This window comes from Mauremys reevesii, linkage group 13 (assembly GCF_016161935.1).
Source record: "Mauremys reevesii isolate NIE-2019 linkage group 13, ASM1616193v1, whole genome shotgun sequence".
NCBI classification, from domain to species: domain Eukaryota; kingdom Metazoa; phylum Chordata; order Testudines; family Geoemydidae; genus Mauremys; species Mauremys reevesii.
In genome coordinates this window covers 7,374,417-7,445,817 of record NC_052635.1, presented here as the reverse complement: position 1 = coordinate 7,445,817, position 71,401 = coordinate 7,374,417, and the positions used below count along the sequence as shown (strand labels likewise).

Genomic DNA, 71,401 nt, shown 5'->3' with positions numbered 1-71,401 from the left:
AATTTAGCTACAACGTGTCAGGAAAAAGATCTTGGAGTCATCGTGGATAGTTCTCTGAAGATGTTCATGCAGTGTGCAGAGGTGGTCAAAAAAGCAAACAGGATGTTAGGAATCATTAAAAAGGGGATAGAGAATAAGACTGAGAATATATTATTGCCCTTATATAAATCCATTGTACGCCCACATCTCGAATACTGTGTACAGATGTGGTCTCCTCACCTCAAAAAAGATATTCTAGCACTAGAAAAGGTTCAGAAAAGGGCAACTAAAATGTTTAGGGGTTTGGAGAGGGTCCCGTATGAGGAAAGATTAAAGAGGCTACAACTCTTCAGCTTGGAAAAGAGGAGATTAAGGGGGGATATGATAGATGTATATAAAATCATGAGTGATGTTGAGAAAGTGGATAAGGAAAAGTTATTTACTTATTCCCATAATACAAGAACTAGGGGTCACCAAATGAAATTAATAGGCAGCAGGTTTAAAACAAATAAAAGGAAGTTCTTCTTCTCATGTACTCAATGCTTTTTTTTGCCTCTGTCTTCACGAACAAGGTCAGCTCCCAGACTACTGCACTTGGCAGCACAGTATGGGGAGGAGGTGACCATCCCTCTGTGGAGAAAGAAGTGGTTCGGGACTATTTAGAAAAGCTGGACAAGCACAATCCATGTGGCCAGATGTGCTGCAACCAAGGGTGCTAAAGGAGTTGGCAGATGTGATTGCAGAGCCATTGGTCATTATCTTTGAAAACACATGGCAATCGTGGGAGGTCCCAGATGACTGGATAAAGGCTAATGTAGTATCCATCTTTAAGAAAGGGAAGAAGGAAGATCTGGGGAACTACAGGCCAATAAGCCTCACCTCAGTCCCTGTAAAAATCATGGAGCAGGTCCTTAAGGAATCAATTTTGAATCACTTAGAGGAGAGGAAAGTGATCAGGAACAGTCAGCATGGATTTACCAAGGGCAAGTCATGCCTGACTAACCTAATTGCCTTCTATGAGGAGATAACTGGGTCTGTGGATGAGGGGAAAGCAGTAGATATGTTATTCCTTGACTTTAGCAAAGCTTTTGATACGGTCTCCCACAGTATTCTTGCCAGCAAGTTAAAAAAGTATGGGCTGGATGAATGGACTATAAGGTGAATAGAAAGCTGACTAGATCATCGGGCTCAACAGGTAGTGATCAATGGCTCCATGTCTAGTGGAGTGCCCTAAGGATTGGTCCTGGGGCCAGTTTTATTCAATATCTTCATTAATGATCTGTAGGATGGCATGGATTGCATCCTCAGAATGTTTGCAGATGACACTAAACTGGGAGGAGTGGTAGATATGAAGGAGGGTAGGGATAGGATACAGAGGGACCTAGACAAATTAGTGGATTGAGCCAAAAGAAACCTGATGAGGTTCAACAAGTACAAGTGCAGAGTTCTGCACTTAGGACGGAAGAATCCCATGCACTGCTACAGACTAGGGACCGAGTGGCTAGGCAGCAGTTCTGCAGAAAAGGACCTAGGGGTTACAGTGGATGAGAAGCTGGATATGAGTCAACAGTGTGCTCTTGTTGTTGGAGCATTGCCAGCAGATCGAGGGAAGTGATCATTCCCCTCTATATGACATTGGTGAGGCCTCATCCGGAGTACTCTGTCCAGTTTTGGGCCCCACACTATAAGAAGGATGTGGAAAAATTGGAAAGAGTCCAGAAGAGGATAACAAAAATGATTAGGGGGCAGAGCACATGACTTATGAGGAGAGGCTGAAAGAACTGGGATTATTTTGTGTGCAGAAGAGAAGAATGTGGGGGGCGGGGCGAGATTTGATAGCTGCTTTCAACTACCTGAAAGGGGGTTCCAAAGAGGATGGATCAAAACTGTTCTCAGTGGTACCAGATGACAGAACAAGGAGTAATGGTCTCAAGTTGCAGTGGGGGAAGTTTAGTTTGGATATTAGGGAAAACATTTTCACTAGGAGGGTGGTGAAGCACTGGAATGGGTTACCGACGGAGGTGGTGGAATCTCCTTCCTTAGATTTTTTAAGGTCAGGGTTGACAAAGCCCTGTCTGGGATAATTTAGTTGGGGATTGGTCCTGCTTTGAGCAGGGGGTTGGACTAGATGACCTCCTGACGTCCCTTCCAACCCTGATATTCTATGATATGAAAGTGTAGGCCTTATTACTGTCTTGTGGATTTTGCTTTTCAATTTGATAGGCATTCTCCTATTCATTGTTGAGTTCTTCATTGTTCTGTATGATCAAACCTAGGTACTTGAACTTCTGTACCTTTGATAATAGCTGACTGGCTTCCATTGTGTTCTGACAGGGTATCACTGAATCTACAGACTATATACTCTGTTTTATTTCGGCTGGTTTTCATGCTGTTCCTTAAAACATTATGCTCCTAGGCTTTTATTGCTTGAATCACATTTCTATGTACCAATCAATCATACCAGCCCGAGTCAATACAACTTCATGCTGATCACAAGTTCTCAGCGAGGATTCCATAGCAGGGCCAAATCCAGCTGGTAAATATGGCTGGTGAAACAAGGGGTGTTGTAAACCTCGTGACCCGGTCTAAATGGGGGGTAACCCACAGGGGCTCCACTCTGAGAGGAGTTCAGGTGTAGGCCTGTCTCTTGGGGAGGAGAGCATGGTCTGAGGCACAGAACACTCCTGAGCTATACCATCGTCCCATAGCAACACCAGGCATTATTAATATCAGCCTTTAACCAGCGGGAGATCTTGAAACTAGAGCTAAGCAAATAATTCATTTTCTGGTTCACTGGCAGGGCCAAAAAACTATCAGGAAAAATAAATCATTTTGGGTGCAACTGCATCAAAAATTATGAAAATATTCAGTTAATCAAAAAAAATTCCCTTTACGGTCAAATGAGACATGACTAGGAAGTGCCACTGTGAATGAGAATGAATAGCCATTGGGCCCAGGACCATAAAGGAGGGTGGTTCTATAGCTTGTGGTTACTATAGCTTGTGGTTACGGTCCTCACTTAGGAAGTAGAAGACCCAAGTTCAAATCCCTTCTCTTTCCCCATCAAGGTTGTTAAAGGAATCATAAGACTGGAAGGCATCTTGGGAAGTCATCTAGTCCAGTCTTCTGCACTCATTGCAGGACTAAGTATTATCTAGACCATCCCTGACAGGTATTTGTCTAACCTGCCCTTAAAAATCTCCAATGATGGAGATTCCACAACCTCCCTTGGCAATTTATTCCAGTACTTAACCACACTGACAGTTATGAAGTTTTTCCTAATATCTAACCTAAACCTCCCTTGCTGCAATTTAAGCCCATTGCTTCTTTTCCTATCCTCTGAGCTGAAGAAGAACATTTTTTTCTCCCTCACCATTGTAACAACCTTTTATGTACTTGAAAGTTGAATTTGATGCATTTTGATGGGAAGTTTTGGTTTCAACAACACATTTCACTGAAAAATTCCCAACTAGGACTATGGTGGCCAACTTGTTGATACCTAATTTGCTTAGTATGCAATGAAAATCACAGCCTGAATATGTGACATATTTATGTTAGAGAGTGGATTCTCAGCTGTGGACTGTGCATAATTTAATCACATTTTCAGCTTCTTCGACTCACACAATGAAAAGTGTTTTTAGCCATTATTAGTATTTTCATAATACTAATACGTTGTCCACTATTTTTGTATTTTAGAACTTGGTCATAATGTGAAATAACCATAGAGATAGATTCATAGACCTGCTAGATTCATAGATCTGAAGGACAGAAAGGACAGTTAGATATAGCCTCATCTAATCTGACCACCATGCTTAGACTTGTGGTGTCAAACACTTCTCAGAAATGGTCTCCCACACTTGGACAAAATTTTTCCTGGTTTAGTATGTCAGGAGATGAAATATGAGGCTACACAAACCAAATCTGTATGTGAGTCTAGATAGCCATCCAGTACTCAGACCCTTGACCATCATAATGAGTCCCTTGTCTGAGCTGAGAGAGGATGACAGGTTGTTAAACTTGCTGTGGAAAGCCTATCAATACTTTTTTTGTAAGCTGAGTCAAAATGCAAGCTCTGTTATTGAACCATCAGCTTCAGTGTCCCCACCTGTAAGGCACAATAGGATGGAGTAAAATTTAAATGTTTTGTCTGATCAAATTCAAGAGCTATTTCTCTCTTCTTCTTTTTCCCTCCTAGACACATGCCATGGCAAACAGAGAATGGGGAAATGAAACAGCTATCACACAGTTCATCTTCCTAGGGTTCAGGAATATCCCACAACTGCAGATCCTTCTCTTCCTGCTGTTTCTCCTTATATACATTGTGACCATGGCCGGGAACATCCTCATCATTGTGCTAGTTGCGGCTGATCAGCATCTTCACACCCCCATGTACTTCTTCCTGGGGAACTTGTCTTGCTTGGAGACCTGCTACACCTCCACCATCCTGCCCAGGGTACTGGCCAGTCTCCTGACTGGAGACAGAACCATTTCTGTCAGTGGGTGTATTGTGCAATTTTATTTTGCCAGTTTCTTTGCAGCTACCGAGTGCTACCTCCTAGCAGTGATGTCTTACGATCGGTATTTAGCGATATGCAAACCTTTGCACTATGCAACGCTTATGAATGGCAGATTCTGCCGCCAGCTAGCAGCTGGGTCATGGATAAATGGATGTCTGGCTATTGCCATCATAACATGCCTTATGTTACAACTAAATTTCTGTGGTCCCAATGAAATTGATCATTTCTTCTGTGAATCCACACAAATAATCAATCTCTGCTGTACTGACACCTACCTGATAGAGCTTGTCATTACAATCCTGGTTGTTCTATTCACCCTGCCTCCATTTGCATTAACTATGGTGTCCTACGTTTGTATCATCTCCACTATCTTGACCATCCCTTCCACCACTGGCAGGCAGAAGACGTTTTCCACCTGCTCCTCGCATCTCATTGTGGTGACAATGTTCTACGGGACGCTGATGATCGTGTATCTGCTGCCCAAAACCAACACGCTCAGAGACCTCAACAAAGTGTTCTCTATCTTCTATACAATCCTAACCCCTATGACCAATCCCTTCATATACAGCCTGAGGAACAAAAAGGTGAAGGAGGCGCTGAGAAAAATTGTCTGTAAATGTGCAGATTTTAGAAGAATTCCTAACTGAAAGGTGATGAGCGGAGCTGATGCACTTTTTAATACTCAGGATCTGTGCAGTGCTTATTTCTTGGTAGGTCTTTGGTAGTGTGAGCTTATAACACGCGAGGAGGGGCAAAGATTTGATAGTGTAATATCCATCAACACTAAAAACTAAAATTTAAAAGAATGAACTGGGTTTTACTTACTGATGATGGGAAGGCATATTTTAGCTAATTCCCTGCACCCAGCCAAAGTGAGAATATAAAGTAAAATATGAGTTTAGTCTTGAATTCTCAAATGATTCTAAGGGAGTTATGAGGCATTGCACAATAATATATGCTATGAAATGCACAGATTTATTTGCACCTATGTGGCACCTCCTGGCTACCAACCCAATATTCCTTAATATAGGTCAAAGGGATGTTGGTTGCTGAGATAGGGTAGTATTTCAAATTTACTATCCCGATTTACAGCCGAAAATCTGTGGTTGTGACAGAAAATCTGTGGTTGAGCATGTAATTGTAATCAGATCCCCAATGCTCATGACCAGTGACTTATATACTAGACAGTTCTTCCACCTCTCATGATTATGCCACCCTGAATTTATTCTTTAAACTCTTATGCCTTCTACCACTCAAAATATACTGAACTTGCAAATAAAAGGTAAGGATTAAAAAATAGGTTTTTAATTAGAAGTTAGGAATTGTAGAAACATGATAAGGGAAGCAAATGGACACAAGAAGAAATCTCTGGCCAGCAGAGTTCAGAACAATAAGAAGGATTTTTAAAATATCTCAGGGACTAAAACAATCCTGACAATGATATGCGTTCATTACTGGATGGAAATGGTAGAATTATCAATAATTCTGTAGAAAAGGCAGAAATGTTCAATAAATATTTCTGTTCTGTATTTGGGAAAAAGCTGATGATATGGTCTCATCATATGGTGATTATACAGCTCTTTCCATTCCTCTAGTATCTCTGGAGGATGTTAAAGAGACGCTACTAAAGTTGGACATGTTTATACAAGCAGGTCCAGACTTGCATCCAAAAGTTTTTAAAGAGCTGGGTAATTTTCAATAAGTCTTGGAGCACTGGGGAAATTCCAGAGGTCTGGAAGAAAAAGTAATGCAGATTTTTTTAAAAGGCTAAATGGGACTTCGGTAGTTGTAGGCCTGTTGGCCTGAGAACAATCCTGGGGAAGACAATAAAGTGACTGATATGGGACTGGATTAATAAAGAATTAAATGAGGCTATTGTAATTAATGCTAATCAACATGGATTATGGAAAATAGATCCTGTTAAACTAACTTAATATCTTTTTTATAAGATTACAAATTTGGTTGATAGAGGTAATAGTGTTGATGTAATATACTTAGATTTCTGTAAGGCATTTGACTGTGTTGCACAACATTTTGATTAAGAAACTAGAATGGTATAAAATTAACATGGCACACATTGAATGTATTAACAACTGTCAACAGATAAGTCTCAAATTGTAATTGTAAATGGGGAATCACCATTGTGTGGGTTTGTTTCTGCAGAGTTTCTGGAGGGATAGGGTCTTGGCCTTACACTATTTAACTCTCAATAACCTGGAAGAAAACTTAAAATCATCACTGATAAAGTTTGCACATGATCAAAAAATTCGGGCAGTGGTAAATAAAGAAGAGGACAGGTCACTGATTCAGATCAAATTGGATTGCTTGGTAAAGTGGGCACAAGCAAACAATATGTGTTTTAATATGTCTAACAGCAAATGTATCCATCTCGGAACAAAGAATGCAGGCCATACTTACAGGATGGGGGGGCTCTATCCTGGTAAGCAGTGACTCTGAAAAAGATTTTGGGGTCATGGTGAATAATCAGCTGAACTTGAGCTCCCAGTAGCACACTGTGGCCAAAAGAGCTATTGCGATCCTGGGATGCATAAACAGGGGAATCTCGAGTAGGAGCAGAGAGGTTATTTTACCTCTAAATCTGGCACAGGTGCAACCCACTGCTGGAATCCTGTGTCCAGTTCTGGTGCTGAGTATTCAAGAAATATGATGATAAACTGGACAGGGATCAGAGAAAATCATGATAATAAAAAGATTAGAAAACATGACTTGTAATGCTAGACTGAAGGAGTTCAATCTATTTAACTTAACAAAGAGAAGATTAAGGGATGACTTGATCACACTCTATAAGTATCTACATGGGGAACAAATATGTAATAATGGGCTCTTCAGTCTAACAGAGGAAGGTCTAACATGAACCAATGGCTGGAAGATGAAATAAGAAAAATTCAGACTGGAAATACGGCATATATTTTTAACAGTGAGAGAAATTAACCATTGGAACAATTTACCAACGTTGTAGTGGATTCTCCATCACTGTCAATTTTTAACTCAAGTTTGGATGTTTTTGTAGAAAATCTGTTCTAGGAATTATTTTGGGGAAATTCTATGGCCTGTGTGATACAGAAAGTCAGACTAGATGGTCCCGGCTGGCCTTGGAATATATGAATCTATTCACTGTAATAGCCACTGAATGGCAAAAGGCAACTGATGATAAAATGACCATATAATGACTACCATATGGCAGCAGAGGAGAAAGGATGTGGGAAAGGTTGTTATGCTGTATAATGGGCACTAGGGGATGAGGGGTGGTAATGGGGTGGTTATACTGTATAATGGGCACTAGGGGGCAGCAGAGGGAGGGAGTGGGGAAGGGGCGGCTGTGCTGTATAATGGGCACTAGGGTCAGCAGAGGGTGGGGGCTGGGAAGGGGCAGCTTATTGTACCAGCTCCCTCCCTTTGAACTGCTCTGTGCTACTGGCATCAAAAGAGCAGCTTGTGCCCGGCAGTGTCACCTCCTGAGTCCCTTCCCGGTGACCATTTGGCTAACTCCATTTGGTGGTGGTGCCAGGTTGAGGGGAATCAAGATGGAACCTAAATTTGATCAGCTGAATCACCAAAGTTTGGTGGTGATCTCTAAAGATACTGTAGGTGTCCCAACAAGGGTGGAGTGCATGGAGTCCATTCCAAGAGGTGTTATCACTAAATACAGAACAAAACTGAAATACTGATAATCTCTTGTATGGGTACATTGTTCACTACTCCCATAATAAACAAAACTGATGATGCTAAATTAAACTAATTTGGTGGGAATCATCTTAGGATAGTTAAAAATAATAATTAACATTGGTCAACAGTTTTTGGAAGCAATGTTCTTTCCCCCCAGAAAATGGTGTTTAATTGAAATCATGGGAAAATGTCGATTTCCATGAAATTTTGCTTTGGAAAAAAAATGAAATGAAGCATTTTGATAAACACTTGTGTTCAGATCTTATCAAAATGACACATTTGAAGCTTTCATTTTGAAATGACTTTTCTTTTTGGGACTTATTTTAATGCTGAAGTCATGAATAGGACATGTACTTTGCATTATTGGCAGCAGCAAGGATCAGCCACCTCACAGCTGAGTGCCTGAGCCCCCAGACACTGAGATATACTATTATACAGCTCCTGAAGAGCTCTGCTCTTGAAGATGTTCCACTTTGTATTGAATAAGTAGAGAGAATGGACGAGAGAGAGAGAGAGAGAGAGAGAGAGAGTAGGTCAGCATATGAATGACTCTATAGCTTCATGGTTTCAGCACCCATCCAGGATGCAGAAACCCCAGATACAGTCCCTCTGCTCCAATGAATCTTTCATTATTTATCTAGAGTGGAACAGCTCCACCACACAATATCCCATAGCGCACCGGTTAGAACATTCTTTTATGAGATTCCAGAGCCCTCATCAAATCCCTTCTGAACACAGGGTAGACTGGAGCTGGGGGTCTCCTGTGTGAGTGCCATAACTATGCTAAAAGTTCTCTCCACACCCAGGTCATTGCAAAAAAAAACCTAGACACCTAACTCCAAGAGGAGGTTCACAGCTGAGAATCCCAAGCAGAGGACGGTGTCTGCCTGGATGTAGGCACTGAACTTCCTGAGAGGGCAGGGTTTAGTAAATACCCCTTCTCTTGGCATCTCCCATTGGCTAACTTAGGCAGGTCACAACCTAGCATGCTGGCTTTTGTGGATCTCCTTCTCAGGCCTCTGGCTCTCCCACGTAGTGTGCCTGGATGCCAAAGTGAGGGTTTGGGGACTCCACTAGTTAGCTAGGCATCTAGAAGTGAGGTGTTGCCACAGCTCAGTCTGTTTGTGGATATGAACTCTCTCTCTCTCTCTCTCCACGGTGTAACAGGACAAGGACCAGAAGATACTCTCACGGGCGGATATGCTGAAAATAGAGCAGGTTGCAATTTCCCAAGAGAATATTTTCTGTCAGCCATGTTAGATTGTCCCTTTCCCATACCTATGACTACTGAGTAGATAACATCTCTCAATAATTCCTCTTTCAGCTGTGCCTTTACACAGTCTGGAATACCCCTTCCAGCCCTGCTCCACAGTTGTCTCTTAGCTGATCTGGATATAGCTCCTTTAATCTTTCCTCCTACATGATAACTAGATGATCTCCTGAGGTCCCTTCCAACTCTGATATTCTCTGATCATTTGCCAACTCCCTGATAATCTTCGTGGCTCTTCTCCAGTTTGTCAATATCTTCCTGATAGCAGAGAGTTTAGCAATGAACCCAACACCACTGAATCAATAGCAAAATTTCCATTGACTTCAATGGGACCAGGCTATACTCATCATTAAGGAGGAAGTTGCAGCACCAGAGAAGAGAGGAGAAATTCTTGGGATTGAGGAGCTCCAATATGGGCATAAGATCAGTGGCACTGGAACACTTTTATAGTGGGGGTGCTGAAGTCCAACAAAACTATCCACAAACTTTTTACTTCACCTCTCCCCCCACCCCAAAGCTGAGGCCAGGAGCAAAGCCGTGTCTCCAGGAAGGGGGGACATGGATAGAGGTTAGGGGGCCAAGGCTGGGACCACAGCGGGGGGGCAGGTGTGGGGCCAGTAAACGAGCCCAGCGTGTGGGAGCAGCAGCTGGGACCCCACATATACGGCTGGGAGTGGAGCTGGCAGCTGGGAACCTGCATACATGGCCAGGAGTGGGGCTGGCAGCCCGGCATGCAAGTCTGGAAGCAGAACCCCTGGTGCGGGGCCAGCAGCTGGGACCCTGCATGCACAACCAGGCACAGGTCTGGCAGCTGGGGCCCCGCGTGCAGGGCCTGGAGTGGAACCCTGGGGTGGAGCCAGCAGCTGGGACCCCGCATGCCTAGCCAACAGCAGGGACTCCGCTTAAATCCTGGGGGTGCTGTGGTTTCTCCAGAACCATAGTGATTCTATCTCCTCTGTGATCTGGTACCAATGGTTCTGGGATTGAGGAATCCATGGCTGAATTGATACCAAGGGATGTGGAATAATGATAAAACAACCTTAATCTAACCTAATTTTAATGAATAGCCCCCAAAAAACCCCACACTTAATGGAAGATATGTTACATGGAATTGCATGACACTTCTCTGAAGGCTTTCTTTAACACTTCTATGTGTATTTATTCCACACAAATGTAAGCAGAGTCGGGATGAGCTCTACCCTGACATCTGGTGGTGAATTATGGCGAGTATGGAAAAGAATTTAAGGGGCTGATCGTGTTTGCATAGGCACACCCATCCCGCCTGGTATAGCCCACGGAAGCCTGGGATGGTTGCTTTGGCAGCTGTGGGATCCCCAGTTTCTTTGTTGTTGGGGCGGAAGGAGTGGAGTGTTGTCACCCTGATTGTGTGGATGAGGAACTGTGAAACTGCTTTGTGACAGGGAGTCTCACCATCAATTGAGTGGCACTCACTAGACAAGGGAATGGGCTCCTTGTATGAGTCAGAAGCATCAATTGCACCTCCTCCTTTCTCCACTGTTGAATACCAGAGCTGATTTTTGATTCCCTTAAGAATCTAAGTTACAGGTTCCTGAACTGAACTCACTAAGAGCTGAAATCACTAAAGAGCTGTGCTAACTAGTGGGGGATCCTGAAGCTATATTGAGGGGTAGAGCAGCTGGCGGAGCGGAGCAGTTTGTGGGACAATTGGAGTGCCCACGGAGCGAGCGGAGCTGAGCAGTTTGCGGGGACGGCTGGAGCGGATCACAGGACGGCTGGTGGAGAAGAGCAGCTGGGCAGAGCGGAGCAGTTTGTGGGATGGTTGGAGCGGCGCACGGAGCGAGGAGAGCCGAGCAGTTTGCGGGGATCGCTGGAGCGGATCACAGGACGGCTGGTGGAGCAGAGCAGCTGGCGGAGCGGAGCGGAGCTGAGCAGTTCGTGGGGAAGGCGGAAGCAGAATCCCACAGAGAGGCAGAGCGGTCGGTCACGGACCACATAAGGTGCCCTTTCTACCCAAGCTGGTGGGGGGAAAACCCCTGCAGATAGACTCTTGAACTCTGGGGCTGCACTGACCCGGGACAGGGACTTTTGGGTTGCGGGACTTCGGGGACTGTGGGTGATCTTGGGTTGCTGGACTCTAGGGACATTTGGGGTATTGGACTTCGGAGTCTTGGGGTGATTTTGGGGTTGCTGGACTCAAGAGCCCAGGAAAGAGGACACGGCCCAATTTCCTGGGATGGGTCTTTGCTCATGGTTTGGTCTATGAACTCTAGTTGAGGTGTTTTCCCAATTTAATGCTATGTTGTTTATCTCATGTTATTAAACATTTTCTGCTACACCGAGACTCTGTGCTTGTGAGAGGGGAAGTATTGCCTCTTCGAGGCACCCAGAGGTGTGTGTAAGATTTTCCCAGGTCACTGGGTGGGGGCTCAAGCTGGTTTTGCATTACGTTGTAGGAAGGGGACCCCTATGTATTGAACCCAGCCCTTGCCGCTATCAATTCGGCCTGGCAGAAGGGTTACACAAATAATCCAGTACTCTCTAAATACTAATGGCCCAAACGTAAGGTCAACAGAAAAGAAACACAATAGAGTGAGACCTCGACAATTTGAAAACAATGAGTCATTCAATTAATTGATCTTTGATTATTAGCAAGTAAATAGGCCCAAAGGTCTGTGATGGGATGTTAGATGGGGTGGGATCTCAGTTACTACAGAGAATTCTTTCCTGGGTGTCTGACTGGTGAGTCTTGCCCACATGCTCAGGATTTAACTGATCACCATATTTGGGGTCAGGAAGGAATTTTCCTCCAGGGAAGATTGGCAGAGGCCCAGGAGGTTTTTCGCCTTTCTCTGCAGAGTGGGACATGGGTCACTTGCTGGAGGATTCTCTGCACCTTGATGTCTTTAAACCATGATTTGAGGACTTCAATAACTCAGACATAAGTTAGGGGTTTGTTACAGGAGTGGGTGGGTGAGATTCTGTGGCCTGCATTGTGCAGGAGGTCAGACTAGATGATCATAATGGTCCCTTCTGACCTTAAAGTCTATGAGTCTATAAAACATGAAAATTAAACTTTTCATCGTTTATAATGACAGCATAAGGAATCCTTTCTAGGATGGCCACATTTGGTATGTTTCAATTTAATAACAATGCGTAATTGTCATATAACAGGGTCAAATGAAATTATTTAATCAAAGATTATCCATCAGAGATTAGCACAGTGCTATACAGAATAGAGCATTGCCCCCGTTGGTGTAACTGGCCTCTGTCTCTCTCTCCTCTGTAACTGGTGGGATGCAGTATTTTGCACTACCCAAACCAATTTTCAAGCCCTCTGTCTTTTATACCGTGTGAGACAAAGAAACTTCTTTTTGGAGGGAAAAATCTTTTCCCATGTTTAATTTTACCATCTCTTCTGTTTTTCTAATTGCTGATGGAATTTCTTTTATGATTCTCAGTTTAGCTGACTGGTGAGTGGAAAGGAATCTCTAACCCAGTCATTATCACAAACATCTGTGACAACCCACAGTTCTCAATGAGTTAAAACATCTTTCAGTCGATCATTATTTCCTCCATGACAGTGTAAGGGGAGACTTTGGCAAACCAGTAAAGTGCCTGAAACCACTATTTTGGTTATTGCTAAAGACAGCCTAGTCAGCAAGCTGTTAAAAGCAAGTCTCAGCTTGACCAAGGCAGGAGGGGAGGGGGATTTAGGGTGCCACTGAAAGGGCGGCTTGACCCCATGTCCACCCTGATAAGTATGGTATTAAAATTGCTGATACATGCATTTGAAAAGAGCAGGATGTATCCTCAGGAATGTCCATTGAGGTCTCAAGGCTGCAAGTTCTGGAAAGACCCACACTTGGTTAATCAATAATCAGAAGGAACCTCTTGCTTGAAACTGCTTACTTAACAAGGTTTCTTTAATTACTATTGTATAAATAAGGGGGAAAAGCTTGAGAGAGGTGGGACTCGTTTCGGGACTGGCCTCTCTTTCTGAATGCATCTTGTGTTCCCCAGTGGCAGATGGGCTGCCGCTGTATCACACGAAAGCCGCACTCAGCTTTGGTAATTATCAAGGGTTTGGGGTGTTTTACTAACTTGTTGCAGACGTGTGTAAGTGCTTGAGAATAGTAAAGTTTAGCTTTAAGTGAAAGCACTCTTGTGTTGTCCTGTTTGTGCCACCCATCTATCGGTCGGATGGCCGTGTCTCCCCTGATTTATTTCCTGACACCTCCTTGCACAGTGTAAAGTTACTAAGAGCTTTGAGTTGAAAGAACCCTGGGTAACAACAGAACCCATCTGCAATAACAAATATCCCTCATTAATCACCCAGTTTTCTTTATAACATACTTCTGTAAACACTTGCATTAGTTGAGGGATCTTTTAACTTGATGATTACCTGTTCTGTTCATTCCCTCTGAAGCACCTGGCATTGGCTGCTATTGCAAGACAGGATACTGGGCTAGATGGACCTGTGGTCTAACCCAGTATTCCCATTCTTATGTTCTGGACACCTGGACTATATTAGCAAAATCAGGATAAAAATCAAGGTTAAAGATTACACGTATTTCATTAGTGAGTTGTTTTTCCTTCACTCATTAGTGCCAATTCAATGATGTGGTTGGTTGCACATGATCAGAGCTATGTTATCTCTGGTGGTCACCCAGGCCATCTCAAATGAAGATGGAGGGTTGGGTGCAGGTGTTGAGGGCTTCTTGGTGGCTCTATCTTATTCTTCACCAGTGACCAGTGGAGCAGAGCTGACCAGGTGGAAGGCAAGGACCAAGAGCAGGCTACATTATAGCAAAGGGAAGCACAGCTAATCCTTCAGAAGAATTCAAGCTGAATTAGTGGGCACCTGCTGTAGAACTGTTCCTCCAACTTTCTCTAACTTGGCTGGGAGTTGGAAGCCACGACTACCCTCAGGCACATCCAGAAGTTATGGCTGAACTTCAGTGTATTAATTAAGTCCTCCCTGTAATCCAGTGCATATCAAAGTCTGGAGCACATTTCAGTTTATTAATAAAGCACCTCCCTAATCTCTCATGCATCTCAAAGACTTTGAGTACATTTTAGTGTATTAATTAAACCCTCTTCCAACCCTCCTGAATCATCATTTTCCCCATATGCACCACTATCTATTTTTTCCAGCACAGAGTGTCCTTCAAGACCTGTATGACCTGCTTGTTCCTCAGCGAGTAGATGAAGGGGTTGAGCATGGGACTGATGACCGTGTTGAGGATGGCCACCCCTTTGGTGATGTCCAGTCCATCACGCTGCTTTGGACGGACATACATGAAGATGCAGCTGCCATAGAAGATGCTCAGGACGATGATGTGCGAGGAGCAGGTGGAGAAGGCCTTACGTCGCTCTTTGGCTGAGGGAATGCGGATGACGGTAGCAACAATGTAGGAATAGGAGACCGCGGTGATGGCCAAAGAACCAAGCAAAACAACAGCTGCTACCAGGAAGTCCATTGATTCCACCAGGTATGTGTTGGAGCAGGAGAGGCTGAGGAGGGGCCCCAGGTCACAGAAGAAATGATTGAGGACGTTGGGGCCACAGAAGGAGAGCCGGGAGATCATCATGATGGGGCCAATGATGAAGAAGAAGCCACCAAACCAAGAAGTAAGCACCATGAAGGTGCAGACCCTGCCGCTCATGATGGCCATGTAGTGCAGTGGGTAACAAATGGCCACATAGCGGTCCACAGACATAGCTGTCAAGAAAAGGAACTCAGAGACTCCCAGGGAAAGGTAGAAGAAGGCCTGGACGATGCAGCCGGCAAAGGAGATGGTCTTGTCCTCTGAGAGGAAATTGGCCAGCATCTTGGGGATGATGACGCTGGTGAAACAGATCTCAAGGAAAGAGAAGCTCCTGAGGAAAAAGTACATGGGGGTGTGGAGGCGATGGTCAGCCCAGGTGATGGCAATGATCACCACATTCCCAGCAAGAGTCAGGAGGTAAATCATCAGGTGCACCAGGAAGAGCAGGAAACCTAGGTGATGCAGGTGAGGGAACCCCAGCAGGACAAATTCTCTCACGGCGCTCTGGTTGGCCAGCACCATACCTTGTTGCCTTCCAGGAAAGAAGGGAGAGAGAGACATCAACATCAGCGGTACTAAACTTTGAGATAGTACACAAGGGGAGAGCAGTTTAAATATGGGCCCTGGACACCGTGAGACTTTGATATCTCTGTGACTCAGTTACTCCCCAATCTAAAATATTGGGTTAATGGTAATTTACTTCCAGTTGCAAGTTATGGAGGGGGGAGAATTTGGAACAATGAGTGGTTGTGTCACACTTACCCTGCCACCTGGATGCCTCATGATGCTTTGCTGCTGTAGCTCCCAGCCTGGGAAGCTCACAACCAGCCTACCAGTATGCAGGTCACACCATGAGTGTCTGTGCTTAGACCGCCATAGTTACAGCCCCACTGCAGCGATAAGGTGTGTTTGTTCCACTAAAGACACAAAAGCTCATCACAGCTTATTAACATAACGGGTAAATGCACCCTTCCATTTAAACACGGCTCTGAGTTGGTTTATATTAACAGTGAAACAAGTTCATCAACAAAGGAAGATGGGATTTTAAGTGAATTCAAAAATAAGAGGTAAAGTTAGAAAGGGTTACCAGGAAATAAAAGTGAAAACATGCATCTAAAAGTCTAAAACTTAATCTAGCAAGGTACAGGCTGTGTTCAATATGGTTTCTCTCACCAATCATTCTTCTTCCCAGCCATGGCTGACATTCCATCCACCAGGACCTTGCAAAGATGTACAATGAGCATGTCATGTCTGTAAGATGATGAGTTTATATTTATATTTTTTTCCTTAATTTTAAAAAGTAGATATTTCCACAGGAATGACCAGGTCAGGTTCCATCATCTGGTATAATAATAATGTACCATTGCTGATAGATAGATAGATAGATAGATAGATAGATAGATAGATAGATAGATAGATAGATAGATGTGCATAGAGAGGTACAAAGACAGATTCAGTGATGGTACCATGCATGTTCTCACCACTTTCAGATTTCGACTGATAACTGAGGAGTAATCTGTCATCCTACATTCCTAACAATCTAAATATATAAAAGGGAAATCACAATGTAACATATTGATAATTTAGCTTTGAACATATGCACACCCTAACTGATATATATTTTCCAAACACAAGTCCTACCTGCTAAAAAACCTTTGATCTATTTCACACACACACAAACACACACAAAATACATAGATACATTAAATACGATCTATTTCACACACACACAAATAAATAAATAAACTGATAACCTAGGAATCCTTGCTGGTGGGAGACTTATCTTCAAATATCATTCAGAAATAGGCATCTCACTAAAGCTCTTAACAAAATAAGCTGTGAATGTTTTCAGTAGCTGACTTTCCCCAGCTTGCTCCTTATTCTGTCCCAGAAAAGAAAAACACCTGGAACACTGGAGGATATATACCAGCTAGTACATCTCGTGGAGAAATAATTGTTCTAAATGAAATGAAAACAGCTAACTTCTCAGGAAGTTGAGACTGTAAAGTGGACCTCTTGGGGCTCATTAAGTGTAGAGTTGGCTTCTGACATGGTAAAATTTAATTTGCCAAGAACAATTTTCTCTAGCCTGCAAACTCTCCAAACTTTCTTTGTAATGAAGAAAGAAGAAGGGGCTGATGAAGACTGCAAGAGCTCTGGTGCAGATATTCCTCAGATTCATTTGGACCATTCACTTAAAGGGTGATTTATACCTATAAAAAGCTGGACCTCTGTGGAGCACTTCTGAAATAAACATGCATTTGTGTCAATTTATTAGATAGATATATAGATAGATAGATAGATAGATAGATAGATATTGGATTTTCTGAAAGTTCTGGGGACCTGGCCTCTGGAAATCAAGCACTTTTAAGGTATTTAAAGTTGGGATCCCCAAATCACTAGTTCCTCATGAATATCTTAGCCCAGTTTGGTTTCTAGGACCATGGGCCAGTCTCACTGGTATATTCTGACGGTTCCACTCTAGTTATAGAAATTAAGTGTGGAATTGATTTAGGTGTTTTCTGGATACTTTATATCAGCAGATCAGCCAGAACCCAATGTCCTGATTCCTGGAACGTGTCAAAACATTTGCTTGGTTTTGAACCTCCCCAATTCCAGATTGAAACATCCTTGCAGCCCCTCTCTCTGTGATGGGCTGAGTGAAAACCTCAGATCTGTGTCCCTTTGGGGAGGTCAGAACAAGTTTAATATTGAAACATGGCAGCTAGCTTGTCTCAACAATCCCCACTCAACTCCATGTCTCAGTGCAACCTTGGAGACATTGCTGTCCCTCCATGCTAAGGGCATGAATTAAAATCTCCAGTCTGAATTCTGGGGAAACTGGGATCTGGATTTTGCCTCCTGAATCCATCTCTACTGAAAACCAAAGTGAGGAGATTACACTAAAACATTCAGATCTTCTTCTTCTTCCTCTCTCTCTTCCTCTTCTTCTCCTGATGGTCTGTGTTCACTCAAATCACCAGCAGAATACCTGAGCACAGAACTGAGATGTTAGAAATGGTCAGATTTTTTTAAGTCTTACTAAATATATTAAGGAATGAAAACCCAGAGTTTAGGTTGCTTTGAACTTTGGAGCTTGTGTTATTTCTAACTTGTGATTATTCAGATAGCAGTTCAGTGCATCATTGTTGGGAAGAAAATCTTGAAAAGGTGTACACAATATAGTGGCCTCTGCCTGAGTTTGCAGAGAGCCTGAACTGATCACTCCCAGATGGTGACATTTTGGTGTTCAATTTTTAAAAAAGCAGGAGGGACCATGGGAAATCATGCTCCTTCCATTGTACCCCATGCTCATCTCTCTCTCTTTACTAGAATTCCTTCATGCTCATGCATGGCTTTTGTCTTTTTCAACTTTAATTTTTAATTGAAACACATATGTAAATATGGGTTCTCTACAGTAAGATTTCCCTCTGTGCTTTAAATAAAATTTCACTGTAAACCCCCTCAGTTGTGGATTTTTATATTCTACCCTGCCATCTAAAACTTCCTTTACAGTTTACAAGCAGAAAAATGTTTGTTTGATTATGCTGTGGGTTTTTTTCTTGTAGGCGTCACTTTAAAATTAAGCTAATGCTATTATTTGAAAGGCTAGGGTAATGTATATCAAACATTTTTTATTTAGCTATATCTCTACAAAATATTGATTCGATTGTAAAGACAGATCTTTTTGTTATGTTACAGGATTTTTCCTCTCAGTCAAAAAAGACCAATACTGTTTTTTTATTCATGTTCAACTTTTAAAAGTTTGTTTGTTAAAACTTGATTTGGTTTAACAGCATTTAGGTTTTTAAAAAGTTAGGGGGGAAAAAACGTGGGGGAGAAGTAGCCTGCACATGTCTTGTAAAAATGTTATCAACTGTTTTATAGAAGCTGGATTCTCTTTTAAATTAACCTCTGTGTGTGTTTTGCAGAAGTGTGTAATTCTAAAGCTTTTTTTAGTGTTTACAATGAATACGGGTTTAGAGCTGTTTTCCTTTAGGTAAATCTTTAAAAACCAGGCTTACACTAATTTTTTTCAGGCTGTCATATTTCTACATAAACTTGTGTTAGGCACCATGTTTGGCTTTCATTCCTTTGTTGGAATGAACTTGTTTTCACCTGTACCAATTGGTGAGGATATTATTCTCAAGCCTTCACCAGGAAAGGGGGTGCAGGGCTTGGGGGAATATTTTGGGGGAATAGGACTCCAAGTGGTCCTTTCCCTGATTCTTTGTCTAAATCACTTAGTGGTGGCAGCATACTGTTCAAGGCAAGGTGGAATTTGTGCCTTGGGAAAGTTTTTAACCTAAGCTGATAAAAATAGGCTTAGGGGGTCTTCCATGTGGGTCCCCACATCTGTACCCCAGAGTTCAGAGTGGGGAAGGAACCCTGACATGGTAGTAGCAATGGGATGCTATGAGATAGTTAACAGCTCCCAGGCTCTCCTGGACCATGAATGGCCCTTCCCACTTAATGGGCCTGGAGCGCCTTTAAGACCATGACTTGGCCCCCTACGTTGAAGGAACGCTCTCTGGCATGTTTATCATACCAGGCTTTTGCTCTTCCTGAGCATCTTTTAGGTTTTTTCTGCCAGGGGCTAATGAGTTTCGGAGGGTGTTTTGTAGGTTGCTTTAAAAGTCTAGAATGTTAGTTCCTGGAGAAGACATAAACCCCTCCCATTGCTGCTTCACCAACTGTAATGGCCCCTTAACCTCGTGGCCATACACAAGTTCAAATGGTGAAAACCCTAAACTGGGATGTGGTAGAGCCCCGTAGGCAAAGAGCAACTGCTGCAACACTAGGTCCCAATCATTGGAGTGTTCATTTATGTATCATTAAACTTCTCCACCAGGCCATTGGTTTGATGGTGGTAAGGGGTGGCAACCAAGTGATTCACCCCATGAACTTCCCACAGGCTTTTCCTGGTCTCTGCCTGGAAATTAGTTCCCGAATATGTAAGGATGTCGGTGGACCAACCCACCCTGGCAAAATTGTCTGTTAATGCCTAGCACACACTTTTAGCCCTGGTTTTGCTTAAAGCTACTGCTTCCGGTCATTGGGTGTCAAAATCCATGAAAGTCAGTAGGTACTGCTTTCCTCTGGGTGTCTTCTTTGGGAAAAGGACCCAGAATATCCACAGCTACACACTGAAATGGAACCTCAATTATGGGGAGTGGCTGGAGAGGGACTTTGACCTGGTCTTGGGGTTTTCCCACTCTTTGGAACAGCTCACAAGACTGGACAGAAGTAGAAACATCCCTTGCCCATTCCCTCCCAGTGCAATGACTTCCCCAAATGGTCTTTGGTCCTGTTCACCCCAGAATGGCCACTAGGATGATCATGGGCTAAGCTCAAGAGCTTTACCCAGTACTCAGTTGGAACTACCAACTGTCTTTGAGGATGCCAGTCTTCCTGGTGCTCACCAGAAAGAGTCTCCTTGTATAAAAGTCCTTTTTCTACAACAAACCAGGATCAGTTAGAAGAGCTGAGAGGCGGTGGGTGATGGGGCTGTTTCCATTGACTGTGAACTGCTCTCTGCTGGCACACTATGTTGTATTTCATGCTGAACCTCTTGTGTAGCTTTATCTGCTGCTGCCAGTGCAGGCTCGCTGGTGCCTTCTGGCGTTGGAGTTGTAGACGGGGTTGCAAGTGCTGGTTTCAGTGCTGGCAATGGTTCTGGTCCTGTTGTTTCGCCAGTTCTGGTTCTTGGACTGGCTCTGGCTGGGTCTTTGTGCTTGGTTCTACTACTCCTGTTGCAGATGTTGGTATGGGGTCCGGTTCCATCTCCTCAGTCTGGGTCTCTGGGAACACAGATGGGGGCCCTTGTAGAAGATGCAGGAATGGAGCTAGGTGTGAAGCTTAGCCTGGCTGCAGGTGACCATTCCCACCCTCTTGGCTAGCTTCACATGGTTGGCCAAGTCTTCCTCCAGCAGCATGGGAATGGGATAATTATCATATACTGCAAAAGTCCACATTCCTGACCAGCCCTTGTACTTGACAGGCAACTTGGCTGTAGGCAAGTCAAAAGAGATTGACTTGAAGGGATGAATCATCACTTGGATCTCTGGGTTGATGAATTTGGGGTCCACTAAGGATTGGTGGATAGCTGACACTTGTGCTCCAGTATCCCTCCAATCTGTAACCTTCTTCCCACCCACACTCACAGTTTCCCTTTGCTCTGAAGGTATCTGGGAGGCATCTGAGCCTGAGGAGCTTTGGTGTGACCCCGGTCCAATGAACTGTAATCTGTAGAGGTTCTTGGGGCAGTTGGCCTTTACATGTCCCAGCTCGTTACATTTAAAACATCGCCTAGCTGACTGGTCACTGGGGCGAGGTGGGTTGCTGGAGAATGGTGTGGTGGGATGATAAGGTGTCTGGGGTTTTCCTTGGGGTGTAGTTGGGGCCTTGGGTTGGCCCCGGTGGTATGGTGTGGTCTCGGGATGTTCCCTCTTGTATCTGTCCAAACTGCGACCAGGGTTGTTCCCCTTTGCTACCGCCACCCATTTGGTTTCAATTTTCCCCGCCTCTCTGGTGGAATGGGACTGCTCATAGTGATCAGCATAAGAAGCAAGACTTTCTGCTGAGTCCATTTTCTTATCCCATGACCTCTGTTTTATATCATCATGGGTCATAGTCAGGAACTGCTCCTGTACAACGAAATCACACATTCCTTCAAAGCTAATTACACCCCTTCCTTTGACCCATTTATCTAACAGATCCTTATTCTGGTTTACATAAGCCACATTACTTAGTCCAGCCCCTCTCTTAAGGGCTCTAAATTTTACTCTGTAAGTTTCAGGGGTTATTTGAAATTGAAAGAGTTCGGGTGCAGGGGTGTGAAGGCTCTGGGGTGGGGCTGGGGGAGGGGCACCTATCCTGCAGCCTCAACCCCAGAACTCCTGTCCACGTGCTGCTGCAGGGAGAGAGAGCTGGGGGGAGTCCTCTCTCCCCACAGTAGCCCCAGAGCACCCTCCTGCACCCCAAGCCCCTCAATTGCAGCCTCACCCCAGAGCCTTCACACCCCTGTACCTGAACTCTCTGCCCCATTCCTGAGTCCCCTCCCATAAGAACCCCCTCTGTTATGTGCACTAATATGAAGGTCTTGTGTCACACATCACCTCCATATTGGTGCACACAACAAAATTCATTCCACATATGGGTGGGAAAAACTAGTGGGAACACTGCTCCAGACCCGCCAGGGCCGGCTCTGGCTTTTTTGCCCCCCAAGCAAAAAAAAAAAGGGGGGGAGGGGCGGAGTGGCTAAGCAGGAGGAGAAAAAACCAAAACAAAACAAAACAACCTGTGGCGTGGCCCGAACAGCAAGGAAAACAAAACAAAAAAACTTGTGGTGCAGCCGGAGCGGAAAAGCAGGAGGGGAAAAAAACAACCAAACAAAAAAACCTGCGGCGCGGCCGGAGCAGTGGGGGGGAGGGACCTGCGGCGCGGCCAGAGTGCCAAAGCAGGGAAAGAAAACAAAACAAAACAAAACAAAAAAAAAACCTGGGGCATGGCTGGAGTGGCAAAGCAGGAGGGGGAAAAAAACAAAACCCTGTGGCGGGGCCAGAGCAGCAAAGTGGGGGTAGGGGGGAACCTGGAGCATGGCTGGAGCGGCAAAGCAGGGGGAAAAAAACAACCAAAAAACCCTGCCGGGCAGCCGGAGCCAGGGTGCAGGGGGACTCCCTGTGCTGCTGACGTGCAGCGGAGTGCGCGTCCAGTCTAGCGGGGAGGAAGGGGCAGAAGCAGGGGAGAGAGAGAGCAGGGGGGCGGCCAGGGCTTCAGCAGGATGCTTGTCCCGCGATCCCGATCAGTGCGCCACCTACCGGGAGGGCTCCGCGCCGCTCCAGTCGGCGGGGAGGGAAGAACAGGGGCTGCCCTGCCCAGTTTCCTGCAGGGCGCTCCCCTCCTCCGCACTGCCGCCCCCTACAGGGCGGCCAGAGCAGCAAACCAAAAAAAAAAAAAAGGGCCGTGCTGCCCTAGGATTGGGTGAAATGCCGCCCCATAGAATATGCCTCCCCAAGCACCAGCTTGCTCAGCTGGTGCCTGGAGCCGGCCCTGGTTGAGTGTTTAGAGAGCTACTTTCTCAATTTGAATGTGGTGTGGTAGTTGGGCATACTCCCAACGGGAATCCACATATATATCACAACAGCACAGTCACCTTAATAAACCAGACTTTTAATGTTGCTCAGAAATGACAGCATGGTCATTGAACATGGACTGTTCTCCATGAATCCATTTTGACTGGCATTAACTCTATTTCCATCTTTTAACAAGTCCCGAAGGCAGCTTGCCTGCCATGCTTGGGGCAGCAAAAATACCTAGAGCCGACCGTGCACTCAACATGGCTCCAAAATGGGCTAACTGTTTCTCCTCAAAATATGATCTTCAATGGGGAATCAGCATCCACTGGGGTGTTGCTGGTGGGCCCCGCAAAGATCTATTCCCGGCCTCAAGTTATTCTGTATCTGAATTGATGATCTGGAAATTCATGTAAACTTGTTGCTGGCAAAGTCTGCAGAGAACACAAAGATTGCTAGGGTGGAGGATGTCTCCAAGCTACAGAGCTATCCAGGGCCGGATTTAGCCAGTGCGGGGCCTATTCGTGGGGCACGTACTCTCCGTGCGCCACTTCAGATTTCCGCGCTACGGCAGTGGTAGCGGGGCCGCGGGGTTGCGAGGCTGCGGCTGAAGGAGCAGGGATGCGGGGTTGCAGGGCTCCGGCCAGGGGAGCAGGGTTGCGGGGCTCCTGCAGGGAGAGCGAGATTGCGGGGCTCCAGCTGGGGGAGCGGGACCGCGGGACTTGCTGCGCTGCGGACGGGGGAGTGGGATCGTGGGGATGCGGGGTTGCGGGGCTCCGGCCAGGGGAGCGGGGATGCGGGGCTCCTGCAGGGAGAGTGAGATTGCGCGGCTCCGGCAGGGATAGTGAAGCCGCAGGACTTGCTGTGCTGCGGCTGGGGGAGTGGGACCGCGGGGTTGCGGGGTTCCAGGCTATGAGAGCGATGCTGCTGGGTTGCGGGGCTCCTCCCGGGAAAGCGGGGCTACGGTTTTGTGGGGCTCCTGCCAGGGGAGCAGGACCGCAGGGTTGCGGGGCTCTGGCCAGGACAGCGGGGATGCGGGGTTCCAGCCGGAAGAACGGTACTGAAGAACATGCCGCTGAAGACCCAGAGCAAGCGAAGGACCCACCGCCGAAGTGCCGCTGAAGACCAAGAGCGAGTGAAGAACCTTCCAATGAAGACCCAGAGCACTGCCAGGTGAGTAAAAATTAAAAAGGCGCCTCTAGCTGGGGAAGGGATTCTCACTGGGGCTGGAGCCCTCTTAGGCACAGGGCCCGATTCAGGGGAATTGGTGGAATAATCCTAAAGCCGGCCCTGGAGCTACCTGGGTGAGTTGGGCTCAGTTAGAATTGCAAGTGAATCCAGCCAAATGCATGGTCAAACATAGAGGAAAAAGGGACGACATTCACATTGGCAGGATGGGAGCTGTGTCCTGGAGAGCAGGGACTCTGAAAGGGAGCCTGGTGGAACCCATCCAAACAGGAGATTTCAGTGGAATGCTGAAGCTAAGCAGGCAGATACCATCCTTGGATGCATAAACCAGAGGATATTCAGTAGTAGCAAGGAGGTGGGGTCTCTGATAGGTTCGGTCAGAGAGATCTCCTTGGGACTGGCACTTGATGCGCTGAAATTACCTCTGAGCCTGTTTTCCCTGCCAGCTTGGGACTCCAGAACCCTGCCTTGTTGATTCAGACATGCTAGCCTGCTGCAACAAAAACACAGGGTCCGGGCCACACCCCCAGAGCTCAAACTTTAACTAAAAACAGCTCAGCAGCATGCTATAAACATGTTAGTGTTGCAGGAATGGAGGCAGCCTTCTTTTGCGTACTTCCAAGACACCAGGGCCTGTCATCATCGATAAACTCGCACGATGACACATTGTAATAAGGTTCAAAAACGTATTTGAAGAGCTCGTCGGGGTCTGTCACTATACTGGTGTCAGTCAATTTTGTTCTCAGGTTTTACAATAGAATACAAAGTATAAGACACTTAATTGACTATATTTAAATTCAGGTACATGAGATTCAAAGTCAAATTGCTATAATATGACAGAAACATTTAGAACATAACTTCATTTGTTTGCCAATACCTCTATGTTAGTAGCATCCAGCACTCCCAATTTCTAATCCAGTTCCACCCAAAGCAGTTCAATACATCTACTGGGAGCCTTTTCTTTAGGCCCAGGGGGAGGCCCAGAAGGATTAACTGGCTGTAATGGGCCTTTACTGTATAATGGGCACTGGGGTGCAGCAGAGGGTGGGGGTGGTGAAGGGGCGGCTGTACTGTATAATGGGCAAAAGGGGGCAGCAGAGGGTGGGGGCGGGGAAGGGGCAGCTTATCGTACCAGCTCCCTCCCTTTGAACTTCTCTGTGCTACTGGCATCAAAAGAGCAGCTTGTGCCCGGCAGTGTCACCTCCTGAGTCCCTTCCCGGTGACCATTTGGCTAACTCCATTTGGTGGTGGTGCCAGGTTGAGGGGAATCAACATGGAACCTACATTTGATCAGCTGATTCACCAAAGTTTCGTGGTGACCTCCAAAGATATGGTAGGGGTCCCAACAAGGGTGGAGTGCATGGAGTCCATTCCAAGAGCTGTTATCACTAAATACAGAACAAAATTGAAATGCTGATAATCTCTTGTATGTGTACATTGTTCACTACTCCCATAATAAACAAAACTGATGATGCTAAATTAAACTCATCAGGTGTGAATCATCTTAGGATAGTTAAAAATAATAATTAACATTGGTCAACTGTTTTTGGAAGGAATGTACTTTCCCACTGGAAAATAGTGTTTAATTGAAATCATGGGAAAATGTCGATTTCCATGAAATTTTGCTTTGGAAAAAAAATGAAATGAAGCATTTTGATAAACACTCTGTTCAGATCTTATCAGAATGACACTTTGAAGCTTTCATTTTGAAATGGCTTTACTTTTGGGACTTATTTTAATGCTGAAGTCATGAATAGGACATGTACTTTGCATTATTGGCAGCAGCAAGGATCAGCCACCTCACAGCTGAGTGCCTTAGCCCCCAGACTGTGAGATATACTATTATACAGCACCTGAAGAGCTCTGCCCTTGAAGATTTTCCACATTGTAGTGAATAAGTAGAGAGAATGGACTAGAGAGAGAGAGAGTAGGTCAGCATATGAATGACTCTATAGCTTCATGGTTTCAGCACTCATCCAGGATGCAGAAACCCCAGATTCAGACCCTCTGCTCGAATGGATCTTTCATTATTTATCTACAGTGGAACAGCTTCACCAAACAATATCCCATAGCCCACCGGTTAGAAATTCATTTATGAGATGCCAGAGCCCTCATCAAATCCCTTCTGCACACGGGGTGGGCTTGAGCTGGGGGTCTCCTGTGCGAGTGACATAACTATGCTAAAAGTTCTTCCCTGCCCCCCATCTCATTGCAAAAAATACCTAGACACCTATCTCCAAGAAAAGATTCACAACTGAGAATCCCAAACAGAGGGAGGTGTCTGCCTGGTTGTAGGCACTGAACTTCCTGAGAGGGCAGGGTTTAGTAAATACCCCTTGTCTTGGCATCTCCCATTGGCTAACTTAGGCAGGTCACAACCTAGCATGCTGGCTTTTGTGGATTTCCTTCTCAGGCCCCTGGCTCTCCCCATGTAGGGTGCCTGGATGCCAAAGTGAGGGTTTGGGGACTCCACTAGTTAGCTAGGCATCTAAAAGTGAGATGTTGCCACACCTCAGTCTGTTTGTGCCTATGAACTCTCTCTCTCTCCAGGGTGTAACAGGACAAGGACCAGAAGATATTCTCACAGGCGGATGTAATGAAAATAGAGCAGGTTGCAATTTCCCAAGAGAATATTTACTGTCACCCATGTTAGATTGTCCCTTATTATTGATAACATCTCTCAATAATTCCTCTTTCAGCTGTGCCTTTACACAGTCTGGAATACCCCCTCCAGCCCTGCTCCACAGTTGTCTCTTAGCTGATCTGGATTTAGCTCTTTTAATCTTTCCTCCTACATAATGACTAGATGATCTCCTGAGGTCCCTTCCAACCCTGATATTCTCTGATCATTTGCCAACTCCCTGATAATCTTCGCCGCTCTTCTCCAGTTTGTCAATATCTTCCTGGTAGCAGAGAGTTTAGCAGTGAACCCAACACCACTGAATCAATAGCAAAACTTCCATTGACTTCAATGGGACCAGGCTATACCCATCATTAAAGGGGAAGTTGCAGCACCAGAGAAGAGAGGAGAAATCCTTGGGATTGAGGAGCTCCAATATGGGCATAAGATCAGTGGCGCTGGAACACTTTTATAGTGGGAGTGCTGAAGTCCAACAAAACTATCCGCAAACTTTTTACTTCACCTCTCCCCCCACCCCAAAGCTGAGGCCAGGAGCAAAGCCGTGTCTCCAGGAAGGGGGGACATGGATAGCGGTTAGGGGACCAAGGCTGGGACCACAGCGGGGGGCAGGTGTGGGGCCAGTAGCAGAGTCCGGCGTGCAGGAGCAGCAGCTGGGACCCCACATATACGGCTGGGAGTGGAGCTGGCAGCCCAGCATGCAGAGCTGGAAGCAGAACCCCTGGTGTGGGGCCAGCAGCTGGGACCCTGCATGTGCAGCCGGGCGCAGGTCTGGCAGCTGGGACCCCGCGTTCCAGGCCTTGAGTGGAACCCTGGGGTGGGGCCAAAAGCCAGGACCCCGCATAAAACCTGGGGGTGCTACAGCACCCCCCCACACACACACCAGTTCTTCCCACGCCTATCCATAAGATCCCAGCTGTGGTTTCTCCAGAACTATAATGATACTATCTCCTTTGTGATCTGGGATCAATGGTTCTGGGATTGAGGAACCCATGGCTGAATTGATACCAAGGGATGTGGAATAATGATAAAACAACCCTAACCTAACCTAATTTTAATGAATAGACCATTAAAAAACCACTTAAGGGAAGATATGTTACATGGAATTGCGTGACACTTCTCTGAAGGCTTTCTTTAACATTTCCATGTGTATTTATTCCACACAAATAACCCAGTAATCTCTAAATGCTAATGGCTCAAATGTAAGGTCCACAGGCAAAGAAACACAATAGAGTGAGACCTCGACAATTGGAAAACAATGAGCGATTCAATTAATTGTTCTTTGATTATTAGCAAGTAAATATGCCCAACGGTCTGTGATGGTGTGTTAGATAGGATGGGATCTGAGTTACTACAGAGAATTCTTTCCTGGATGCTGTCTGGTGAGACTTGCCCACATGTTCAGGGTTTAACTGATCACCATATTTGGGGTCGGGAAGGAATTTTCCTCCAGGGAAGATTGGCAGAGACCCTGGAGGTTTTTTGCCTTCCTCTGCAGCGTGGGGCACGGGTCACTTGCTAGAGGATTCTCTGCACCTTGACGTCTTTAAACCATGATTTGAGGACTTCAATAACTCAGACATAGGTTAGGGGTTTGTTACAGGAGTGGGTGGGTGACATTCTGTGCCCTGCTTTGTGCAGGAGGTCAGACTAGATGATCATAATGGTCCCTTAAAGTCTATGAGTCTATAAAACATGAAAATTAAACATTTCATCATTTATAATGACAGCGTAAGGGATCCTTTCGGGGATGGCCACATTTTGCATGTTTCAATTTAATAACGATTTGTTATTGTCAAATAACAGGGTCAGAGATTAGCACAGTGCTATACAGAATAGAGCATTGCCCCTGTTGGTGTAACTGGCCTCTGTCTCTCTCTCCTCTGTAACTGATGGGATGCAGCATTTTGCACTACCCAGACCAATTTTCAAGCCCTCTGTCTTTCATACCGTGTGAGACAAAGAAACTCCTTTGTGGAGGGAAAAATCTTTTCCCATTTTAATTTTACCATCTGTTCTGTTTTTCTAATTGCTGATGGAATTTCTTTTATGTTTCTCAGTTTAGCTGACTGGTGAGTGGAAAGGAATCTCTAACCCAGTCATCATCACAAACATCTGTGACAACCCACAGTTCTCAATGAGTTAAAACATTTTTCAGTGGATCATTATTTCCTCCATGACAGAACTCATCTGCAATAACAAATATCCCTCATTAATCACCCAGTTTTCTTTATAACATACTTTTGTAAATACTTGCATTAGTTGAGAGATCTTTTCACTTGATGATTACCTGTTCTGTTCATTCCCTCTGAAGCACCTGGCATTGGCTGCTATTGCAAGACAGGATACTGGGCTAGATGGACCTGTGGTCTAACCCAGTATTCCCATTCTTATGTTCTGGACACCTGGACCATATTACCAAAGTCAGGATAAAAAACAAGGTTAAAGATTACACATATTCCATTAGTGAGTTGTTTTTCCTTCACCCATTAGTGCCAATTCAATGATGTGGTTGGTTGCACATGATCAGAGCTATACTATCTCTGGTGGTCTCCCAGGCCATCTCAAATGAAGATGCAGGTTTGGATGCAGGTGTTGAGGGCTTCTTGGTGGCTCTATCTTATTCTTCACCAGTGACCAGTGGAGGAGAGCTGACCAGGTGGAAGGCAAGGACCGAGAGCAGGCTGCATTATAGCAAAGGAAAGCACAGTTAATCCTTCAGAAGAATTCACGCTGAATTAGTGGGCACCTGCTTTAGAACTGTTCCTCCAACTTTCTCTAACTTGGCTGGGAGTTGGAAGCCACGACTACCCTCAGGCACATCCAGAAGTTCTGGCTGAACTTCGGTGTATTAATTAAGTCCTCCCTGTAATCCAGTGCATATAAAAAACTGGAGCATATTTCAGTTTAATAATTAAGCACTTCCCTAATCTCCCATGCATCTCAAAGACTTTGAGTACATTTTAGTGTATTAATTAACCCCCCTTCCAATCCTCCTGAATCATTATTTTCCCCATATGCACAACTATCTATTTTTTCCAGCTCAGAGTGTCCTTCAAGACCTGTATGACCTGCTTGTTCCTCAGCGAGTAGATGAAGGGGTTGAGCATGGGAGTGATTACCGTGTTGAGGATGGCCACCCCTTTGGTGATGTCCAGTCCATCACGCTGCTTTGGACGGACATACATGAAGATGCAGCTGCCATAGACGATGCTCAGGACAATGATGTGTGAGGAGCAGGTGGAGAAGGCCTTACGTCGCTCTTTGGCTGAGGGGATGCGGATGACGGTAGCAACAATGTAGGAATAGGAGACCGCGGTGATGGCCAAAGAACCCAGCAAAACAACAGCTGCTACCAGGAAGTCCATTGATTCCACCAGGTGTGTGTTGGAGCAGGAGAGGCTGACGAGGGGCCCCAGGTCACAGAAGAAATGGTTGAGGACGTTGGGGCCACAGAAGGAGAGCTGGGAGATCATCATGATATGGCCAATGATGAAGAAGAAGCCACCAAACCAAGAAGTAAGCACCATGAAGGTGCAGACCCTGCCGCTCATGATGGCCATGTAGTGCAGCGGGTAACAAATGGCCACGTAGCGGTCCACAGACATAGCTGCCAAGAGAAGGAACTCAGAGACTCCCAGGGAAAGGTAGAAGAAGGCCTGTGCGATGCAGCCAGCGAAGGAGATGGTCTTGTCCTCTGAGAGGAAATTGGCCAGCATCTTGGGGACGATGACGCTGGTGAAACAGATCTCAAGGAAGGAAAAGTTCCTGAGGAAGAAGTACATGGGGGTGTGGAGGCGGTGGTCAGCCCAGGTGATGGCGATGATAACCACATTCCCAGAAAGCGTCAGGAGGTAAATCATCAGGTGCACCAGGAAGAGCAGGAAGCCCAGATGATGCAGGTGAGGGAACCCCAGCAGCACAAATTCTCTCACAGCGCTCTGGTTGGCCAGCACCATACCTTGTTGCCTTCCAGGAAAGAAGGGAGAGAGAGCCAACAACATCAGCTGTACTAAACTTTGAGATGGTACACAAAGGGAGAGGGGCTGGAGTATGGGCCCTGGATAGCGTGAGACTTTGAAAATTGGGTTAATGGTAATTTACTTCCAGTTGCGAGGTATGGGGTGGTGCAATATGGACCAATGAGTGGTTATGTCACCACTTACCCTGCCATCTTGATGTCTCATGATGCTGTGCTGCTGTAGCTCCCAGCCTGGGATGCTCACAACCAGCCTACCATTATGCAGGTCACACCATTAGTGTCTGTGCGTAGACCACCCTAGTTACAGCCGCACTGCAGCTTCCACCAGCCATGGTTACACCCAGCGAGGTGTCCCCAGGCCTGAATTTTCCCAAAACCATGTGCCCTGAAGTGCCCAGCCCTCTCCTGAGCCATTTGGAGGAATAATAAGGTGTGTTTGTTCCACTAAAGACACAAAAGCACATCACAGCTTATTAACATAACTGGGGTAAATGCACCCTTCTATTTAAACACGGCTCTGAGTTGATTTATAGTAACAGTGAAACAAGTTCATCAACAAAGGAAGATGGGATTTTAATTGAATTCAAGAATAAGAGGTAAAGTTAGAAAGGGTTACCAGGAAATAAAATTGAAAACATGCATCTAAAAGTCTAAAACTTAATCTAGCAAGGTACAGGCTGTGTTCAATATGGTTTCTCTCACCAATCATTCTTCTTCCAAGCCATGGCTGACATTCACTCCGCCAGGACCTTCCAAAGATGTACAATGAGCATGTCTGAGATGATAAGTTTATATTTATATTTTTTTCCTTAATTTTAAAAGAGAAGATATTTCTTCAGGAATGACCAGGTAAGATTCCATCATCTGGTATAATAATAATGGACCATTGCTGTTAGATAGATAGATAGATAGATAGATAGATAGATAGATAGATAGATAGATAGATAGATAGATAGATAGATAGATGTGCATAGAGAGGTACAAAGACAGATTCAGTGATGGTACCATGCAAGTTCTCACCACTTTCAGATGTCGACGGATAACTGAGGAAATAATCTGTCATCCTACATTCCTAACAACAATCTAAATATATAAAAGGGAAATCACAATGTAACGTATTGATAATTTAGCTTTGAACATATGCACACTCTAACTGAGATATATTTTCCAAACACAAGTCCTACCTGCTAAAAAGCCTATGATCTATTTCACACACACCACAAACACACACACAAAATACATAGATACATTAAATAAAATCTATTTCACACACACACAAATAAATAAATAAACTGATAACCTAGGAATCCTTGCTGGTGGGAGACTCATCTTCAAATATCATTCAGAAACAGGCATCTCACTAAAGCTCTTAACAAAATAAACTGGGAATATTTTCAGTAGCTGACTTTACTCGGTTTGCTCCTTATTCTGTCCCAGAAAAGAAAAAGACCTGGAACACTGGAGGATATATACCAGCTAGTACATCTCATGGAGAAATAATTGTTCTAAATGAAATGAAAACAGCTAACTTCTCAGGAAGTTGAGACTGTAAAGTGGACCTCTTGGGGCTCATTAAGTGTAGAGTTGGCTTCTGACATGGTAAAATTTAATTTGCCAAGAACAATTTTCTCTAGCCCACAAACTCTCTAAACTTCATTGTAATGAAGAAAGAAGAAGGGGCTGATGAAGACTGCAAGAGCTCTGGTGTAGATATTCCTCAGATTCATTTGGGCAATTCACTTAAGGGGTGATTTATATCTATAAAAAGCTGGACCTCTGTGGAGCACTTCTGAAATAAACATGCATTTGTGTCAATTTATTAGATAGATAGATAGATAGATAGATAGATAGATAGATAGATAGATAGATAGATAGATATTGGATTTTCTGAAAGTTCTGGGGACCTGGCCTCTGGAAATCAAGCACTTTTAAGGTATTTAAAGTTGGGATCCCCAAATCACTAGTTCCTCATGAATATCTTAGCTGAGCTTGCTTTCTAGGACCGTGGGCAAGTCTCACTGGTATATTCTGACTGTTATACTCTAGTTATAGAAATTAAGTGTGGAATTGATTTAGGTGTTTTCTGGCTACTTAATGTCAGCAGATCAGCCAGAACCCGATGTCCTGATTCCTGGAACGTGTCAAAACATTTGCTTGGTTTTGAACCTCCCCAATTCCAGATTGAAACATCATTGCAGCCCCTCTCTCTGTGATGGGCTGAGTGAAAACCTCAGATCTGTGTCCCTTTGGGGAGGTCAGAACAAGTTTAATATTGAAACATGGAAGGTAACTTGTCTCAACAATCCCCACTCAACTCCATGTCTCAGTGCTACCTTGGAGACATTGCTGTCCTTCCATGTTAAGGGCATGAATTAAAATCTCCAGTCTGAATTCTGAGGAAACTGGGATTTGGATTTTGCCTCCTGGGTCCATCTCTACTGAAAACTGAAGTGAAGAGATTACATTAAAACATTCAGATCTTCTTCTTCTTCCTCTCTCTCTTCCTCTTCTTCTCCTGATGGTCTGTGTTCACTCAAATCACCAGCAGAATACCTGAGCACAGAACTGAGATTGTAGAAATGGTCAGATTTTTTTTAAGTCTTACTAAATATATTAAAGAATGAAAACCCAGAGTTCAGGTTGCTTTGAACTTTGGAGCTTGTGTTATTTCTAACTTGTGATTATTCAGATAGCAGTTCAGTGCATCATTGTTGGGAAGAAAATCTTGAAAAGGTGTACACAATATAGTGGCCTCTGCCTGAGTTTGCAGAGAGCCTGAACTGATCACTCCCAGATGGTGACATTTTGGTGTTCAATTTTTTAAAAAGCAGGAGGGACCATGGGAAATCATGCTCCTTCCATTGTACCCCATGCTCATCTCTCTCTCCTTACTAGGATTCATTTATGCTCATGCATGGCTTTTGTCTTTTTCAACTTTATTTTTTAATTGAAACACAGATGTAAATATGGGTTTTCTATAGTAAGATTTCCCTCTGTGCTTTAAATAAAATTTCACTGTAAACCCCCTCAGTGGGAGGATTTTTATATTCTACCCTGCCAGTTCTAAAACTTCCTTTACAGTTTACAAGCAGAAAAATGTCTGTTTGATTATGTTGTGGGTTTTTTTTGTAGGTGTCACTTTAAAATTAAGCTAATGCTATTATTTGAAAGGCTAGGGTAATGTATATTAAACATTTTTTATTTAGCTATATCTTTACAAAATATTGATTCTACTGTCAAGACAGGGTTTTTTTGTTATGTTACATGATTTTTCATCTCAGTCAAAAAAGACCAATATTGTTTTTTTATTCATGTTCAATTTTTAAAAGTTTGTTTGTTAAATAATTATTTGGTTTAACAGCATTTAGGTTTTTTAAAAGTTAAGGGGAAAAAAACATGGGGGAGAAGTAGCCTGCACATGTCTTGTAAAAATGTTATCAACTGTTTTGTAGAAGCTGGTTTCTCTTTTAAATTAACCTCTGTATGTTTTGCAGACGTGTGTAATTCTAAAGCTTTCTTTAGTGTTTACAATGAATACGGGTTTAGAGCTGTTTTCCTTTAGGTCAAACTTTAAAAACCTAGCTAACATTAACTTTTTTAAAGCTGTCATATTGCTACATAAACTTGTGTTAGGTACCGTGTTTGGCTTTCATTCCTTTGTTTCCAGAGAGGCATTTATGAAATAAGGCAGCAGTCTATAGCCAAGCCTTGTGGCACGCTATGATTGGTTCAGTGAAATGCAATTCTACCACATGTCTAAACAATAGCTTCTGATTGGCTCAGGCAAGAGGCCTGGCTTGTCCAAGGCTGACTGTGCTGGAATTACTGGCACCTGCCTTAACAGGTGGGGGAACTTGATGGGGCCGGCATTAAAAGGGGACACGCTAATGGACACTAGGTAGCTCCTCCCCCCGGCAGTCTCTGGCACTCATTGGCCAGCTAGGGATAAGGGTGCAGATTGGCCAGCATGTCCCAGCTCCAAGGATTTAACCCAGCGTGGGGGCCACCTGGACCCTCTTAATCAGGCCTGCACAACGCGTAAAGCGGCGATTGCCACATTCCTCCAAAGAAAACAGCTGAGGGCCAAAACCTCCCGGCCCCGCAGAAACACCCCGCCCCAGGGCCGCCCAGCCCTGCGGAAACAAACCCTCCTTCCCCAGTGCCGCCCCACCAAAACAGCCGTGGGCCAAAAAGGAAGGTTGGGGATGGGGAGGTGATACTTTATTTAAATCAACCAGGGGCTCCCAGCTAAAGAGGTGGCTGGAAGCCCTCAGGGTCAAATTAAAGGGCCCGGGGCTCCGGCGGCTGGGGGAACCCGGCAGGGCCGGCTCTAGGTTTTTTGCTGCCCCAAGCAAAAAGAAATTTGGCTGTCCCCCCTTCCCAGCCCTGGGCTTCCCCCTGTACCCCCCCTGCTGCCCCAGTCCTGGGCTCTCCCCAAACCCACCCCCCTGCTGCCCCAGCACTGGGCTTCCCCCTTTCCTCCCCACCAGTGCCCTCCCCCCACCCCGCTGCTGCCCCAGCCCTGGGCTCCCACCCACCATTGCCCCCCACACACACCCCCTGCCGCCCCAGCCCTGGGTCACTGGTGACTTGCTCCCAGGGCGGGTCATTCAGCAGGAATTTTGGATGTGCACAGAACACAGACAGGATTGGTTCCCATATGGTTACAGAGCTGCAGTAAAGTGGAACAATTTTCAGCTTGTGTGATTGGAGGAGATCTGGATGCATATTATAAGACTGTCCTCCATAAATGAGGAAACGTTGAGGTGCCTTTATTATTCTTTTGTTCCACTCTTTCTTTCTATGGGGAATTTGCCAATGCAATATCACTGTCTTCCTTTTAAACAAACAAAAAGGCAATGGCTGTTGGAAATAGCAATCCCAGTCCTAATAAGCATTTCTTGCTCAATTTTATCCTATTTTTTCTACGGCAAGTTACAGTGGATCAGTATATTTGATTTGGGAGAAATGAAGTAACAGCTGCCCAAACTGAGCTTGAGCACTCCTGAATTTTGAGATGTTCAAATCTGGAAAGCAGGTGCTGGGGGTCGGGGCGGGGGGGCTGTGGGCGCCGCGGGGGAGCACGGCAGCATGTATGCAGCAGCGTGTCTGGAGCTGCATGGAGCCAGACACGCTGGTCTGAGTGGCATGGTAAGGGGGCTGGGGGTTGGAGAAGGGGTAGGGGGTTCCGGGGGGCAGTCAAGGGACAGGGAGCAAGGGGGGTTGGATGGGGTGGAGGTTCAGGGGGGCAGTCAGGGGACAGGCAGCAATTGGATAGGCATGGGAGTCTCAGGGGTTCATCAGGGGACAGGTAGGGGGTGGGGTCCTGAGGGGAAGTTGGGGGGATCTCAGGAGGGGGCAGTTGGGGACAAGGAGAAGGGAGGCTTAGATAGGGGCTGGGGTCCCAAGGGGAAGTTAGGGGCAAGGGTCTTGGGAGGGGGCAATCGGGGGACAAGGAGCAGCGGCATTTAGATAGGGGGTGCGGGCAGTGCAGAGCCCTTTGATTCCCTGCTGTGGCTGGGATTCAAAGGGCTCTGTGCTGCCCACAGAGCACCATGTGCGGGGGATTCAGAATCCCCTCGCGGGCCGCACAGTGTTGTGCAGGCCTGACCTAGGTGCTACTGTGATACACCTAGCAAGTCCCGTGCAGTGGCAATGGGATCCTTTGCCATGACTGGGTCTTCTAGGCGCTACCATAGTACACCTAATAAACACTGTACAGCACCCAGCACAATGCAGCCCTGGTCATCCGAGAGCCCCGTGCTTGCTCCATGGCTCAGGTTGGATGCCAGGAACAGTGACCCCAGGGTCCCAGCTCAAGCTGCCATCAGACCTGCGGGTGTCACAGCGCCGGGCAGAGCGGTCAATGCTGACAGAGCCAGGGCAGGTGCAGGGAGCAGGCTGAGGCGCTTGCTGGGCTGGGCCCAGTCACACCCCAGCGGTGAGAATCCAGCCGACACCGTGTTCTCCCTCCCAGTCCCAGGGACGCGGCCACCTCCCCTGGTCCGGGACTGTGTCCTGGAGAACTGGGGCTCCACAAAGGATCTAGGGGGGCTCAGCATGAACAAGCAACACCATGAGCTCCCCATGCACCATTGGGGCAAAACTGGTCAGAGCCTGGGCTGTAAAAACAGGGGCAAAGGAGCAGGGAAGGGATTTTGCCTCTCTATGCAGCATTGCTGAGACTAATACTGGCCCCAGGATAGGGAACAGGCTGGCTCAGGGGAGTTGGGAATGGACTTGGGACCCTTCCTCTGGGCCGGGGGCTAGCTCTAATACAGGCTCATGGCAGGGGACTGGCTTGTTCAAGGGGTGCCTAATCAGATGTGGGGGATTTTCCCTCTAGGTCATCTCTGTGCTGCTGTCACTGTTCCAAGCACCAAGTTCTGCCCTTCCCCAGCTCTCCTGTGAACATGGGCTGTGGGTAACACTGATCGGTATTGGTGCTGGGTGAGAAAACACACCCCTGTCCCTCTGTGTGGAGGCAGGTGGCTCTGATCACCCTGATACCAGTGCCCCACCCCAGACACTGTGTACATGACACCCAAAGTGACACCTCCATTGAGTTTATCAACCCCCAAGTTGGTTCAGCCCCATCCCCTGTCCATGGGGTCCCTGGCATGTCAGGGGAGGTGCTGTCCCCCTATGGGGATTCACACACAGAGAACCAGGAGCATCACTGGTCCAGTCATTCCTGCATCACACTTTTTCAGGGACCAGACATGGACGCTCCCAGCCAAACACCCTGCTGGCCCCGAGTCAGATTGGTGACTCCTACAGGAGCTACCATCAGGGTACAGACAGCGAGTGCATCCAGTACCGCTAGGTTGGTGAGATGGATCAAGTATGGATGTATGGCGGGTCTAGATGGATCTAAAATGGATGTACGGGAATGTGCATCGATCTAGAAGGGATCTACAGGTGGCTATGTGGGTATGGATAGATCTAAAATGGAACAGCATCAACTGAAGTTAATCTAGCATGAATTTAAATGGAGTTAGTTGGGTATTCATGCATCTGTATTGATTTTTAATGGATCTAGGGAGGTTCTGGAATGGTTCTAGACAGGGGCGGCTCTAGGTATTTTGCAATCTGCCTGCCACCTCTCGCGATGACCAACAGAGCGCCCCCCGAGGTTTGACGCCCGAGGCACGCGCTTGGCGTGCTGAGGCCTGGAGCCCACCCTGGTTCTAGATAGTGACACTGATATCTGCATGGACAGATCCCACACCTCATTCATCAGACATACCAATTCCAAGACAGAGATCCAGAGCCAAATAATGGAATGACTGAGATTGGATCTACCAATAGGCAGATACTAAAAGATGGAAGTAGAGTTAATGCCAGTCAAAATGGATTCATGGAGAACAGTCCATGTTCAATGACCATGCTGTCATTTCTGAGCAACATTAAAAGTCTGGTTTATTAAGGTGACTGTGCTGTTGTGATATATATGTGGATTCCCGTAGGGAGTGCGCCCAACTACCACACAACATTCAAATTGAGAAAGTAGCTCTCTAAACACTCAACATGGCTCCAAAATGGGCTGACTGATTCTCCTCAAAATATGATCTTCAATGGGGAATCAGCATCCACTGGGGTGTTGCTGGTGGGCCCCGCAAAGATCTATTTTCGGCCTCAGGTTATTCTGTATCTGTATCGATGATCTGGAAATTCATGTAAACTTGTTGCTGGCAAAGTCTGCAGAGAACACAAAGATTGCTAGGGTGGAGGATGTCTCCAAGCTACAGAGCTATCCAGGGCCGGATTTAGCCAGTGCGGGGCCGATTCGTGGGGCACGTACTCTCCGGGCGGCACTTCCGATTCCGCGCTCTGGTGGTGGTAGCGGGGCCACGGGGTTGCGGGGCTCCGACCGAAGGAGCGGGGATGCAGGGTTGCGGGGCTCCGGCCAGGGGAGCGGGGTTGCAGTGCTGCTGCGGGGAGAGCGGGATTGCAGGGCTCCAGCTGGGGGAGCGGGACCGCGGGGTTGCGGGGCTCTGGCCAGGGGAGCGGGGCTGTGGGGTCCTGGGTCTCTGGCCGGGGGAGCAGGGCCAAAAGGCAAAATCTGACATTAACATTGTTTCAGTCTGTGTGTTACTTGACATCGTGCATTCAGTGTCACCACAGAAGGGAAGGGCTCTGCATAGACGGAAATTTGCCTGGGCATCAGTAAAAATGTTCAGTAAAATTTGCGTTAAAAATTAAACCTGGCGCTTTGTCATCTTGTGTCATCATTTTTATTTCTTAGTTTTCAGCTATTTAAGTGAACTCTAAAACTTTCATACTGACTGTTTCCTATCTGACATTGTATCTCTCTAATCTCCTTCAGAACCATCACTGACTTTTTTCCATTTTAATACTATCCCATAGTATCAGAGACTGTGAGAAAAATAGCAAATAAAGGTACATGACTATCTTTCTATCTCTCTAGAGAAAGTTAAATATACATGCGTCTGTCTCACATAGAGAGCTGTGATGTATTCCCTGCAGCCAGGGCCAGCTTTAGGAAGTGCGGAGCTCAATTTGAACAGTTTTGACAGCCCCCGGCAGGGATGACAAAAAAAAAACATGTAAAAAAACATGTGGGGCTTGTACTCACTGGGTGGTGCTCCGAGTCTTCGGCGGCACTTCAGCAATGGTCCTTCACTCGCTCCAGGTCCTCGGTGGTACTGAAGGACACGCTGCCGAAGACCCAGAGCAAGCGAAGGACCCACTGCCGAAGTGCCGTCGAAGACCAACAACGAGCAAAGAACCCGCCACTGAAGACCCAGAGCGTTGCCAGGTGAGTAAAAATTAAAAAGGCGCCTCTAGCTGGGGAAGGGATTCTCACCGGGCCTGGGGCCCTCTTAGGTGCAGAGCCCGATTCGGGGGAATTGGTGGAATAAGCCTAAAGCCGGCCCTGGAGCTACCTGGGTCACCTGGTGAGTTGGGCTCAATTAGAACTGCATGTGAATCCAGCCAAATTCATGATCAAACATAGAGGAAAAAGGGACGACATTCACATTGGCAGGATGGGAGCTGTGTCCTGGAGAGCAGGGACTCTGAAAAGGAACATGGTGGAACCCATCCAAACAGGAGATTTCAATGGAATGCTGGAGCTAAGCAGGCAGATACCATCCTTGGATGCATAAACCAGAGGATATTCAGTAGTAGCAAGGAGGTGGGGTCTCTGATAGGTTCGGTCACAGAGATCTCCTTGGGATTGGCACCTGATGTGCTGAAATTACCTCAGAGCCTGTTTTCTTTGCCAGCTTGGGACTCCAGAACCCTGCCTTGTGGATTCAGACATGCTAGCCTGCTGCAACAAAAACACAGGGTCTGGGCCGCGCCCCCAGAGCTGCAGACTTTAACTAAAAACAGCTCAGCAGAATGCTCTAAACACGTTAATGTTGCAGGAATGGAGGCAGCCTTCTTTTGCGTACTTCCAAGACACCAGGGCCTGTCATCATCGATAAACTTGCACAATGACACATTGTAATAAGGTACAAAAACGTTCTTGAAGAGCTCGTCGGGGTCTGTCACTATACTGGTGTCAGTCAAGTTTGTTCATAGGTTTTACAATAGAATACAAAGTATAAGACACTTAATTGACTATATTTAAATTCAGGTGCATGAGATTCAAAGTCAAATTGCTATAATATGACAGAAACATTTAGAACATAACTTCATTTGTTTGCCAATACCTCTATGTTAGTAGCATCCAGCACTCCCAATTTCTAATCCTGTTCCACCCAAAGCAGTTCAATACATCTACTGGGAGCCTTTTCTTTAGGCCCAGGGGGAGGCCCAGAAGCATGAACTGGCTGTAATGGGCCTTTACTGTATAATGGGCACTGGGGGCAGCAGAGGGTGGGGGTGGGGAAGAGGTAGCTGTACTGTATAATGGGCACTAGGGGGCAGCAGAGGGTCGGGGTGGGGAAGGGGCAGCTTATCGTACCAGCTCCCTCCCTTTGAACTGCTCTGTGCTACTGGCATCAAAAGAGCAGCTTGTGCCCTGCAGTGTCACCTCCTGAGTCCCTTCCCGGTGACCATTTGGCTAACTCCATTTGGTGGTGGTGCCAGGTTGAGGGGAATCAAGATGGAACCTACATTTGATCAGCTGATTCACCAAAGTTTGGTGGTGACCTCCAAAGATACGGTAGGGGTCCCAACAAGGGTGGAGTGCATGGAGTCCATTCTAAGAGCTGTTACCACTAAATACAGAACAAAATTGAAAAGCTGATAATCTCTTGTATGTGTACATTGTTCACTACTCCCATAATAAACAAAACCGATGATGCTAAATTAAACTAATCTGGTGTGAATCATTTTAGGATAGCTGGGACCCTGCATGTGCAGCCGGGCGCAGGTCTGGCAGCTGGGACCCCGCCTTCAGGGCCTTTAGTGGTACCCTGGGGCGGGGCCAAGAGCCGGGACCCCGCATAAAACCTGGGGGTGCTGCAGCACCCCCCACACACCAGTTCTTCCCACGCCTATCCATAAGATCCCAGCTGTGGTTTCTCCAGAACCATAATGATACTATCTCCTTTGTGATCTGGGATCAATGGTTCTGGGATTGAGGAACCCATGGCTGAATTGATACCAAGGGATGTGGAATAATGATAAAACAACCCTAATCTAACCTAATTTTAATGAATAGACCAAAAAAAAACACTTAAGGGAAGATATGTTACATGGAATTGCGTGACACTTCTCTGAAGGCTTTCTTTAACATTTCCATGTGTATTTATTCCACACAAATAATCCAGTACTCTCTAAATGCTAATGGCTCAAATGTAAGGTCCACAGGCAAAGAAACACAATAGAATGAGACCTCGACAATTGGAAAACAATGAGCGATTCAATTAATTGATCTTTGATTATTAGCAAGTAAATATGCCCAATGGTCTGTGATGGCGTGTTAGATGGGGTGGGATCTGAGTTACTACAGAAAATTCTTTCCTGGATGCTGTCTGGTGAGACTTGCCCACATGTTCAGGGTTTAGCTGATCACCATATCTGGGGTCGGGAAGGAATTTTCCTCAAGGGAAGATTGGCAGAGACCCTGGAGATTTTTCACCTTCCTCTGCAGCGTGGGGCACAGGTCAATTGCTGGACGATTCTCTGCAGCTTGACGTCTTTAAACCATGATTTGAGGACTTCAATAACTCAGACATAGATTAGGGGTTTGTTACAGGAGTGGGTGGGTGAGATTCTGTGCCCTGCGTTGTGCAGGAGGTCAGACTAGATGATCATAATGGTCCCTTCTGACCTTAAAGTCTATGAGTCTATAAAACATGAAAATTAAACTTTTCATCATTTATAATGACAGCGTAAGGGATCCTTTCTAGGATGGCCACATTTTGCATGTTTCAATTTAATAACGATTCGTTATTGTCAAATAACAGGGTCAAATGAAATTGTTTAACCAAAGATTATCCATCAGAGATTAGCACAGTGCTATACAGAATAGAGCATTGCCCATGTTGGTGTAACTGGCCTCCATGTCTCTCTCTCCTCTGTAACTGATGGGATGCAGCATTTTGCACTACCCGGACCAATTTTCAAGCCCTCTGTCTTTCATACCATGTGAGACAAAGAAACTCCTTTATGGAGGGCAAAATCTTTTCCCATGTTTAATTTTACCATCTCTTCTGTTTTTCTAATTGCTGATGGAATTTCTTTTATGCTTCTCAGTTTAGCTGACTGGTGAGTGGAAAGGAATCTCTAACCCAGTCATCATCACAAACATCTGTGACAACCCACAGTTCTCAATGAGTTAAAACATCTTTCAGTGGATCATTATTTCCTCCATGACAGAACTCATCTGCAATAACAAATATCCCTCATTAAGCACCCAGTTTTCTTTATAACATACTTTTGTAAATACTTGCATTAGTTGAGAGAACTTTTCACTTGATGATTACCTGTTCTGTTCATTCCCTCTGAAGCACCTGGCATTGGCTGCTATTGCAAGACAGGATACTGGGCTAGATGGACCTGTGGTCTAACCCAGTATTCCCATTCTTATGTTCTGGACACCTGGACCATATTACCAAAGTCAGGATAAAAAACAAGGTTAAAGATTACACATATTCCATTAGTGAGTTGTTTTTCCTTCACCCATTAGTGCCAATTCAATGATGTGGTTGGTTGCACATGATCAGAGCTAAGCTATCTCTGGTGGTCTCCCAGGCCATCTCAAATGAAGATGCAGGGTTGGGTGCAGGTGTTGAGGGCTTCTTGGTGGCTCTATCTTATTCTTCACCAGTGACCAGTGGAGGAGAGCTGACCAGGTGGAAGGCAAGGACCGAGAGTAGGCTGCATTATAGCAAAGGAAAGCACAGTTAATCCTTCAGAAGAATTCATGCTGAATTAGTGGGCACCTGCTTTGAACTGTTCCTCCAACTTTCTCTAACTTGGCTGGGAGTTGGAAGCCACGACTACCCTCAGGCACATCCAGACGTTCTGGCTGAACTTCGGTGTATTAATTAAGTCCTCCCTGTAATCCAGTGCATATAAAAAACTGGAGCATATTTCAGTTTATTAATTAAGCACCTCCCTAATCTCCCATGCATCTCAAAGACTTTGAGTACATTTTAGTGTATTAATTAACCCCCCTTCCAACCCTCCAGAATCATTATTTTCCCCATATGCAGCACTATCTATTTTTTCCAGCACAGAGTGTCCTTCAAGACCTGTATGACCTGCTTGTTCCTCAGCGAGTAGATGAAGGGGTTGAGCATGGGAGTGATGACCGTGTTGAGGATGGCCACCCCTTTGGTGATGTCCAGTCCATCACGCTGCTTTGGACGGACATACATGAAGATGCAGCTGCCATAGACGATGCTCAGGACAATGATGTGTGAGGAGCAGGTGGAGAAGGCCTTACGTCGGTCTTTGGCTGAGGGGATGCAGATGACGGTAGCAACAATGTAGGAATAGGAGATCGCGGTGATGGCCAAAGAACCCAGCAAAACAACAGCTGCAACCAGGAAGTCCATTGATTCCACCAGGTGTGTGTTGGAGCAGGAGAGGCTGAGGAGGGGCCCCACGTCACAGAAGAAATGGTTGAGGATGTTGGGGCCGCAGAAGGAGAGTCGGGAGATCATCATGATGAGGCCAATGATGAAGAAGAAGCCACCAAACCAAGAAGTAAGCACCATGAAGGTGCAGACCCTGCCGCTCATGATGGCCATGTAGTGCAGCGGGTAACAGATGGCCACGTAGCGATCCACAGACATAGCTGCAAGGTGAAGGAACTCAGAGACTCCCAGGGAGTGGTAGAAGAAGGCCTGGGCGATGCAGCCGGCAAAGGAGATGGTCTTGTCCTCTGAGAGGAAATTGGCCAGCATCTTGGGGATGATGACGCTGGTGAAACAGATCTCAAGGAAGGAGAAGCTCCTGAGGAAGAAGTACATGGGGGTGTGGAGGCGGTGGTCAGCCCAGGTGATGGCGATGATCACCACATTACCAGCAAGTGTCAGGAGGTAAATCATCAGATGCACCAGGAAGAGCAGGAAACCTAGGTGATGAAGGTGAGGGAACCCCAGCAGGACAAATTCTCTCACGGCGCTCTGGTTGACTAGCACCATACCTTGTTGCCTTCCAGGAAAGAAGGGAGAGAGAGCCATCAACATCAGCTGTACTAAACTTTGAGATGGTACACAATGGGAGAGGGGCTGGAATGTGGGCCCTGGACACCATGAGATTTTGATATCTCTGTAACTCAGTTACTCCCCAATCTAAAAAAATTGGGATAATGGTAATTTACTTCCAGTTGTGAGGTATGGGGAGGGCAATATGGACCAATGAGTGGTTGTGTCACCACTTACCTTGCCAACTGCATGCCTCATGATGCTGTGCTGCTGTAGCTCCCAGCCTGGGATACTTACAACCAGCCTACCAGTATGCAGGTCACACCTTGAGTGTCTGTGCTTAGACCCAGGGCCGGCTCCAGACTCCAGCGATAAGGTGTGTTTGTTCCACTAAAGACACAAAAGCACATCACAGCTTATTAACATAACTGGGGTAAATGCACCCTTCCATTTAAACACGGCTCTGAGTTGGTTTATAGTAACAGCAAAACAAGTTCATCAACAAAGGAAGATGGAATTTTAAGTGAATTCAAGAATAAGAGGTAAAGTTAGAAAGGGTTACCAGGAAATAAAAGTGAAAACAGGCATCTAAAAATCTAAAACTTAACTTAGCAAGGTACAGGCTGTATTCAATGTGGTTTCTCTCACCAATCATTCTTCTTCCCAGCCATGGCTGACATTCCCTCAGCGAAGACCTTCCAAAGATGTACAATGAGCATGTCTGTAAGATGATGAGTTTATATTTATATTTTTTTCCTTTATTTTAAAAGAGTATATATTTCCACAGGAATGACCAGGTCAGGTTCCATCATCTGATATAATAATAATGTACCATTGCTGTTGGATAGATAGATAGATAGATAGATAGATAGATAGATAGATAGATAGATAGATAGATAGATAGATAGATAGATAGATAGATAGATAGATAGATAGATGTGCATAGAGAAGTACAAAGACAGATTCAGTGATGGTACCATGCATGTTCTCACCACTTTCAGATGTCGACAGATAACTGAGGAATAATCTGTCATCCTACATTCCTAACAATCTAAATATATAAAAGGGAAATCACAATGTAACATATTGATAATTTAGCTTTGAACATATGCACACCCTAACTGATATATATTTTCCAAACACAAGTCCTACCTGCTAAAAAACCTATGATCTATTTCACACACACACACACACAAACACACACAATAAATAGATACTTTAAATAAAATGATCTATTTCACACAAACACAAATAAATAAATAAACTGATAACCTTGCTGGTGGGAGACTCATCTTCAAATATCATTCAGAAACAGGCATCTCACTAAAGCTCTTAACAAAATAAACTGAGAATTTTTTCAGTAGCTGACTTTACTCAGTTTGCTCCTTATTCTGTCCCAGAAAAGAAAAACACCTGGAACACTGGGGGATATATACCAGCTAGTACATCTCATGGAGAAATAATTGTTCTAAATGAAATGAAAACAGCTAACTTATCAGGAAGCTGAGACTGTAAAGTGGACCTCTTGGGGCTCATTAAGTGTAGAGTTGGCTTCTGACATGGTAAAATTTAATTTGCCAAGAACAATTTTTTCTAGCCTGCAAACTCTCCAAACTTTCTTTGTAATGAAGAAAGAAGAAGGGGTTGATGAAGACTGCAAGAGCTCTGGTGCAGATATTCCTCAGATTCATTTGGACCATTCACTTAAAGGGTGATTTATACCTATAAAAAGCTGGACCTCTGTCCAGCACTTATGAAATAAACATGCATTTGTGTCAATTTATTAGATAGATAGATAGATAGATAGATAGATAGATAGATAGATAGATAGATAGATAGATATTGGATTTTCTGAAAGTTCTGGGGACCTGGCCTCTGGAAATCAAGCACTTTTAAGGTATTTAAAGTTGGGATCCCCAAATCACTAGTTCCTCATGAATATCTTAGCCCAGTTTGGTTTCTAGGACCATGGGCCAGTCTCACTGGTATATTCTGACTGTTCCACTCTAGTTATAGAAATTAAGTGTGGAATTGATTTAGGTGTTTTCTGGCTACTTTATGTCAGCAGATCAGCCAGAACCCAATGTCCTGATTCCTGGAACATGTCAAAACATTTGCTTGGTTTTGAACCTCCCCAATTCCAGATTGAAACATCCTTGCAGCCCCTCTCTGATGGACTGAGTGAAAACCTCAGATCTGTGTCCCTTTGGGGAGATCAGAACAAGTTTAATACTGAAACATGGCAGCTAGCTTGTCTCAACAATCCCCACTCAACTCCATGTCTCAGTGCAACCTTGGAGACATTGCTGCCCCTCCATGCTAAGGGCATGAATTAAAATCTCCAGTCTGAATTCTGGGGAAACTGGGATCTGGATTTTGCCTCCTGAATCCATTTCTACTGAAAACCGAAGTGAGGAGATTACATTAAAACATTCAGATCTTCTTCTTCTTCCTCTCTCTCTTCCTCTTCTTCTCCTGATGGTCTGTGTTCACTCAAATCACCAGCAGAATACCTGAGCACAGAACTGAGATGTTAGAAATGGTCAGATTTTTTTAAGTCTTACTAAATATATTAAAGAATGAAAACCCAGAGTTCAGGTTGCTTTGAACTTTGGAGCTTGTGTTATTTCTAACTTGTGATTATTCAGATTGCAATTCAATGCATCATTGTTGGGAAGAAAATCTTGAAAAGGTGTACACAATATAGTGGCCTTTGCCTGAGTTTGCAGAGAGCCTGAACTGATCATTCCCAGATGGTGACATTTTGGTGTTTAATATTTTAAAAACTTCAGTTGTACCCCATGCTCTTCTCTCTCTCCTTACTAGGATTCCTTCATGCTCATGCATGGCTTTTGTCTTTTTAAACTTTATTTTTTAATTGAAACACATATGTAAATATGGGTTCTCTATAGTAAGATTTCCCTGTCTTTAAATAAAATTTCACTGTAAACCCCCTCAGTTGAGGATTTTTATATTCTACCCTGCCATCTAAAACTTTCTTTACAGTTTACAAGCAGAAAAATGTTTGTTTGATTATGTTGCGGGTTTTTTTGTAGGCGTCACTTTAAAATTAAGCTAATGCTATGATTTGAAAGGCTAGGGTAATGTATATTAAACATTTTTTATTTAGCTATATCTTTACAAAATATTGATTCAATTGTAAAGACAGGTCTTTTTGTTATGTTACAGGATTTTTCATCTCAGTCAAAAAAGACCTATGCTGGTTTTTTATTCATGTTCAACTTTTAAAAGTTTGTTTGTTAAATCTTGATTTGGTTTAACAGCATTTAGGTTTTTATAAAGTTACGGGGAAAAAAATGTGGGGGAGAAGTAGCCTGCACATGTCCTGTAAAAATGTTATCAACTGTTTTATAGAAGCTGGTTTCTCTTTTAAATTAACCTCTGTGTGTGTGTTTTGCATGAAGTGTGTAATTCTAAATCTTTCTTTAGTGTTTACAATGAATACGGGTTTAGAGCTGTTTTCCTTTAGGTAAAACTTTAAAAACCAACCTTACACTAATTTTTTTCAGGCTGTCATATTTCTACATAAACTTGCATTAGGTACCGTGTTTGGCTTTCATTCCTTTGTTTCCAGAGAGGCATTTATGAAATAAGGTAGCGGTCTATAGCCAAGCCTTGTGGCACACTATGATTGGTTCAGGGAAATGCAATTCTACCACATGTCTAAACAATATCTTCTGATTGGCTCAGGCAAGAGGCCGGGCTTGTCCAAGGCTGACTGTGCTGACTGTGCTTAACAGGTGGGGGAACTTGATGGGGCCAGCAGCGAAGGGGGACACGCTAATGGACACTAGGTAGCTCCTCCCCCTGGCAGTCTCTGGCACTCATTGGCCAGCTAGGGACGAGGGTGCAGATTGGCCAGCATGTCCCAGCTCCAAAGATTTAACCCAGAGTGGGGGCCACCTGGACCCTCTTAATGTTGTTCCAGCAGCCCCACCCTTCCCATCGTGAGCTAGGAATGGGAACCTGGCTGGGCAGATGCTGCAGGTCTAGTCCATTGCCCATTTGGAGGTTAGAAATGTATTTTTTCTCCCATTTGGTGGAGGACCAGTGAGTTTTCTGCCTTCCTCACAGCTAGGGTGACAAGATGGAAAGTGTGAAAAATCGGGGCAGAGGGTGGGGGGAAATAGGCACCTATATATGACAAAGCCCCTGTTATAAACATACAGCTAAGGGTAGCATAAAATCCCTCTTTACCCTATAAAGGGTTAATTTCTCTTTACCCTGTAAAGGGTTAAGAAGCTCAGATAACCTGGGTGGCACCTGACCAAAAGGACCAATAAGGGGAGAAGATACTTTCAAATCTGTGGGGGAAAGTTTTTTTGACCTGTGTCTCCTGGAGTCAACAAGGGAACAAGGCAGGAAAAATACATCTTCCTAAAACATATCGAAATTAAGCATCTAATATTGCAGAAATAGTGACTAATAGAAAGAAATGCATTAGATTGTCCTTTGTTTTAGCTTGTGAATTTTCCCTGTGCTAAGGGAGAGGTTTATCCCTGTTTTTGTAATTTTAAAGTTTTGCCTAGAGGGGAAATCCTCTGTGGTTTTGAATCTTCTGTTATTCTGTAAAGTACTTACCATCCTGATTTTACAGAGGTGATTCCTTTACCTTTTCTTTAATTAACATTCTTCTTTTAAGAACTCAATTGATTTTTCATTGTTCTTATGATCCAAGGGTTTCGGTCTGTGTTCCAGATGTTTTCTTTCTTTTTGTTTTTAATAAAATTTCCCTTTTTTTAAGAACAGGGTTGGACTTTTGTGTCCGAAGAGGTTTGTGCACGTTATTTAATTATCTGGTGGCAACAGCTGATTTCCTTTGGTTTCTTTCTCAGCTCTTCCCCGTACTCGGAGGTGAAAGGGCTTGAGGGTACCCCACAGGGAAGAATTCCCAAGCGCCTTCCTGGATTCCCAGAGGGGTTTTGCACTTGGGTGATGGCAGCATTTACCAATCCAAGGTCAGAAAAAACATGTAACCTTGGGAGTTTAATACAAGCCTGGAGTGGCCAGTGTTAATTTTTAGAGTCCTTGGGGGCCCCCACCTTCTGCACTCAAAGTTCCAGAGTGGGGATTCAGCCTTGACTGTCTGTCTGTATTTATCTAACATGGCAAGTTTTGAAAATCAAACCCAATCAATTCCAAAATGTCAGGAAATGGTCCTAGTGCCTTGTATTCCTTTTTAGTTTCACCTTAACTGTCAATTTCCTGGTTTCCAGTGCTTTCTTTTGGGGTAATTACAAATTCCTTCTAATATAGTTTACTCTAAATTACTGATACACACTATCAGCCTTTACTGCATCTTAGTTTTGTGTGTAACTGGCAATACACTCAAGGTTGCACAGGTTATGTTGTCTTGGAATGACACAGAGTTTGAATCTCTTTAAATACAGACCTGTAACCAGGGTCCCCACAGACATTTTATTGTTTTTAAAAACTTTTAGGTCCTAATTCCCTGGTAACCCCTAGTTGCTTTGGGCTGCTCCTGGGTTGCTCCTGAGCAGGGCCGGCTCCAGGATTTTTGCTGCCCCAAGCAGTGCGTGCACACACACAAAAAAAGTCGCGATGGCGATCTGCAGCAGCTCTACCGCCGCCGCTTTATTCTTCGGCAGCAATTCGGCGGCAGGTCCTTCACTCCCAGAGGGACTGAGGGACCCGCCGCCAAAGAGCCAGATGTGCTGCCCCTCTCCATTGGCCGCCCCAAGCACCTGCTTGCTGAGCTGGTGCCTGGAGCCAGCCCTGCCTGCACCGTCAGACGAGGGGATAGGAGGGTCTATGTCCATTTCCCTCCTTAAAAACGCTCTGGCCTTTTAAAATTTCATTGCCCAAAACCTCCTGAGTCTTTTAGATCTTTCCCACTTCTTTTCTCAGCCCCATTTACGTTTTTAGGTTTCATGTTTAGTCACAGCCACCCTTCACCCTTCACTGCTTTCTCCAATTTTACAATCATCGCATGTGTCTCTGTTATTCTTTTGGTCTAAAGCCTCCCTTTCTTCCGGAGAAGGCTGTTTTTGAAATGCCTCAAGATGTAACTTTGAAAACTTTTTATCCATTAAACACCTAAGAGACGCACAAGTACGAAACAGCTCATTACAAACAGCAACTGATGCAACAAAGCCAGCAGGTGTGTTGTTATTTGTAGCAATGGCTCTTGGCTGATCAGAATCAGGGGGGTTGAATCTTTGGCCCTGCTCATGCCCAGCCCTAGACACTGCTGCTGTTACCGGTTTGTTTACCCTTCTTAAAGTTGGTTTCTTATGTGCAGTGGAGGCTTTGAGCTGTTCAGAATCGGAGGTTTTGGCCTCTTTGTGTCGCTTACCCATGTCCCCGGATAGTACAACTGCTACCGGGATGTGAGCCCTTTTTAATGATGGGTCGTTCTGTATAATAAAGGCTCTGGATGTTCTGAGCTCCTCAGAACCAGGGGAAATGGTTTCTTTGTTCCCACCCTTGGAAACTGCAGCTGCTTTAGACAAAGTTTACTTGGTCCTTTTCAAAGCCCTCCCCTCTGATCTTTCTTGTAGAATAACACTTGATAAATCTGCCAATATTCATAAGAAAGATGCTTTTAAAACATAAACCCGTGTGTGTTTTTCCTAACAATAGCAAGCAAAACTAGTTTTTAAACCCCTGCATATGTATATTTCAAAACCTTTACACATAATCAGCTGAAAAACAACTAATGTAAACAAGCGCAATTTCCGCTTCCACCACATGGGTGCAGCACAAGCAAACTTTTTCACAATAAAACCAAAGTGTAAAAAATACAGCAAACTAACCTAGTTTTTAACCAGGCATAGGAAAAAAATTGTACAATACTTCCAATAAACATAAATTTTAAAAATCAACCCATACCATTTTATTTATAAAAAACATACAGGGATTTTTCAGACTGTATTTCAAAACAATCTAAATGCATATAGGGGTCTGTGCAATGCATGTAACAACGGGGCCCTGATCTCAGTCAGGGTCTGTGCAGTGCCCAGCTAAATAGGGGCTGTCATAAATATAAAGGGAAGAGTAACAACCTTCCTGTATACAATACTATAAAATCCTATCTGGCCAGAGGCACAAAATCCTTTTACCTTTAAAGGGTTAAGAAGCTCAGGTAACCTGGCTGGCACCTGACCAAAAGGACCAATAAGGGGACAGGATACTTCAAATCTGGGGTGGATAGGAGACTTTGTTCTGTCTGTTCTGGGTGCTTGCCGGAGACAGATCAAGAAAGCAAGCAATCAAAATCCATTAGTATTAGTAAGTACTAGCAAGGGAATGCATTAGCTTACTTTTATTTTGGCTTGTGATTTTCTCTATGCTGAGAGGGAGGTGTATTCCTGGTTTTCTTTTTGTAATTTTAAAGTTTTGCCCAGAGGGAAATCCTCTGTGTTTTGAATCTGATTGCCCTTTGAGATTATCTTCCATTCTAGAGAGGAACGTGTAGGGAAAGTGAATTTCGATCTCATCACTGAGTATTCATGGCAGAACACTGCTTCTGGGAGCTACACTCATCCAATCAGAGAAGAGAAACAGATGGCCAGTGGCCTATGTGACTGGGAAATCTACAAATCTATTAATATGTAACGCACAGTCTTTCCATCTGTCTGGATCCTAGCACAGGGGCCATTACGACCTGAACTAAAAGATTTTCAACCTAGGTTGTAGTGCTCTCATCGATGTCTAGGTGGTCATGCCACCACCACAGGGTGGCAGAGCCCCACACTGTGTGGGGGTGGCATACAAATATAGACCAGTGTTGTGACAAAGTGGGAATGTTCTTGATGTGTTATTTGAATACTGAGTGGGGAGTATTGACCTGGGAAGGTTGCAGGGGAGTTTGGCTGGGACTGCCGGCATTGGGGAAGGGAGGACACCTGAGCATGTAACATGAGAACCCAGGAGGGGGGTTGGAGAGGAGCAGGAGGAAAGCTGAGAGGCTGGAGGGAGTTTCAGTTTGGGAGCTGGCTGGGAAATGGAGAGGGCCACCCCGATCAACAGGGCTGTGGCCTCTCGGGGCCTCCAGATGGACCTAACTAAAGGGGGGTCCTGTTGTCTGTATCAGCAAGCCCTGTTTTGGACTGTGTTCCTGTTGTCTAAATAAACCTTCTGTTTTACTGGCTGGCTGAGAGTCACAGTGAATTGCAGGAAGTGGGGGGGTGCAGGGCCCTGACTCCCCCACATTCTGTGACAAGTGTACATGACAGAGAAACTGGAATGTGACATTTTCAGGCAATTCAGATACATTTCTGAATGGAAGCTAACTATAATAGAAAAAAGGTTTAAAATGTAAAATGGTTAAAATTGAAACAAAATGTTTTGAAATGTCTGATACATTTTAATCGACGTGAAGCAATAATTTCCCCCAGATTTTTGGCTGGAGAAAAATTTCAAGATTTCGCCTGATGGTGAAATTTGGTGAAATCTCTAAGATTTCTGTTGCACAGGAAAAACCAATTCCTACTGTGATAAGGATAAAACCTAGCTCTTGTGTAGTGCTTTCCATTCATGGGTCTCAAAGGACTTTATAAAGGGTGCATTATGGGTGCATTAGGTCAGTAGCATTATGCCCATTGTGCACATGGGGAAATGGAGGCCCAGAGCAATGCAGCAACTTGCCCAAGGTCATCCAGCAAGCCAGTAGCGGAGCTGGAATTAGAACCCAGGTCTCTTGCATATCTGTGCACTATCCATTAGGCCACACTGCCTCCCACACTCCAACAGTGTAAGTTAACTCCACCTGGCCAGTATAGCTGAGTGAGGACTGGGCTCAGACTAGTCCAACCCACCTGCTCTGGGCATTGTAATCAGCTTTTGGCTATTCCATGAATTTGACTATGTGTGTTGTTCCTTGAGTGAGATCATTCAAGCCAAACCAAACCAGTGAGACAAGGGTTGAGTTTCAGAGTGGGGCCTTTATTTTTAAATGTCTTGCACGTAAAAATATGAAAGTAAATGCTAAAGCACACCTAGTGCATGTGAAAAACAGATGAGCCACGTTTGCTTGTATTTGAATTATTTAACAGCTGCAGGCATCTTGAGCGGATTATTGGCAGTCTCTCGGATTTTCTTCCTGAACAGAAGAAAACTTCTATTTACATTCCAAAAACGTACTTGGCCATCGGAAGACATTTAATGATGAGTGGTCACCCTATGGCCATTGTTTAACTAGATATGGACAGAGTTTTAATCAGCCTTCATTTTAATTTCTCTTTGTTTTCCATTTCTGCTGTTCTGAAATTGAGAGAAGCCGGTTATGAGGTTGTGTTGTAGCTTTTCCCTTATAGATTACACGACTATTAGAAATCAAAAATCTGTAGTTCCTTGAGATGAAAGTTTTGAGACCTCTTGAGGTGAAAGGTTGGAGATCCTTTGAGATGAAGGTATTGAGACCTCTTGAAGTGGAGAATTGGAGAACCCTTGAGGTGAAGGGTTGGAGATCTCTTATGGTGAAGAGCTGGAGACCTCGTGAAATGGAGGACTGGAGATCTCAGACACTTCAGTTCTCACACCTGAGTTGTAAGACTTACACATTTGAACCCTGTGTCACATGTTTACACATACCTCAGGAAATCTCATCCAGCAGAGCTGTAGTGCTGCTATGAATCTGGCACTTTGCACTCAGAGCTCTCTCCCTCTCCCCACTCCCTTGGCATCCAGACACCATTCTCATGGGAGGGGAAGAGGGACCTTAAGAGCTCAACAATTCAAGATGGCTCCACTGCCATTTCCTCCTCTCCTCCTGTGAACAACAGGACAGGACAGCTCCTCTGCCTTGCCCTCCCTGGAGCACCAGCCTGGCAGAGGAGGGTGGGGAGCCCCTAGAGTCACCCTCCTGCACCTGGAATGGGGGAGGGGAACCCACTACAGCCCCCCTAGTGTGGGAGAGGAAGCCAAGAACTGCAGGGGGAGGCTGGAGGAGCAGAACTGCTGGGGATGCATGTCCTTCCTTATTTTCCACTTTGGTTTTTGTGCATTTAGTAGATTGCAGTTGCTGTGTAGTCATGGTTCGGTGTTATCACCGGTATATTAATCAGTTACCAGTCTTACTGTGTTGTCATATTAAAATACAGAAAAACTCACACCCTTGGACAACTTGAGTTTTCTGGTATCTCTTCAGATGGTGGACTGGAAGTCCCTTCAGGTAACAGTCTGGAGGTCTCTCGAGGTAACTGACTGGAGGTCACTGGAGGTGAAGTGCTGGCCATTCCTCCTTTGTCACCTGAGCCTTCTCTTGAAATGTTACAAACTCTAGCTATTATACCAGATACTGTTTCCTCGTTAATAGATTCCAAAAAATTTTCTGGGTCAGCTAAGCATTCATCATTTATGCGTTGCCAGATAGCCTCTTCTTTCTGTTTTAAAATATACTCACGAGCTCTTTGCTCTAGTAGATTCTTGATTTCAGCTTCATCCACTGTTATCTTTTGTCTGTAGCCCTTCTTGTAGCAGAACTTGCATACCAAACCGATATTGACAACAAGAGCCATGATAACGAGTCCAGAAATCTTTGAAAAAAATCAATATGTTAAAACCTGTTACTTACATTAGACTTTTTCTTTATAACTTGTTTATATCTCACCAGAAGGGTCTAGAGGACAAATCCTTTTATTTATATTTAGCTACAATGATCATCATAGACTTGAGGCCAGAAGAGACCATTACATTTGGCTTCCTTATCTGCATAAACAGGGGAATCTCGAATAGGAGTAGAGAGGTTATTATACCTCTGTATGTGGCAGTGGTGCGACCACTCCTGTTATCTTATGTCCAGTTCTGGTGCCCACAATTCAAGACAAATTTTGATAAATTGGAGAGGGTTCAGAGAAGAGCCATAAAAATGATTAAGGGATTGGAAAACATGCCTTATAGTGAGAGATTCCAAGAGCTCACTCTATTTAGCTGATCAAAGAGAAGATTGAGTGACTTGATCACACTTGTAAATACCAACCTGGGGAACAAATATTTCAGAATGGGCTCTTCAATCTAGCAGGCAAAAGCCTAACAAAATCCAAAGGCCAGAAATAGAAGACAGAGAAATTCAGACTGTAAAAAAGGCATTTTAACTCCCCTGGAATATGCAAACAGGAGGTGACAAAGAGGACCCACCCAGCTCCTCAAAGGTGCCTGAATACATTTAACAATCTCTTTACAGAGTTGTTTAGCTGCGTTGGTTCCAGGATATTAGAGAGAAAAGGTGGGTGGGGGAATATCTTTTATTGGACCAAGTTCTGCTAATGAAAGAGACAAGCTTTCGGGCTACACAGATCTGAAGAAGAGCTCAGTGTAAACTTGAAAGCTTGTCTCTCTCACCAACAGAAGTTGATCAAATAAAAGACATTACCTCATCCACCATGTCTCTTTGAGCATCTGGACCTACATTACTTCAAGGACTCAAACATATGGGATTGCCCCAGGAAATGAAAAACCACTAACTTCCCTTTAGTTATCGAGACATTTCCCATCCATACAGGAAAAGAAACTAGTGTAAAAGAATTCCATTCATTTTGTGACCCCAGTGAAACGAATCCAGATAATTGCACTCACTGTCTAGCTTCCACCTCTCAGACATGTTTTTTTGTAATGAGTAATCGTATGTATATTGTTTATTCTTTGCCTGAGTTCTACAATCAAGGAGGGGCATCCCTTTAGAAAGCTGAAGAAATAATGAAACCTAGGCTCACATGGTGTAGTACCTGGTGGCACATCCTGGCTTCCTCTAATTTTTTTAATAGAAAGAAAGCTGAAGAAATAATGAAACCTAGGCTCACATGGTGTAGTACCTGGTGGCACATCCTGGCTTCCTCTAATTTTTTTAATAGAAACTATTTTTCCTGCATAATATAAAACACAAGTGGCTAAATTCTGGAGCAACTCAAGAAACTGGCTGAATGAAAGCAACATTATTTCATCTCTCAAGGGAGGTGAATCTTACCTGGGAAATCTGATACCCTGTGATGTTCTCACTCAAGCAGTCAACATATCTTCCATCCAGAAGAAGGATCACTATCCACAAGACAGCAGGAAAAGAAGCCTTTAAGAAAATGCACCAGCAGCTACTAAACTCGTGCTTATCTGTAGAGTCACTATTGCCCTTTCCACATTTGTTGTAAGAGTAGTAGAATTCGTTTTCTCTTTGAGAAGGATGTAGACGTGCTGCCTGGAAAATTATGCCTAATATAAAAAAAGTCACAGCTGGCATAATGAAATGTAAAATGGCGTACGGACATCTCAAATGCAGCTCTTCTGGGCATTTAAACTCACATTCCAGTATCTTTTCAAGCACTACCAAAACAAGTGAGTATACCGACGTTGATATAAGACTAAAATGTTTTTTCCATATTTCAATGAAGTTTCTGCCAATTGCCATTTTCACCTCTGATGAGATTGTCCCCGGCCCAAAGGACATAGTGAAGTCTGAAGACTGAGTGAGTACATTCAGATATGTGAACGATTACGGACCGTGAGTAAGAATGAAAAGTGAAACTAGTGTTTTTTCCAGAATGGCTCATGTTCAGCTGTTCCACTGTGATACTTCCTTAAATAAGCAGTTGTTGGCTTGTGTATTGACAAACTGCATAGCTTCAATTTCCAAAGCAGTCAGATTTCTAACAATTCAACTAGGGGATCAGAAATTTAATTCTAGTTCTTCGCTACAATTTGTTCCTAACTTCTCAGTGGAGATCATTTTTTCTGCAATAAACAGATCATTCCTTTATAGATGTAAAATATGAGGTTTCTGAAACTTACGTTAAATCAATCAGTAAAGCATTATGTCTCAAAAGAAAGAAGATAACCTTAGCTAAAAGCCCATTATGGTTGAGTGGTGAATTGAATGCAGCAATAGAAAAAATGCAGCATATAACAAATGTAAAAAGGGGAAGTAAGCACAATCAATATAAATTAAAAAGTATGATGTGTAGAAGAAATCGGAAGAAATCCTAGCAAATATTTCTGTTCTGAATTTGGAAAGAAGTTGGATAATGTTTTTGTGAGGATGCTGAACTACTTTCCAGTCCTTTAGTAATGAAGGATGATGCTAAACATTATCTAATAGTGATAAATATTTTTAGATCAGCAGGCTTGGATAACTTGCACCCAAGAGTCCTAAAAGAGTTGGCTAAGGAGGTCTCTGGCTCAATGTTAATTTTTAATAAATCTTGGAATCCAAGGGAAATTCCAGAAGACTAGAAGGCTGCTAATATTGTGCCAATATTCAAATATGGAAAGTGAGATCACCTAGTTAAATAGGCTGGTTAGCCTAACATTGATCCCTGGAAAATTGATAAAGAATTAAATGATTGGAATATAATTAATGGCAGTGAGGATGGTTTTATAAAAATAGGTCTCTTTGATCTAGCAATTCAAATTCAAATAAGGAACCCATTTCCAGTGGATAACCATTGGATAACTCTTAAGGGAAGTGGTGAACTTTGCATCTCATGTGGCTTCCAATCCACACTGGCTGCCTTTCTGGGAAATGATTTAACCAAACACAAATCATGGGGCTCAATACAGGTAACTGGATGAAATCCTCTCTCCTGCCTCCCAGGAAAATATCGTAACCATTGGGCTAGTTTGGGGCTGACCTCATTCAGTTGTTCCTGTAGGCGCTTTTCCATTTGTATAAATAATTAAATAAGTAGCCAGGCAGTAATTGACTATATAGACCAGTGGTCAGGGCAGTCCCCTGTGAGGAGACAGCCCATGGCCAGGTCCCTGCTGTGTCAGCTGGTTAATTATTTATACACAGTGGAACAGATAGAAGAGGAGAGAGGTAGAGGTCACTTCCACAGCATACCATCTATCCTGGCGGTTAGTGCACTCAGCAGAAATGTAGGAGAGCCTCTTTGACTTGGCTGCTTTGTGCGGGTCTTCCAGGCAGCAGCGGCAGAAGAAAAAGCAGCTGGAACAAAATCGGAAGCTGATGAAATGACAGGAGGGAGGCTGCTCAGGGCTGTGAATGAAACATTGCACTTCACACATTGCAACACCCAGCACAATGAGATCCTAGCCCGCGATAGGGATGTTTAAATGCTACCAGAGAACACACAATAAATCATAATAAAAGGCCTGGAAAAATAAAACAAATACAGCAAAAAAATCCCTCCTGACAGGCCTCTCATTAGAAAGTATCAAAGCTCTTATACAACCTAAATGAAGTCTCAACTTCCATTTTACAGCTGAGGAAAATGAGATACAGAAAAGCAAAAAGGTTAGAATGAAACCTGATGCCATGTGTCGCTCCCTACCACTAAACCGTGCCATCTAACCTCTCTGCACAAACTACTGGGAAGTCATTTTAAGTGAACACAACATATTTTAGGCCTATCCCGCCCCTCTGTATGCTGAGCAGAAAGGTTTTATTTTTGCCAGGGCTGGTAAATTTTCATGCTTAATCCTCACGCTGAACTCTCTCACCTGGATGAGATGAGCTCTGGCCGGCTTGCTAGCAATACCATGGCTTTGCTTCATAGAGCCAAAACTCTCTGCCAAAAACTAGTGTCGCTGTTCTGAAAACAAGGCAATGAGAGCCAGGAAATTAAAAGTTACGAGGGTCAGCTGCTTCTGTCCCAAAATTAGGTCTCTTCTACACACAGTGTGTGTCCTGGTATAATAATGCGAGCTGGGGCTGGATGATTTTTTCTTTGATATAATTATATCAATACAGACCCCTCGTGTGAAGTCAGTTTTACAGGTATAAGAGAGGCGGTAATCCTCTTCCAGTATGGGAATAGGTGTACTTGTTGTATCCTTGGGGCAGCCGGTGTAGGAAGCAATCACTTGAGGCCAGAGAGCAGACAGCTAACCAAAACCTCCATTTTATTTACAGATACAGAGAGCTCACTCAGCCGGTTGAAACCGGCTGAGCTATCCCTTAATAGTCTAACTCAGTTGCCATAGTAACAAAACCCATGACAACCAAATACACAACATATTCCTCCCCCCCAATAACAACATCCACTAAATAAAACACACACTAAACTAGAGAAGGAGGGTAGACTGCCTCCATTCCCGGCTAAACCCTGGGGATTATTTTGCCCCATAACCGTGGGTTCGCCCTAACTAAAGATCCAGCCGATGAGGAGGCCTTCTGTCTCTAGGTGGATTACGGCGAACTTCTGGTGTTGTTGCACATGAAAGTACTAGGGGCTCAGGGTCCGCAGCACAAATAGGTGAGGAGGTGGTATCAGCTCGTGCTGGGCAAAGGGGTATCTCAGCTGCCGGCAGTAATGGAGGAGAACAGTCAGGAACAGGTGACTCATGATTCGGTGTCTCACCAGGAAGGGTGAAGTCAGACCCCTCAACTGCAGATGGGTCCTGAAGACTGGCATGACCTGGCAACAGCTGATCTACATGTCGCCGCCAGGTAAGATTCTCTGCAGTCCGGACTGTATAGAAAACAGGTACTGTTTGAGTGATGACTGTGGCCGGGACCCATTTAGCTCTGGAAGTATAATTCCGAGCCAAAACTGGCTGCCCTGGGCTAAAGGTTCGGTCTTTTGCTCTGGGTGCCCGTCTGATGACTTGATATTGCTGCAGATGTTGCACAGTTTGTCTGGGTTCAGAAGGTTTCAGCAGATCAAGGCAAGTGCGCAGCTGTCGTCCCATCATTAGAAAGGCTGGGGAAGCCTGGGTCGTAGCATGAGGTGTGTTTCTATAGGAAAGTAAGAAGGTATCCAGACGCTTTTGAATGGAGTGTTGTCCCTTTGCTGATTTCAAAGCGTTTTTCATTGTCTGCACAAATCTTTCAGCTAATCCGTTGGTGGACGGATGATATGGTGCTGACGTGATGTGGTGTATCCCATTTGCCTTCATAAAATTTTGAAACTCCTGAGAGACGAACTGCGGTCCGTTGTCGCTCACAAGTTGTTCTGGCAGACCAAAACGACTAAAGAGTCCTCGTAGTTTTTGGATAGTACTCTCTGCAGTAGTGGACTGCATTATAGAGACTTCTGGCCATTTAGAATGGGCATCTACTGCCACCAAGAACATGCTTCCTTCAAGGGGGCCAGCAAAGTCAACGTGAATACGTTGCCACGGGTTTTCAGGCCAGTCCCATGGGTGTAGGGGTGCCCACTGGGGTGCATTTCTTACACCCTGACATGACATACAAGCTTTTGCCTTCTCTTCAATAACACTGTCCAATGTAGGCCACCAAAAATAGCTTCGTGCAATTTCCTTCATGCGCACTATTCCACAGTGACTGGAATGTAGCTGTTCTAACATCTGTGATCTCAGGGGTGGTGGAATAATGACACGCCTCCCCCACAACAAACAACCAGATTGGACCAATAACTCCGTCCGCCTGGACATGTAGGGAACAAGGTTGGGTGAGACCGGAGAGGTTTGTCGAGTTTTTCCACGCATCACCAGGTCCATAACTTGGGATAATACTGGGTCAACGTGGGTTGCCTTCTTTATCTGAGCAGCAGTGATGGATGTATTCTCTACCTGTTCAAAGTAGAAGATTTCCTTTTGGGCACTATCTTGATGTTTGACCGGTAAAGGCAACCTTGAGAGGCCATCTGCATTGCCGTGCAGAGTGGATTTCCGATATTTGATTTCATATGTGTGTGCAGAAAGTATCAATGCCCAACGTTGCATACGACTAGCAGCTAATGGGGGAATGCCTGTGTAGGGTCCAAAAATTGATGTCAGAGGTCAATGGTCTGTAAGAAGAGTAAACTTTCACCCAAACAGGTACTGATGAAACTTCCTAATTCCAAAAACAATTCCTAATGCCTCACGTTCGATTTGGGCGTAGTTAGTTTCTGCTTTGCATAGAGTGTGTGAAGCAAAAGCAATAGGTCTTTCTTCTCCCGAAGGCATAATGTGTGACACGACCGCTCCCACTCCATAAGGGGAGGCATCGCAGGCCAATTGCAGGGGTAAGGATGGATCAAAGTGCGTTAGAACTTCAGAATTTAACAATGCATCCTTAGCTTTGTTAAATGCAACATCACAGGCTTCAGTACACTTCCAGGCCTTGTTCTGCCCAAGGAGCTCATGAAGTGGTTTTAGCAGTGTGGCTAACTGTGAGATGAACTTTCCATAATAGTTCAGTAGTCCTAGAAATGAGCGTAGCTGGCTTACATTTCGAGGTGGGGGAGCCTCCACAATAGCTTTAACTTTTGCAGGGGCCTTATGAAGACCTGCAGAATCGATGATGTGTCCCAAATATTCAACAGAGGGCTTGAAGAATTCACACTTGTCTTTGCGAACTCGTAGGCCATACTCTTCCAGTCTTTGTAGGGTAGCCTCTAAATTCTTTAAGTGATCCTCTTCATTTCTTCCAGTGACCAGGATATCATCCAGATAGCACTGAACTCCTGACAAGCCACACAAGATCTGGTCCATAGCCCTCTGGAACAGGGCGGGAGCTGATGTGATTCCGAAGGGTAGGCGACAGTATCGATATGAGTCACAATAGTCAACAGCTCTTGGGACTTTTCATCGATGTGCATCTGTAAATATGCTTTACTCAGATCAATCTTACTGAACTTTTGTCCCCCAGCCAGGCCTGCGAAGAGGGGAAGTGGGTATTGCTCTGCACACAACACTGGGTTGACAGTGACTTTAAAATCACCGCAAATCCAGAGAGAGCCATCTTTCTTCACTATTGGAATGATAGGAGTGGCCCATGAGCTATGGGTAACTGGTATTAGGACTCCATTGGTGACCAGGCGCTCCAGGTCCACTTCAACTTTTGGCCTGATGGCATATGGCACAGTTCGGGCTTTCAGATATTTTGGTGGACTGCCAGGTTTAATGTTCAATGTCACAGTGATTCCCTTCATACTTCCCAAATCATCTCCAAAAACAGCAGCATGTTTCCTTAGTATAGGGGTTAGACTGGTTTCTTCTTTAGTCATCCGGTGCACTTCTGCCCAGTTCAGCTGAATCTTCCCAAGCCAAGACCTACCCATTAAGGCTGGGTAGTCACCTCTCACCACAAACAGTGGCAATTTAGCCGCCTGTCCATTGAGCTCCACCTTAACATCAATAGTGCCCAACATGGGCACAGCTTCACCTGTATACGTCTTCAGAACAGTTTTTGTTGCCTTAAGCGGAAGATGCTGTAGCTTTTCCTTATACACAGTGTCAGGAACCAGCGAGACAGCTGCACCGGTGTCTAGTTCCATGCGTATAGGTTTGCCCTCCAATAAGGGGGTTACCCAGTATTCATGTGAGCCCGCTGCCAAAGACAAAATATGCAGTGGCACTTCCTCTTGTGAGGAGGTGTCACCTTGATCATCCTGGGTCTGCTCTAGGGTATGCAAGGTTCCTCTTTTTGTCGGCCAGACCACAGGCCTCTTTTTCTTTTGTTTACAGGCATACTCAATGTGTCCCTTTTTGCCACAGTGTCGACACACCAGGTCCTTACACCAGCATTCTGATGCCTGGTGACCCAGCTTACCACAGCGGTAACATTCTTGACTCTGCACCGTTTTGTGGGTCCGTTCTTGTGACACTTTTTGCACCCTAGGGGATGCACCGATGTATTGTGCCTCCCTTGTAGCCAGTTCCATGGAGACAGCAATATCAACAGCCTTCTGTAATGTAAGCTGAGCCTCTGTCAGTAGGCGCTTCCGTATAGCTTCACTGCAGAGGCCACACACTAACCTGTCACGCAGGGCATCATTTAACATCTCTTTAAATTCACAGTGTTCTGCTAGCTTTTTAAAATGGCTACAAATTGTACAACTGTTTCATCTTCCTTTTGGTCTCTTTTGTGGAACCTATATCTTTCAGCAATTACCAGTGGTTTTGGGGAGAAATGAGACCCCAGGATTTCCACAATGTCACTGTAAGATTTAGTCTCAGGCTTAACAGGGTGTAGTAAGCTGCGTAGCAGAGAGTAGGTTTTAGCCCCTACAACAGTTAAGAATATTGGCACCTTCTTCGCTTCTGTAATGTCATTTGCAATACCAAAAAGCTCAAAACGCTCAGTATACACATGCCACTGCTCTGTATTCTCATCAAAAGGCTCCAGGGGCCTGGTCAGAGTAGCCATGATTTTTAGTTTCACTTTCACAGTCAGTGCAACAAGCAGCTTTTTTTCTTTGTTTGGTCTTTACCTTGACTTCTACTTCCTTCTGTTACTGGAGCAGCACCAGGATCCCATCCTCGTCACCAGTGTTGTATCCTTGGGGCAGCCGGTGTAGGAAGCAATCACTTGAGGCCAGAGAGCAGACAGCTAACCAAAACCTCCATTTTATTTACAGAACCAGAGAGCTCACTCAGCCGGTTGAAACCAGCTGAGCTATCCCTTAATAGTCTAACTCAGTTGCCATAGTAACAAAACCCATGACAACGAAATACACAACAGTACTGAGGCATGGAAAAATTCTATTTTGATTGGTAAATGGTGGTAAGCACTGATTTCACCGTGCGCACATGAACCTGCAAAAACATATTTCCAGCGATAATAATAAAAACTTACAGGTAGGCAAAGAAAGAAAAGTGCTGCTGGAGAATTCATTAGAGTCCCAACTTAATGCGTATCAAAGCTCTTGGAATAAATGCTGAATACATCGCTGCTAAAACTGGCTTAGAAAGCTTTAGCTTTTTTAATCTCAGCATCATTCAATAATTATTGTCTGGCCTCCTCATAATTTCCTGCCACTATGATGATTTAAATAGAGTTTAAAAACTTAAAAGACATCATTTCACACAACTGAAAATTTAAATTGATAACAAAATTTTAAATGCTGAAAAAAAACCATCAATATTATTGGCAAAAGTTATAAAAGAACAAATGGAAACTGAATGCTGCCAAGCCTATAACTGTATAACTACATCTGCACTGCTTGAACACACTCAGGATAGTTATACACAACTTATGTGTGTATAAAAGCCCTTAGTGTCACATCTGGGATGCCGTTAGCTGAGTAAGCATATGTCAGATTGCTTCACATCTGTTATTATGAATACAATTAAAGCTTCCTAGAACGACAGAGATAAAAGGGCGGGGGGAATTGATTTTATTTTCTGTGCTTTCATTCCATGGGAAGAAACAGTATCACTGACTGAATGTTCATGCATCCAACGAAGCGGGTATTCACCCACGAAAGCTCATGCTCCAATACGTCTGTTAGTCTATAAGGTGCCACAGGACCCTTGCTGCTTTTACAGATCCAGACTAACACGGCTCCCCCTCTGATATTGGCTGAATGGTTAGTCAGTTTCCTGTGATTGTCAGAATCTACTCTCAAGGGGAAAGAGCAGCGTTCTTTGCAAACAACAGGAAATGTGATTGTTAAACCAACAAAAACTGGCAAGCAGGACTCTGGTTTGGAACTTATTTTTTCATTCTTCTTGCTTTTAAAATGACTGGATCTCAAGTTTAAAGTCCAAACGACAGAATAGGACTGGGGTGGGGAAGAACTGAGATGGTTTTACTGCACTATCTGCCAAAAAATGGGAAAGATTTTAAGAATAAAGATAAATGCAAAGCTCCACTCTCCTCCGCACCCCGTAACTCTTATATTTTAGCTAAAGGGCCTTCACTCCTCTTAGCTATGGCCTCTCTGCATCACCATGTCCATCACCCAGAGCCAGTGCTTTTAAATTTTCAAATCCAACTAAAATGACTGGTCCAAAGACAGGACCCTGATTCACCGGCCACAGATCAACTGGAGGGGAGAATCCCGGAGACCCGAGCCTCAGTTTCCCTGCTAGAATGCATTAGTCAGAGCAACCTCCTGTGGTTTCCTGAAACCCTACCATGAGCAAATTATTCTGGGTGTCAATTCAAAGAGCACTCGAGAGTAAAAGGGAAGGTCCCCAATATGAGGCAGGGGGAATGAAATACATGGGTGGTGTTAGGCTATAGATACTTAGGCACGTTTGCAAAGGCCTATACTTTAAGAATGTAGGTGTATTTAGGTGTAGGAAGTAGGGGGGGAATGGGAACAGGGAATGGGTGTGGGGGAATTGGAATCATGTTTTGCTTGCGGGGGAATGGGAACAGGGACACAGGCAAGGCTCTGTGGTGTCAGAGCTGGGAAGGGGACACTGAGGAAGGAAACTGGAATCATGCCTGCTGGAAGTTCACCCCAATAAACATTGAATTGTTTGCACCTTTGAACTTTGGGTATTGTTGCTCTCTGTTCATGTGAGAAGGACCAGGGAAGTGAGAGGGTGAAGGAATAAGCCCCCTAACAGGTGGAACAATAGGTAGGACAATACAAGGGGACCGGACACAGGGTGGGGATGAGGGCAAGAACCTAAGGGGACACCAGGACACATGGGAGAGATGGGGTGGGATTCAGGAAGCAGTAGGTGTGGGCAAACAGTGGGGGGATTGGGACATGGGGAAGATGAGGGTGCTAGGAAAATGGGGCAAGGAGCAGATCACAGGGCACATGGAGTGAGGGGATAGGACCCGGGCTGTAAAAACAGGGACATAGGATCAGGGAAGGGATTTTGCCTCTCTATGCAGCATTGGTGAAACTAATGCTGGCCCCAGGATGGGGGACAGGCTGGCTCAGGGGAGTTGGGAATGGACTTGGGACCCTTCCCCTGGGCCGGGGGCTAGGTCTGATACAGGCTCATGGCAGGGGATTGGCTGGTTCAGGGGGTGCAGAATGAGACCAGGGATTTTTCCCTTCTAGGTCATCTCTGTGCTGCTGTCACTGTTCCAAGCACCAAGTTCTGCCCTTCCCCAGATCTCCTGTGTATGTGGGCTGTGGGTAACACTGATCGGTATCGGTGCTGGGTGAGAAAACACACCCCTGTGCCCCTGTGTGTGAGATAGAGGCGGGTGGCTCTGATCACCCTGATACCAGCTCCCCACCCCAGACATTGTGTATGTGACACCCAAAGTGACATCCTCATTGAGTTTATCAACCCCCAAGGGGGCTCAGCCCCATCCCTGTCCACGGGGTCCCTGGCCTGTCAGGGGAGGTGTTGACCCCCTATCAGGATTCACACACAGAGAACCAGGAGCATCACTGGTCCAGTCATTCCTGCATCCCACCTTTTCAGGGACCAGACATCGATGCTCCCAGGCAACCCCTCTGCTGGCCCTGAGTCAGGTCGGTGACCCCTACTGTAGCTACCATTAGGGTACAGAGTGAGAGTGCATCCAGTACTGCTAGGTTGGCTAGATGAATCGAGTATGCATGTATGGGGGGGTCTAAAATGGATGTACAAGGATGTGCATCAATCTAGAAGGGATCTACAGGTGGCTATGTGGGTATGGATAGATCTAAAATGGAACAGCATCAACTGAAGTGAATCCAGCATGAATTTAAATGGAGTTAGTTGGGTATTCATGCATCTGTATTGCTTTTGAATGGATCTAGGGAGGTTCTGGAATGGTTCTAGATAGTGACACTGATATCTGGATGGACAGATCCTACGCCTCATTCATCAGATATACCAATTCCAAGACAGGGATCCAGAGCCAAATAATGGAATGAATGAGATTGGATCAGCCAATAGGCAGATAATAAAAGATGGAAATAGAGTTAATGCTAGTCAACATGGATTCTTGGAGAACAGTCCATGTTCAATGACCATTCTGTCATTTCTGAGCAACATTAAAAGTCTGGTTCATTAAGGTGACTATGCTGATGTGATATATATGTGGATTCCCATAAGGAGTTTGCCCAACTACCACCCAACATTCAAATTGAGAAAGTAGCTCTCTAAACACTCAACATGGCTCCAAAATGGTCTGACTGATTTGCCTCAAAATATGATCCTCAATGGGGAATCAGCATCCACTGGGGTGTTGCTGGTGGGCCCCACAAAGATCTGTTCTGGGACTGAGGTTATTCTGTATCAATGATCTGCTACAATATCTTCAGTATGTTCTGTTATTAATAATCTGCTACAATATTAACAGTATCTTCTGTTAATCTGTATCAATGATCTGGAAATTCATGTAAACTTGTTGCTGGCAAAGTCTGCAGAGAACACAAAGATTGCTAGGGTGGAAGTTGTCTCCAAGCTACAGAAATGCATGGTCAAACATAGAGGAAAAAGGGATGTCATTCACACTGGCAGGATGGGACCTGTGTCCTGGAGAGCAGGAACTACAAAAGGGAGCATGGTGGAACCCATCCAAACAGGAGATTTCAGGCAGATACCATCCTTGGATGCATAAACCAGGGGATATTCAGTAATAGCAAGGAGGTGGGATCTCTGATAGGTTCGGTCACAGAGATCTCCTTGGGACTGGCACCTGATGCTCTGAAATTGCCTCTGAACCTGTTTTCCCTGCCAGCTTGGGACTCCGGAACCCTGCCTTGTTGATTCAGACATGCTAGCCTGCTGCACCAAAAACACAGGGTCTGGGCCGCGCCCCCAGAGCTGCAGACTTTAACTAAAAACAGCTCAGCAGCATGCTATAAACACATTAGTGTTGTTGGAATGGAGGCAGCATTCTTTTGCGTACTTGGGCTTCCTCCCAGCCAAGCAAATATGGTGAGGATTACTGAAACTCTTGTTCATCATATAAAAAGTTCTACCAATTCCAAAGGATCAGACACATCACCCACCAGGTCACTGAGTATTTCAGATCTTACCCAAATACATACGTAGAGCCAATTCTTATTAACTAAACTGTTGGGGTATCCTATGTCTTCAGACATGACCAATGGACACACAGGAACACACAGAGACTCGAGTCTTTGGTTATGACTCGGTTTATTGTAGCAGAAGCTCAGCTACATCCTGCAGAAGCAAAGCTGCACCACCCATTTACCTCCCCCACATCCCGAAGAGTGAGCCCCAAGGTCATAGAATCATAGAATATCAGGGTTGGAAGAGACCTCAGGAGGTATCTAGTCCAATCCCCTGCTCAAAGCAGGACCAACACCAACTAAATCATCCCAGCCAGGGCTTTGCCAAGCCAGGCCTTAAAAACCTCTAAGGAAGGAGATTCCACCACCTCCCTTGGTAACCCATTCCAGTGCTTCACCACCTTCCTAGTGAAAGAGTATTTCCCAATATCCAACCTAGACCTCTTCCACTGCAACTTGAGACCATTACTCCTTGTTTTGTCATCTGCCACCACTGAGAACAGTCTAGATCCATTCTCTTTGGAACCCCCTTTCAGGTAGTTGAATGCAGCTATCAAATCCCCTCTCATTCTTCTCTTCTGCAGACTAAACAATCCCAGTTCCCTCAGCCTCTCCTCATAAGTCATGTGCTCCAGCCCCCTCATCATTTTTGTTGCCCTCTGCTGGACTCCAATTTGTTCACATCCTTCTTGTAGTGTGGGGCCCAAAAACTGGACACAGTACTCCAGATGAGGCCTCACCAATGCCAAATAGAGGGGAATGATCACTTCCCTCAATCTGCGGGCAATGCTCCTACTAAATACAGCCCAATATGCAGTTGGCCTTCTTGGCAACAAGGGCACACCACTGACTCATATCCAGCTTCTCATCCACTGTAATCCCCAGGTCCTTTTCTGCAGAACTGCTGCCTAGCAACTCGGTCCCTAGTCTGTAGCAGTTCATGGGATTCTTCTGTCCTAAGTGCAGGACTCTGCACTTGTCCTTGTTGAACGTCATCAGATTTATTTTGGCCCAATCCTCTAATTTGTCTAGGTCACTCTGGACCCTATCCCTACTCTCCAGCATATCTACCTCTCCCCTCAGTTTAGTGTCATCTGCAAACTTGCCGAGAGTGGAATTAAGCCCATCATCCAGATAATTAATAAAGATGATGAACAAAACCAGCCCCAGGACTGACCCCTGGGGCACTCCGCTTGATACCGGCTCCCAACTAGACATGGAGCCGTTGATCACTACCCATTGAGCCCAACAATCTAGCCAGCTTTCTACCCACCTTATACTGCAGCCTTTTTCGGTTCCCCTTTATTGTAATCATCAGCCCTCCCCCTCCCCAGATGGGCAGTTCTGCTCTCGGTCTTGGCCAAATAATTGCCCTCTAATTTCTCTGCTAAACTCCCTGTCCCTGTTCATGTTTACCCTCACTCATCACCATCGTTGCCATATAAGGGGTTGTTATTGAGCACTTGGCTGCCTCTGTCAGTAAAAAACTGCACGCTTGTGGTTTTGGGGTTTTCCGTGTGCGTCTCTGCTGGCATCTACCAGGCAGACTCGATGTGAGATAGTAATAACTCCCCACATAAACTACAATTTATTTTAAAAGGAAAGAGAGAGGTTAAAAGATTGTTGTACATACAGACATGAATAGAGTCTTTAGGTCAGTTTCATAGGCGAGATGGTGAAGAGTCCTTTTAGAATTGCAAAGAGTCCTTTTCAGAATCAGTTAATCAGGTTATAGTCCAATTGTCCAAATATTCAATATAAGGGCTGTCCAGCTGGGACTGGAGATCTCAGTCTTGCAGCTCAAGCTCCCCCAATGAAGCATAAGCAGATCTGAGATTAAATGGATTAGGGCCCAAGAACCTTTTATACATTTTTGGGTAGCCTCCAGACAGCACACAGTCCTCGGGCAAACATCACCGGCAATTAGCTTCATCAGCGGTTCTCAAACTGTGGGTCAGGACCCCATTTAAATGGAGTCAACAGGGCTGGCTTAGACTTGCTGAGGCCTGGGACTGAAGCCAGTGAACTCGGTGGTAAGGCTCAGGTTACAAGCCCCCTGGCTGGGGCTGAATCCCTTGGGCTTCCGCTTTGGCCCTCCCCACCTTGTATTAAAGGCCTGGTATGAGGCAGGACCTGCTCACAGAAACTGGCAAGAACAGGGCTGATGTTGCAGAAATACACATTCCTAAGAAGTGCTAGTCACAGAGTACTCATGCAAACACATCCCGATATTAAGTGGTACCAGAACATCCCAATATCAAGGATGGTACAAAAACATTCCCCGAGGATAACAGGAACGTACCAACCCCTCCTAAAAGATAACATCAGGATGACAGTTCAGAATAGAGATGTTCAATCGAACCAACATGTACAAGGTGATGGGTGATAATTATCCATGTCAAGGGATCGTAACTGACTAGGTCAGAGGGCAATACTAATTTATTTGTATCGGTGTAAATAGACGTATCTCAGAGGGAGTATCTTTGTCTGGCCCATGAAAGAATGGAAAGTCCCGCCGTTCACTGAGCTGGTCCATTGTTACGGGCATACATATATTAGTGGTCCGATAGTCTGTGAGATACTAGTAAATTTGTTAGTCTCTAAGGTGCCACAAGTACTCCTGTTCTTTTTGCAGATACAGTCTAACACGGCTGCTACTCTGAAACTAGTACCATATTTCATCAACCATAAACCTGGCTGGGTGCCTTCGTCCCTTAACAGATCTTGTAGTCATTGGATGGTTTGCTCGAGGTCTGCCATGCCAGCTATCTGTGCAGGGCTGGGGTGGCACACAGACGGAACACACACAGGCAGCCAGACACCTTTCAACATCTAACCGAAGGTGGGCATGGGCCTAACCAATCAGTTCCCTACCTTTTAACCAGGGGTGAGAATGATCTCCTATAATTTGAGACACCCAGGTTCAAATCCTCCCTCCAGCTAATGGGGAGCAGGAATTCAGACCCAGGTAAGCCTGTATCTGAGGAGAGATCCCTAACCAGGGGGCTATGAGGTATTCTGAAATGGGCACTTCTCAGTCTCTTCTGTTGATCACTTCCACCTTTTATAAACTAGTTAAATAACCTTTATCACAGCAAGCGGAGCCCATGTCTACCCACGCCCTGATGAGTGCACTACTCACCTGACTGTAGATTTATTCTTCCCATCTTTCTGGCCCAAGGAATATTTAATTGTGTGATATAAAGTGGGCCACCTCCACCAGATGGGTGGATGGTCTGATCTTCCCAGTGCAGTGGGCTGGATGTTAGTTTTGGGGCACTTCCACATGGTCTACAAAATGGCCACCTCCTTGCGGCAGGACCTCACGTGAAGTGGAGGATGCCATTTTGTAGAGAATGTATTTTGCCACAAGGGTCTGCAACTGCCATGTGTCTCCAGCAGCTGCTG

The 71,401-nt window shown here is 45.0% G+C and overlaps 5 protein-coding genes across 5 annotated transcripts; 1 reads left to right on the top strand and 4 right to left on the bottom strand.

Moving 5' to 3' along the window:
- Window positions 1-4,543: 4,543 nt before the first annotated feature.
- On the top strand, window positions 4,544-5,143 carry LOC120379871 (olfactory receptor 10A7-like). The gene has a single exon (XM_039497388.1). It carries the CDS (start codon window positions 4,544-4,546, stop codon window positions 5,141-5,143), a length of 600 nt encoding a protein of 199 aa, XP_039353322.1.
- A 9,433-nt stretch (window positions 5,144-14,576) lies between these two features.
- LOC120380665 (olfactory receptor 49-like) lies at window positions 14,577-15,506 on the bottom strand. Its single transcript, XM_039498590.1, has one exon. It carries the CDS (start codon window positions 15,504-15,506, stop codon window positions 14,577-14,579), a length of 930 nt encoding a protein of 309 aa, XP_039354524.1.
- Window positions 15,507-26,719: 11,213 nt separating this feature from the next.
- On the bottom strand, window positions 26,720-30,844 carry LOC120380658 (olfactory receptor 6C4-like). The gene is made up of 2 exons (XM_039498584.1): window positions 29,948-30,844; window positions 26,720-26,758 (listed from the first exon to the last, which is right to left on the bottom strand). The coding sequence occupies exons 1-2, from the start codon at window positions 30,842-30,844 to the stop codon at window positions 26,720-26,722; spliced, it is 936 nt and encodes a 311-aa protein (XP_039354518.1).
- A 12,667-nt stretch (window positions 30,845-43,511) lies between these two features.
- Window positions 43,512-44,441, bottom strand: LOC120380700 (olfactory receptor 6M1-like). Its single transcript, XM_039498652.1, has one exon. It carries the CDS (start codon window positions 44,439-44,441, stop codon window positions 43,512-43,514), a length of 930 nt encoding a protein of 309 aa, XP_039354586.1.
- Window positions 44,442-53,370: 8,929 nt separating this feature from the next.
- On the bottom strand, window positions 53,371-56,940 carry LOC120380202. Its single transcript, XM_039497712.1, has 2 exons — window positions 56,392-56,940; window positions 53,371-54,964 (listed from the first exon to the last, which is right to left on the bottom strand). The coding sequence occupies exons 1-2, from the start codon at window positions 56,863-56,865 to the stop codon at window positions 54,536-54,538; spliced, it is 903 nt and encodes a 300-aa protein (XP_039353646.1). The 5' UTR covers window positions 56,866-56,940; the 3' UTR covers window positions 53,371-54,535.
- Window positions 56,941-71,401: the final 14,461 nt, after the last annotated feature.

What these genes read in the sequence shown, in the direction of transcription:
- LOC120380202 (XM_039497712.1), bottom strand. Translation starts at nt 56,865, where the DNA reads ATGTCCTTTGGGCCGGGGACAATCTCATCAGAGGTGAAAATGGCAATT. An exon ending in CAGGGTATCAGATTTCCCAG is followed by an intron (nt 54,965 to 56,391) that starts GTAAGATTCACC and finishes TTTTTTTCAAAG; the next exon opens with ATTTCTGGACTCGTTATCAT.
- LOC120380665 (XM_039498590.1), bottom strand. Translation starts at nt 15,506, where the DNA reads ATGGTGCTGGCCAACCAGAGCGCCGTGAGAGAATTTGTCCTGCTGGGG.
- LOC120379871 (XM_039497388.1), top strand. Translation starts at nt 4,544, where the DNA reads ATGTCTTACGATCGGTATTTAGCGATATGCAAACCTTTGCACTATGCA.
- LOC120380700 (XM_039498652.1), bottom strand. Translation starts at nt 44,441, where the DNA reads ATGGTGCTAGTCAACCAGAGCGCCGTGAGAGAATTTGTCCTGCTGGGG.
- LOC120380658 (XM_039498584.1), bottom strand. Translation starts at nt 30,844, where the DNA reads ATGGTGCTGGCCAACCAGAGCGCTGTGAGAGAATTTGTGCTGCTGGGG. An exon ending in GGAACAAGCAGGTCATACAG is followed by an intron (nt 26,759 to 29,947) that starts GTCTTGAAGGAC and finishes AAACAGACTGAG; the next exon opens with GTGTGGCAACATCTCACTTT.